Source organism: Solea senegalensis, linkage group LG15, assembly GCF_019176455.1.
Source record: "Solea senegalensis isolate Sse05_10M linkage group LG15, IFAPA_SoseM_1, whole genome shotgun sequence".
NCBI classification, from domain to species: Eukaryota; Metazoa; Chordata; class Actinopteri; order Pleuronectiformes; family Soleidae; genus Solea; species Solea senegalensis.
Window position 1 is genome coordinate 12,743,039 of NC_058035.1, and position 72,089 is coordinate 12,815,127.

The 72,089-nt window shown below is 39.5% G+C and overlaps 3 protein-coding genes and 1 long non-coding RNA gene across 7 annotated transcripts in view; 2 read left to right on the top strand and 2 right to left on the bottom strand.

The window, feature by feature from the left end:
- Nucleotides 1-9,936: 9,936 nt before the first annotated feature.
- On the bottom strand, nt 9,937-13,031 carry LOC122781482. 2 transcript variants are annotated; one of them, XR_006361803.1, is made up of 4 exons: nt 12,308-13,031; nt 11,841-11,891; nt 11,265-11,317; nt 9,937-10,208 (listed from the first exon to the last, which is right to left on the bottom strand). It is a non-coding gene; the product is annotated as an uncharacterized LOC122781482 (long non-coding RNA). The 2 variants fall into 2 exon arrangements; XR_006361802.1 differs by having other exon boundaries at nt 11,841-13,031.
- A 6,472-nt stretch (nt 13,032-19,503) lies between these two features.
- LOC122781479 (cytochrome P450 1B1) lies at nt 19,504-24,438 on the top strand. Its single transcript, XM_044045162.1, has 3 exons — nt 19,504-19,896; nt 20,028-21,036; nt 23,098-24,438. Exons 2-3 carry the CDS (start codon nt 20,039-20,041, stop codon nt 23,687-23,689), a joined length of 1,590 nt encoding a protein of 529 aa, XP_043901097.1. The 5' UTR covers nt 19,504-19,896; nt 20,028-20,038; the 3' UTR covers nt 23,690-24,438.
- A 3,909-nt stretch (nt 24,439-28,347) lies between these two features.
- LOC122781480 (regulator of microtubule dynamics protein 2) lies at nt 28,348-53,001 on the bottom strand. Of its 2 annotated transcripts, none has more exons than XM_044045164.1 (11): nt 52,931-53,001; nt 49,557-50,011; nt 42,950-43,127; nt 42,772-42,874; nt 41,810-41,870; nt 35,346-35,421; nt 34,283-34,360; nt 32,932-33,030; nt 31,560-31,613; nt 31,387-31,467; nt 28,348-30,381 (listed from the first exon to the last, which is right to left on the bottom strand). In XM_044045164.1, exons 2-11 carry the CDS (start codon nt 50,000-50,002, stop codon nt 30,328-30,330), a joined length of 1,230 nt encoding a protein of 409 aa, XP_043901099.1. In that variant the 5' UTR covers nt 50,003-50,011; nt 52,931-53,001; the 3' UTR covers nt 28,348-30,327. The 2 variants fall into 2 exon arrangements, with proteins under 2 accessions (XP_043901099.1, XP_043901098.1); XM_044045163.1 differs by lacking the exon at nt 52,931-53,001 and adding an exon at nt 51,520-51,800.
- Nucleotides 53,002-70,193: 17,192 nt separating this feature from the next.
- The window catches only part of cdc42ep3 (CDC42 effector protein (Rho GTPase binding) 3), a 6,641-nt gene continuing 4,745 nt past the window's right edge, over nt 70,194-72,089 (top strand). The window contains exon 1 of one of the 2 annotated variants that reach the window (XM_044045160.1): nt 70,194-70,494. The gene's annotated coding sequence lies outside the window, so the exon portion shown is untranslated. The remainder of the gene's footprint in view (nt 70,495-72,089) is intronic. The other variant, XM_044045161.1, reaches the window with a different exon arrangement.

The window sequence follows — 72,089 nt, forward strand, 5'->3', positions numbered from 1 at the left end:
CTCGTTAAAACAGAGCCTTTTTAAAATTTATTTTAGATTAACAGTGTATACTTCCTTAAAAAAACAAGCAAACAAACTAAAGAACAAAAGTCTCTTTCACGCTGATACAAAAAAACATAGGCACACCCAAGTGCATTCTGGTCCCTCACCAGTAAACCTTCCCCATACTATGCCCAAACCAAAATGTATTTAATAAGAAAAACTCAAATATGCTATCCAAAACTAGCGATTTAATAAAAAATATACACAACTGAAGAAAATCAGTTCATTTAATCATTTTAAACTTGCTAGGTGACCTGCAACATTTGGATAAGAAATATGAGATATCGGTTGAAATGCAAAAGACGTATTGTTAATTCACCTTTGGGAGCGCTAGTGAATTACCTTCCACACTGAACATCTTGGGATTTCTCCAGCGTTGAGGTAGAATGTTATGCTTTCAGGCATGAGACTGGTGGACTCAAACGCACAACTCGAAGACAATGTAAAGCTTAACAAAAAGTTTACTTAATAAGTGTATAATCAAAAAACTCACAAGGAAGTATTCAGGAGGGTCAAACAATTCTCAATTTGCATAAACTAAACCAGGGAACCATGAATGACTATACTATGAAAAACTAGACGACGTAGCTCATGGACCAAACAAGACGAACTGGCAACATGCCAGGGGAAGACCAGGACTATTTAAGCATGAGGTAAGTGGTAACAGGTGAATACAATCAGAGGTGGGGCAGACAATCACAGAAGGGAAGGAGGTGTATTGCACTTATGACTAGCACTTCATAGTTTGTTCTACTTGAAGCTCTTACTTACTTCTAGCTCTTATTTGTACCCAAATGTTTAAATGCACTTTTGTAAGTCGCTTTGGATAAAAGCGTCTGCTAAATGACATGTAATGTAATGTAAAAGGTCAGGCTCTGAAACAAGAGGGAAAGGTGAATACAAAATATAACAGGAAGTGCATATGAAAACAAAAACATGAGTGAGTAAAGTTAACAAACTTGACGAGACATTACACAAAAAACGTCAGACGCTGATGTAGCTGGTGACAGACGCCCACCAGGGAGTCTGAGATCCACATGCCTCTCTTATCTCACCTGGCTGAAAGGAATGTGACCTCTGACCTGACCCGCAGAGGCTCAAGGGAACCTTTGTTGCCATCGTGGCACGGCAGCACCACTGGACGACAAAGAGGCTCTCTCTGCTGGGCAGCAAACTTTTTCTCCTTTTATCAGCAACATGTGCTCTGATGAAAGGTGCACCTGTGTTTCTGTAGAGTCTGTCCATAATGAGGGCAGAACTGCAATGGTTATCAAATGATCAGCTCCGTTACGGCCCGCTGAGTTTGCACATCACAATATGGTAACAATAATAAACTTGCAGCATGTGGTCCTCAGACGGCGTGTGCTGGAAAATAGCTGGAGGTTTCTTGGTGGTTGGGGAATGAGGCACAAACCTTGTGGTCTGGGGAGACTGGAATGGACCAAATAACCATTTATAGGTAACAACAGTAACAATATGGTAATGTTTTTGCTGTTGTATGATTGTAATAGCATGTGAATTCCAAAGTAATATCCAGGTAATAGCTTGGTAATGAAAATTACTGTCGGATACCATCAGGATATTACCTTCATATAAAGATGTTTGTGAATCAAAATTGGTAATTCCATATTATAAAGTTATGCATGTTGATATGTATGATGATTATAATTATATGTGCTAACATCATTATTAGTGCATATTTATTCATAAGGTTATGTTAATAATAGTAAATGACAGTGATATGAATTGATTATATATTATGATTCGTCGTAAAGGTAAATCTATTAAAACTAAAAGAAGGGGTGGGATTTAAGAAACTCGAACTTCTTCTCACTCATTTGTCTCATATATACACACAGTATAATATATATTTTGTTTGTTAATTTATTTCATTCTGTTTTGTTCTTCTTATTATGCCTTTACTCGTCTATTATGTTCGTTTCTTTTATATGTTCAAATAAAGTTTTCAAAACAAAAAAAAACTCAATTCTTTCTCCAACTTTTCCATAGTTGTTACCGAGCTGTTACGTGGTGAGTACTATAGACAGTTTTGCCATAATATGACTTCCCAATCACAAAATCATTACCATATTGTTATTGTTCTGAGTGGTGTGAGCTTATGTGAGCTCACTACTTTGGTTACAACCTTATTGTCTGGTTCCATGTCAACTACTGATCAGGTGACAGAAGGACAAGAGAAGAAGAAGAGACAAAGTAGAGCTGAGAGCTGATTTAGGTTCATATTTGTCAGATGGATGAATCTAAACAAGCATGTCATGTGCAGATTGTATCTTCTAATTGTTAAACCAGTTAACCAAATATTTAGCTTATTTATTTAGAAAGACGGGAGGGGGGTGACGTCAGGACTTTACACGTTTGCTGCCCCAAGTGGTCAGTTTGTCAGGTTGTGGCAGCTTTAAATAAATGTCCATTGTACTGAGGGTTAAATAAACTGTGAAGCGTCACTTTCCTCACCACCTCTGCTCTTTTCTTAACTTTGCAAAAACCTTTTTCTCATTATTTACCTGAGATGACTTCATTCAAGAAGAGCTCATCCTGTGATGCATCGACACAACAATGACTAATTCCTGAGAATCTCTGCTTCTGCTGTTGTCGTGAATGTCATAACCTGAGGGCACAGAAAATATGTGTTAAAAAAAGGATTTTACGATTTAAGTAATTTCCCCAATGATTAAGGAACGGTGAGTAAGCTGGTAATGATATGGTGGGGCGTGCGAGGCTGGTACGGTGTGCTCGGAAGCCAATGACGACCCAGGATATGGTCACATTCCTGCACTGGTTAGTGACTCAATCTGGCTCATATGGGGAACAATATGTTTGCAGCACAGATAATTGTTGGGTCTTATTGCTTAATCCTGATGCTGGATTATTGTTCTCATGACATGCGTCTGTGTGTTACACAGTAATTAAGTATGTTGTATCACGTTGACTCACCATTGATCTGTTCTGTGTTGTTCCACCAGTCTTGGGGGGGAAGAGGATGATTTCAACACACAACAACAACAACAGCAACAACTCAAACCTTTGCAGCCTTCTCTATTTACAAGCACCATGCAGCTGCTGTGTGTCCGCCTCACCTGCATTAGCTGTGAAGTAAACTGCCCTGTGTGTAGTGAGGGAATGTCGCCAGGCGATACGAGAACACAGCACTACTTTACTGAAAGAGAAAGAGTTACAGAGTGGAGATGATAGGCTTAATCAGGATAGTGTAAACTCATTTGGCAATGGTTTGAACATTAAAGACATTTGTTTACATTTAAAAGTTATGCGCTACAGCTTTAATAAAAGTGTATCTCTCTAACATAATCACAGCCATTTACTAACATCACAGTGTCAACACACTCATGCACACACATTTGACCTCAGCAAAGTTGGACAGTCAATGAAAAGTGGGTTAGAAAATGGTGTGGAAGAAAACTCCCCACCCACCCATGTGAATCTAAAACCCAGGAAGCTGCAAATGTTTTGATGAAAAAAGCGACAGACAAAATGGCACCACAGAGCTGTTTACCTGTCCTGACAGCTATTTTCCGACCAAACATCAACGTGACAAAAAGGGAGACAATTGTGCAAACACAATGGTGGCCACCAGTGACTTCATCCGTGTTAAAAATAAAAATGTAATGCAATCACGTAGTGCACAGGTAGACAATAAATAATTCTTTTTCTGGTAAATACGTTGGCTGGTGCAGGGATGTGCTTGGGATATGAACACTGTGAACAACACACGGAGTTGATGTCACGATGCAGGCGGTTTCTTCTGCTTCTTTTACACCACGCGTAAAGGTTCCTAGAACAAATGAGTTACAAAGCAGTTACTTCAGTCCTAATATTACTGAAAATATTGCATGAGCGAGGTTGGCACATTTTCCGGTATACGTAAATAAGATGCTGCACTTCAACCAACTCAGTTTGAATGGAAATCTAAGGGGAAATGAGTCTACTTCTCACTTAATTTGAACATCAGTTAACATTGTTTGCTGTAGACCTTCTTCCATAGAACATGACAATTATGTTCTCATTTACAGGAAAATATATAACAAAGAACTGCACATGAGTGGACACAATAGGTTCCTGGTTGTATGTGATGTCTGTGTGAACATCCGCCTTCAAAAACTGACACGGAGCCAATTAAACTGAAAAACTTGAGACTTCAAAACTTGAGCTGATGTTGCTTGAATTACATCCACTTTTAAATTATAATTAATGTATGGTTGTGGCTAATCTGTGTATTTTTTTGGTCATTAAACCACAGAAAATGTTGAGTAATCAAATCAATTCCACAGGGGTATTTTAAACTTGACCCTAAACTGAACTAAGGTAAGTTTGTATAATATAAATAGTTTACGAACATTACGCATGCTTTTCGTCTTTACATATGCATTTCCATGAGCACAAGACGTTTTAATCAACTTGGTGCATGTAAACCCCAAGTCATGCTAAATGACATGTAAATAGTATTCCAAAAATCATAATATATTCACATATGAAAGAAAAATAACCTGGAGGCCCACCACATTTGTGTTGTGAATTAAAGAGCACGGCAGCTGGAGGTGTGTCTAGAATGTAAATATTAAAAAATTAAATTTTGTCACAGATGATGATTACCTTAAATAATCTGTTGCATTGTGACGTGATCTCATTACTTGGCACATAAACGCCTCATCAGCGAGCGATATTTCAACACTGGCGACGCCACCTTGACTTGGTGAAACATGCACCCTCTCTGTGTGTTGTTTCCTTTTGCTGTTGTGCTCCTCCAGCTCTATCCCACTGTGCCGAGCCCCACCTGCCTTTTTCCTTGAACATTTTGATATCCCTGAAAGCTCACCATTTATCTGATGCAACTCTAATAGCTTCTTCTGAGAGATTGTTCGTTAGATATTGCACTGTGCTGCAGATACTCCCCTCCCTTGGTCAATCCTTTCGTGAGAAGACAGTGCAGCACAGAGTTGCTGGGGCAGAGCCGCCACACGCAATGGTTGCACTGTAACAATAACTCACCGACAGCTCATCTTACCCCTGAACACCCTCATCTGCTCTCATCTACTGAGCTGCCGAGGCCAAGACCTGTCATTCATAACTCATGTATAGACAGTGAACATTTGGAAAACTAACAAATGAGAGGGGAAAAGAACAAAACAAAACATAAACAAACAGTGCATCATTATGGGTTTTTTTCCACATTCATTTTAGATGTGTGTGTGTGTGTGTGTGTGTGTGTGTGTGTGTGTGTGTGTGTGTGTGTGTGTGTGTGTGTGTGTGGCTGCAGAGCATTTCTCAGGTGTGCAGGTGTGTTTGCGTGCAAGTGTGTGACTATAAGAGTCAAGAGATTACAGAGAATTGCGTGCCTCTTGCACTACAACCTTGTTCTTCCAGTTTGGTGTGGCCCATTCAGCCTGACAAACACACTCCATTACCTGGTGACAAACAGGAATGTAAACTACAAAGAATGTTCAAAAAAAAAAAGGACACACACACAAGGCGGAACACAGACACTTTTATGAATGGAGACATACCATTCATAAATCCACCTGAATGTACATGAATCACAATGCTGCTGGTACTGACAAGGTCTGAGCTGCAGAGAGGGAGTAACACAGTGAGGTGCATGCCGTGAATTAATATGACTTTTCTTGCCTTTTTTTTGTCTTTTGTGTCTCGCAACATGCCGTACAGTTTAAGCTGCAGTTGTTATTTCGATGCAGTGCTTGTGCACTGCAGAAACGCTGTTGCCAGGTGAATCTGTTTATTGTCCAAGGAAACCAATTCAAACACAGGGAGGAAGCATATGTTCCTCACACTTGTAAAAGTTATCTGAGGCTTGTCAGAGCACTTCAAAGCCCTGCTGAGACAGAAGTAATCCAGAGTGACAGGCCAGCCTCTCACCTCGCTGCTCGAGTACCAAAGCCATGACAACACTTTTTTATTTGTTCAGTCTCAAATCAGAGAAACGAAACAGTGCTTTGCACACAAGCTTCTTAGCAACCGCCGGGACTGGAGACACGGTGTGGAAGTTACAGACGAAGAACATAGAGGTAGTTGATCATAGTCTGGATTATGTATGGCTGGCTGTCGTTTGAGTTTGAAGGGCTCAGATGAAATAGAATAGAAATTGTCAGTGGATGGAGTCTGACGCACCCGGGCCTTTGAGTCTTCTTGTATCAACAGTGAACAGTTGGCGGTCCCTCCTTCAATTCAAACAAGACAATAAGAGTTCAGTCTGAGTTATTAGAGCATATCGGCTGTTGGAGATACACAAACAGTGGCTGGGGACGGTCACCTACATGCACTTGACCACACATGACCTGTCAACATTTCTTTTGTTGGTTTATGGTCACTATATATACATATGTATGTGTAAATTTCTGTTTCTGTTCACAAAGACCAAACCGAAGCAGTTACGCCCTGCTGCTTAAAACAAATGTGTTATCATAACAATGGAAATTTGACAATGCTGTTCCTAAAGAGTTACATGTTATGAAAAAAAGAAAAAGACGGACAGCAGAAAGACTGAATCGTTTCAGTCAATTGTTGTTTCAGAAGCTTCTTTTAACAACGCTTGCCTGCTGCAGCTGACAGAAGCTGATGACAGTAAGTGAGTAAAAGCAGTTTGTGGTAAATAAAACAAAACACCCTAAAAATGGTTCATTCACACTACCTTTAGATCAATCACTGCATGTTCCTTGCACTGCACTCTTTTTAATTAGGTAGAAAACGTGGTAAGGCGACCACCATGACCGCTGCTGCTCATTCTCACATGCCCACAAGACCTTTGCCGCTGCTTTTCACATTGGTTGTCCAAGTGTGCCCCGGACCTCCACTGTCACCTTCATCTGCAACATGTCGAGGAGCCGAGACATTCTGACAATGTTGTGGCAACACGATGAGAACGTCATGCCTGAGAGATCTGTCGTTATGGTCTCACAGTCAGTTCGGAGCCTTTTTGTGTGTGTGTGCGTGTGCAGTGTGCGAGACCGCTTCCTCCCAACACAACAGGGTTTATGGGTTACTTACTCTGCGATGGGTCTTTTGTTGTTCCAAGGTCCAATCACCACTAATCATCTATCACATTAACTCCAATTTGTTTGAGGCCTGTGGCTCAAAACATTTAAGTTTCAAATGATTTGGAGAGAAAAAGAAAATCAATCATTGCTGCTGATTATTGAAATGTGTTCAATTATGGCTGCACCATTCCTTATCTAATAATCAAAACTCTGATGAACTCACACGGTGAACGTCTTCTATGACAGATGATTGTGATAAATATTATCCTGTGATCTGAACAGCTGAAGCAGAAGGAAATGGAACTTTTGCAATTCCATGAATATTTGTAAATGAATGAACGTGACACTTTCACAACTTTAAATGGTGAATATATTGTAATTCCTTAAATATAACCACATACAGCATTCTTAATAATGACCTGTTTACCACAGCAGGCGTATCATATTAAATTTTGACTTTTTTTTTTTACTATAAAAATGAACTCAGTGGCCTTTGAATGTGTGTGTGTGTCACTGCAGTTGGTTTTTCGCTCAGATGATAAGGTATGTTTTGCTGTGTCGCTCTTTCTGTATCCCTCCACCCTTCCTTCTCTCAATAGAATCAGCTCCACTGGGAGTCTCTTTTATTTTCTGTCAGGGTTTTTTTAGGGGGATGTGGGCGGAGAGGAAGTATTTTGTCTCCACAGTAAGTTATAGAAACATATTATAGGATGGTAATTATTTATTTTAGTTGGTCTTTGGTTTTAATGGCCCATCCATATGTCAAAATGGACATTCTTCTCTATAGATATATTTGATAAGCATTCATTGAAACTACCAACACACTACTCTAAATGTTAACAAAGAATTCAGTTAAAAAACGGCAAAACGACATTTTTCCCAACAGATTCAGATGTATTTAAAATTAAATAAATATTATTCAACAAACTAAAAGTCGTTAGTTACAAGGCAATTTAGACAAAAGGTAAAGAAATGTTTGACAAAACAAACAAATGAAAGCATTAACTCTATTTTTTAAACCTTTTTATTACTTACTGTTTTATTCTAAATGTACATGGCAAGTGTTTATTTTAAAAAAGAACCAAATCCCAAAGAGGAGATACAGAGGCGTTCCCGTTTCTTTATTCATGTAGTTATAATATATAATATCCTAGCAAATGAAAGATATATAAAAAATTAGCTCCACACACTCATTCCATTATCGATGATGTCGATCTTAAAGAGCAGATGAATGAAAGAGATTAAATTGAAAATGATAAAATGTCAGTAAAACAGTGAACATGCCAGCATGACTCAACCTGCCTGCATATGACTCACAATAACGCCGTATCAGCAGCAAACACAGGCAGAGGAAATACCAATCCCCCAGTGAAACAATACGACCAAATGTACTAATAACGGACTTTAAGGGAGGGAGGGTCTCATGGCTTCCGCCCTGAAAGACCCATGACCACTTGTGGCCCCCTGTGAACCATGTGCACTACTAAAAATAATTCTGTGTAAATACAGGCTCTAGGATTAAAGGTTGGAATCTGAATAAATATATCTCAAGTCAGGACAGTTGGTCTTTGGATTTGTCGACTGCTTTGTCGACTGCTTTTTCTTAACTACTTGACTTGTTTCCATTGATTTTTTCTTTTCTTTTTTTTTTTAAATCGTGCTTGAGCAGCGTAATTAATCACATCATCTGTGACTGTCTATGCATTATGGAGTAAATAAATGCAGTCCTCTGCTCTGTGAATTACAGTTCAAATATCTAAAAATCTGTTTTTCTATCTAAGGTCATGTGCGTGCCACAGAGCAACAACTCCCATGATTCCACACTGATTTCTGACATCATCAAACTGAGATTTTCTAGACTGCTAGTGGCAGACATTACATAGTGTGAATTTAAATTTGATTTATTATATCAATAAATGGAGAAACAGGTCTATGATAGATGTATCTGAAAATGTTAAGTCCCCATGACAGTTCTCTCTTTTTCATTTGACACATACTACATGGGAAAACAAACAACTTTGTGTTAAGGTATTACACTAGTTTTTTTTAAATATTTTTTAAAAACCTTCTTTTTCACCTTGTGGTCTAATTCAGGTTGAACTGGACTCCTGTTTGCTTTTTTATGCTCTTATTATGCACTGTAACGTTGTTTTTATGTCTTTATATTTTCTATTTTACTGATCTTTATTGACGTTAGTCTGTACAGCACTTTGGTCAACTTCAGTGGTTTTTTAAATGTGCTCTATGAATAAGATTTGAGTTGAGTGCAGTGAATTAGACCTATAGAAATTCATATTACCGAGCTACATGGACATTACTTTAGAATTAGCATGGTGATGCCATAATATTACTGTCCTATGACAAAAAAACATTTCTATTACATGTTGTTACAGTACAGTCAAATAAAAAAACTTACTTTTCTCCTCCTCTAGCACATGTTCACCTTCAATAATAGGTTTTAACCCATTTTTGTCCAATGATCAGACTCTCCTCCCAGACTTAATTCTAAATTAATTCTGCCAGTCATTGACCAGCATGCGCTGACACTTACTGTCTGATTTGTCTGTTAAATCTACCGTCATGTGTGAAGATGGGAGCAAGAGACTCCTTTGACAGAGAGAAGCCTGTTGTCATGACTTTTCATGTTGACCTGATAGTTCCTGTCAAACAATACCTTGGGGTTTTTGGTGATTGTAAATGTCGGAGTGATTAAGGAAATGTAATCCACGCTTCTCTGATCATCATCCTCACCCAAACAACGTACAACACAGGTTTACACAGTGTCCCCTCCAGTGAGGAATATGAGCTGCTCTATGGTGATAAAAAGAGGCTCACTTGTTTATAAAAATCACACAAAGCCCAAAGCTTTACACGTGTAGTCGGGGGCATTTTATCTTCAGCGCTCCAGTATAGTCCTGCTTTTTTTAAACAGCACAGCACGTCCAAGACAATGCTTTGAACATGAGACGGCAGCTACAGTAATGTTCACCATGTTCCTGCATCTTCATCATGACTCAACATCCACCATGAAGCAAATTCATAGTGTCTCTTTTTCCACTGCTTTTCTCCAGTAATCCTGGGATCGGCGAGAGAAAGCACACAGTCCCAAAAACCCACCAAAGACCTGAGAACAGCCATCTGTGGAGATGTGGATGGAGAAGGAATCATACAATATAGTACAGGTGTGGGATTCCACCAAAACCTCACGATGATGTTCCTCTAAAAGCAGAGTCCGTGAGCATCAAAGCATCAGTGAGGAATAAGATTAACAGTCAACACACGCTTTAACATTCACTGTCTTGGTCGCTTGGTTGGATTTTATACACCCTCTGTTTTCACATGACTGGCACAATAAGTCACAGTTTAATGCTCCAGGGAACTGATGCCAGATTTGTTTGGGCTTTTCCAGCCATGAGAACACACACACACACACACACACACACACACACACACACACTAAATATATTCTACATCATACAATTAAGTTGTATTTACTTAACATTATAATCTTAGATGTACTAAATAAAAATAAAATAATTTAACACTGTTATGTTGGATTTAATTAACATTGTCAAGTTGAATTTAATTAAATTGTGTTTATTTTAATACAAATGTTTTTTCCTACACAGAAAAAGTCCTTTCACCTGCCTTTATTTTAAAATTAAATTTCAGACAAGACTGACAAGTGCAGTACCCTAAAACAAAATCGAGTTGTACTATTAAACAAAAAATTACACATTTCTCAAAGCCCAAACTCAGATCTGTTTTCGTCCACAAACCAAAAGATACTCAGTCAGTTGTAGGGCCATCATGTTCTCTGAATGTTTTTCCTAATACTTTAATAAAACAGTGTTAAAATCAGTGGCCCTCCAAAGATACACCATTCAACACAAAGCAAAACCAATTATAGTAATAATAATAATAATCATGGTGTCTTCAAGTAAAAATACCAAAATTGAAACATGGTGCAAGGCCTTTTGGTTTGGTAAAAAAAAAAAAGCAAGCAGATAACTCTAAGGACAGAACTTTGGCACATATTAGGCAGAAAAACAAGGCAGGGTTATACCTGAACAGGCTTTAACAGCCATTGCTGGTACAGAAAAATATTATCTATACAATTATTTAGAAAACAGTCACATAGCTGCTGTAATAACACCATGTGAAACAGAAAGCAGTGAACATCTCAGATCTTACCTTACTCCAATCATCATTTCCTCCATTTCTCTCTTTGCACCAGGATCAAGATCCTAAATGTGGAAGAATGATAAAAAGAAAAATGTTGAAGTTTTGAACGCATAACTATATCAAATATCACATCAAAATATTTATATAAACCCCAAAGTGTTGTCTCGATATTTTGTCTACCATTCCAAACCCTAGGCAGCTCAATTGACATGATTTAAGACAAAATGTCAAAATGCCATTAAAAATGATAGGAATATTTGTTATTGTTAATATTTGCAGAACTATATTTTTATTATTTAACCATCCTCATCTCTGCAGGTAAATTTTGACCCAGAATTTTTATCATTTCACTCTCTTGACAGCGAGATAATTTGCATAATAATTTGTAGAGGTTTTCTATTTTCCACTGGAAGGGAAGTGGAAGTGCAAAACTTGAGATGGGTTGCAAGAGTCAACTGAAAGTTTAATTTGGGAGCAAATTTTAACCTGTGATATCCCCACATATACAAATTGAATATTGTATAAAGCAAAAATATTTACATGTGCATGGAATGTTTTCATTTGTAATGCTTCAGTAATTGGTACCTTGTAGATAGAGTATCAGCACATTGCTTCTGCATCTCCCACATTCATAACCTAAAGAAAAACATGAAAAGAGATTATTGGTCATTCATTTGTAAAGTTCTTAAATATGAGAACACCTGTCAGATCTTAAAAGCCAAGCTGCTGGCCTGGCATCCGTCAACCAACACGCTCAGCAAATCTGAAATTCACAGCTTTTTAAGAATGTACAAAACCTACACAAATGCAAATGACAATAAGGTAAAACGTTAATGATTAAAAGGCTATACAAACAACAAAATAATGGTTAACCAAATCACTAATTTTAGATGAGCAAAAGTGGAAAGCTAAAAAGGAGTCAAGCTAGCAAAATATTTATATTTTTCATCTTACCATAGCCTATACCATCAGTCCAAAGTCAAAAATACTCATCAACTGGTATCAAACAAGCATATTTTAGTTTGTCATTTTTGATTTAGTCATTAACTTACCTGGATATTGATGGATGGCCGTGAATTATGAAGAAATCCGAGACATGTGGCAGGACAGCAGAGTAAGTCCAGAAAATGGCACCTTCAGCCTTGTTCTTACTGAGCATGTGCAAGTACCAGTGGGAAACGCCCTCCTAGGCCTGATGTACATCTTAATTAACTTGCTTACATAAATTACACTCATTATTGTTTGTTGATTACAACAAACAATGAAGTTGAGTACATGCTCTTTGACATTCTTCATTTGAATCCAAAACACACAATTATTCAATTTCAGTTGAAATAACTACTTTACATTACATAGTGTCATATAGCAGACACTTTCATCCAAACCGACTTACAATGGAATTGAGTACAATCAGCCAGGGGTGGAGTCGAACTTGCGACCATGAGGTCTTTCTCGGACAGGGTACCGTTCTTAACCACTGTGCCACTACACCCCCGATTTAATGCAGCACCTGGGTTTCATTTCTTTGAGTGTGGGGTGCCTCTGAGCAAGGCATCCTATCCCTTTTGTTCCCCCAGGAGCAGATAAGGGCTGCCCGCTTCTCTTGCATCTAACTTTAATTCTCAACACAAGACAACAGTTTTTGTAATATGATACAAAAACTGTCCCAGGGTTGTTGAACAACTGGGTCATGAACACGAGTTTTGGTTACATAAAGCAATGCAACTTAAACTTGCAATTATTATAACTGACATTGAAAGTTCAGTTTGAATTCAATCAATTTTAATTCAAAACTGCAGTACATAAGTTTTAAATATAAAAAAAAATGACAGCAACACTTTGCTAGTAAAGCTAGACATTTAAAAAGGTGAATTCTCCTGCTCAAAAAACAGGGTTGTTCATCAGTTTGTCACACAAACACTCCCTCAGTCAGGTCTGATAGTTCTGCTTGACAGAGCCCGTTTTCAGATGGAGGAAGCGGCGTAGAATTAATGTTACATTGTTTCTGTTCATGAAACCAAACTGAGGCAGAATAACATCAAAAACAAAAATCACCAAAAGTTACGATCAGCCTTTAAAATCTGTGAATCCAGAGGAAGATCACAGTTATCTTTGACTTCAATTGGATTCTGCATAATAGACGGGGAAGCTGTACCAAAACAGTGCATTATGTGAAATGTAGGTAATTTAAAGTTAAAGTTTGACCTTTTAGGGCTATAAACTGGGATATCTATGGAGACCTCCTTTGAATTAGTGCTATCTGTTCAAACATTTAAATAATCTACAAGTTCTCAATGTAAAGATCATTTCAAAGTTTTGCCCCTGAGCTCTCTGCTGGGCTCATTACCAATCTTCACAGCTCTCTACGTTCTGCTTCTTCAAATGTTGCTGCTTCGGTTCGTTTGCGGCGCAGAGGGAAAACACGGCACCTTTGCGTGACTTCCACTTCTACAGGCTGTAGCCTATCGTGTATGACTGTCCGTCATCATTACTTTCTTGTAAAAACACAACAAGGAGGGGGTCGCAGAGGACAGACTTAGCTTCCCTTTGAGTGCTGCCTCACCTTTAACCTCTCACGGGGGAAAGAGATAAACAGAAGGGGGGAGACAACTAAGCTTCAGTGACTTTTAATGACGGGCCCAGTTTGGGTTAGAACAGCAATGCTGTCATCACGCAGAGACGAGATAAGATTAGGCCTCATCAGACAAGGGAAGGAGAAGTTTAAGCTTCTGGTGTTTGGTTTTGCTCTGCATTCATCTGTGTACTGTGAGCATAGATGAGCACTCATAAATATGTCCAGTGTGTAAGCTTTAGGTGAAATGTTTCACCCATTTTTTCCCACTTGGTCAAACAAAAAATACATTTAAAATCATTATGATGCTGCTGTGTTTCGATCAGATTGAGTCAGATTAAATTTGACCAGTTTTCTTTTTTATTTGATATTTTTCATATCTTATTACTCATAAAACTTGACCGAAACACAGTAAGGTGTAGGGCAGTGTAAGGCTTTTATTTTCTTGGAAGGAAGTGACTTTGTCATCGACTTTTTGTCAATTTTATTCATCTTTTTCAATCCCAGCGTCCTGTTTTTTTAGGGACTGAGACATGTATCTTTAATGACACCTGAAGGCCACCATAGGTTCTCCTAAATGCTTTACGGGGAAAGGGTGAGGTAACATATTAAGCTGCAACATAAAATGTCGCCAAAAGGTGTCGTTAAATCCTCCACACTGTACCTTTAAGCACTAACATTAGATCTTTCTGCAGTGACTGTTCATCGCTTCTGAACAAAATTCTTTTTTTTTGTTTGTTTGTTTTTTTTACCTCTGCAGTCCCGAGCAACTTTGTCATTAAAATTCACTTTCCATAACCCTCATTTCATTCCTGTCACCCGGTGATCCACAAAACCAAAACACCTCAGCCGTCATTAAAAGCTAAATCCGTTCCATTCACTCGTCACAGCCTCTTCAATTAGGCCAATAAAAACAATGAGTGACGACAACAGTTATAAGGACAGAAGGCGGGCAGGGCTTTCTTTTTTTTTTAGCTAGCATGGATTTGTAAAGCGCAGTCATGCGGCTGAACACTTAATAAGCCTCCCATTCTTTTCAAATATGTGCCAATAGTTCTGGACTCTGCAGACCCCTGAGAAGGTTCTTGTCCAGTAACACGCACACAAAAAGCCCGACATGCACACTGATCCCCAATTCAGGAGGAAAATGCCCCGTTTAGTGTGAGAATGGAAGGGAGACGCCTTCACGGGCGGCTGACTACGCTTTGGCAAAGGGCCTCTGTAGCACTTAGCCAGACAAAAATAAGGCCATACAGATAGAGGTATACCTCAATGAGCACTTGCTTAATCTGCAAGGTCATTAGGATACTTGAAATACTCATTAGCATCATTCTCATGAACATAGATGGCGAGGGATTTTTCAGCAGTGGTAAAGAAAAGAGGAAAAAAAAGCACATGATTTGTGGACTTCTGGGAAATATTGGGGTGACAGTCCGGGAGGGAGGAGGGGCATTGTGGGATAGTTTGACATTTGGAGTCTCTGGGTCATTCAGTCGTAATGAGGCGCTCGCGGTCGGACCAAAGTATTGCCCCGGTGCTCAACTCTCCCTGACTCATCGCCAAGCCACATGACAGTTTAGTTTAGTTGTGGTCAGACTAATCATGTAGCGGCGAGTTGATTCATCTCTAATGGAAAGTAATTAACAAGATGGGGCCATATGGACAATCCTGATGTGTGTTAGCATATTTATGTAAGCTCTATATTAATAGACATTAATATAGTACATTAAATATTACAGATGGCTAAACTGGAAGAGCTATAAAGATTGTAAAATTACCAGGTTCAATATTAGTACTTTTCATATAAGTTACATGTATTATACATATATTGCCAACACTCTCTGTCAAACTGCAATTACTATTAGCTTTTCAGATGTCAGCAAACTATTCTGGAAAAGAAATAACACTGTTTTGTAGCCACTTTGCAGCAGGTATCACCATAGTGTATGAAGTCACATTCGGCAGATATTAATCAGTGTGAGTACATTTACAATAAATTTTTTTTTTTTTTACAAATTGAAGTCCGATACTTCATCTCCTTCAAGCTTGTTTTGGATAAAAATGAGTTCATTGCTCCATTGCTGCACATGCTCCATGACACAGTAGTCCTCTAATTTGTTATATAAAATTATTCTTTTAGTCTTTGGAGTGTTGACAATTCGTTTTATTGTCGCGCAATTGTTTTGTTTTGTTTAGTTTTGTTACTCTGATTTATTTATTTATTAAGTACTGTGTTGTTGTGCTGTTGTGCTATTCCCAAAATAATTGCCAGTCCTTATGAAGTTGAAGCTAAATTTAGAACCAAAAAAGATGCTACATTCAAGGTTTGAAGGTATCGTTAAAATAACTCAAATGTTTGTATATACAGGCCTTATTTTGCCTCGACCAAATATCCAAACCTAGTTTAGAATGAATCAGAACACTGTGAGTGTAAGTAAAGTGTGTCTGTTCTGTGTCTTTCACCCTGACGCGCTCATAGAGGGCAGACCTGTGTTTACTGAAGTTGTCAGAGGCTTTTCCTTCACTTGTCACCCCAGTGATGAAGCACATGTGCGTGACTGCTCGGCACCTTCAGAATTGCCCTGGGCAGTCGCCTCTGTTCCTCTGCTTCCCTCAGCAGTTCACAGCATTGATTCAGGGAGGAAGATAAGCGCTGTAGGTGCTGTAAAAGGTGCACAGCATTCCCATTGTCCTAAATACATGCACTAATCATGGATATAAATCAAAATAATTGTCCCTTTCATGCACACTTCGTGTTAACGTACGACATCACATCCACACACATCTTATTCGGATTTGCCCCTTTCTGTTCTGCTCTGCTCTGAATGTGAGAAACGGTGCTGGAGTCAGTTCACCGAGAGAGTTCACCGCTCTACCAGGCTGGGACTTTGTGAGGTAACTAAACCTTTAGTATCTGAGCAAATCATCACCTGTACACACCTTCCTGAGCTCCTCCCTGACCTCCATGCTCATTCACACGCAATGAGCAATTGAGCTGTCTGTCAAGTGGGAAGGGAAACTGCAAGTGAAACCGAACTTGCTCACAATGAGGAGCTTAATGGGGCCCGAGGCAGCTCGGGGGCCACTGTGTGGGGCCCACTGACCCAATATAGTTTGTAAACTCTCACAGTTCATCACTTTAGGGCACTTTATTCAGATTTTATTCAAACAGAGGGAAAAATGTAACTTTGGTCAGGATTGATCTTTCTGAATATCATGCCTTCTTTTACTGTTTTGTTTTTCTTTTACAATACATACTCACACTCACACTCACACACAGACACAAACACATATGTATATATATACATATATATATATATATATATATATATATATATATAATTAAATAAATAATTGCTTCATTTCTGCAAATGCTCCATGATGCTCCTAAAATGTTACATATTAGTCCTTCAATTTCTTTTAAATTATTTATAAGAACAGTTTGCATCAATCAGCAAAAAGCTGCCAGTCTAATCATTTTTAAATTAAAGTTGTTTATTTAAAAAATATATATTTTATATAGTTTTCCCATTTTGGTAAAAACTGTAGAATTACAGGATCTTGTGATAGTGATTAAGTTGCAGCTTTAATGAATAGAAAAATAGAAGACACTCTTTTTTCCCTCTCCAGTCTCGCTCACAGTAAGGTCACCAAACAAAAGAGTTAAACAGAAATTCTTCTTGCGTAACAAAAGTCAGTCTTATGACCATGGTATATGTTCAGGATCAGTCGTGCGTGGGGTCAGGTCTAATAACTGGGTCGTGCAGAGGAGCCTGGGAGCAGTTGTTCATTCACTAACTTGTCTCCACCCTCACCGATCCACTTACATCCACAGTGAAGGAGGATCTCACTCTGTCACCTTGTTTCCAAGGCTTCATCGGGAGGAGGAGGTTGAGTGGAAGGCCCTCATTCAGTAAGTAGAATTCATGTGTACTTTATTTAATATCGTTATAAATTCAAACAATGAAGAAATTTTGTTTGTTTTACTTTAATTTTAAATAATGCCATTTTTTCACTATGATAAACATAATGTGGTTTAAAGCCTAAAGCTAAATTTAAAGCGCACAAATGTTGTGTTGTAGAAATGGAAATAATCACGTATTAATGAGATGCAGGGGATTTTATTTATTTATATATATATATATATATATATATATATATATATATATATATATAAATGGGTTATAAATGATATACATACATATATACATATATAGTAATATTATATAATAAAAACAATATGGGTGTTGGAGTGCTTCGATATTTGTGCATGACTCTGAAGATACACAAGTCATATTATTATCACAAAATCTCTAAACACGACGTTATTATTATTGTTTTTATATACATTAGTTGATAATAAACTAATCATCAGTATATACTAAAATCAAGTGTGTGGCGATAAAGTGTCTGTCCGAATGTGAGGTTATCACCTCACCTCACCGTCATCGATCTGAGACGCTGTCCGCGGTGCTGAAGCTGCAGAATCCCCGACCCGAGCAGACCCGAGCAGATCCGAGCAGAAGACCGAATCCCCGATTCTGACAGAGACAACACAACATGAAAAAACAACAACATTTTAAACAGATGCTTCTCCACTTGATGATTCGGTCTCTGTTCCCGCGATAAGTAAATATAATCACATGAATTCTAAACGTGTTTGCAGAGTCTGTCTCTGTCCCGCAGGACAACAGCTGAAATCTGAGCCGCATCCTATTATTTATGTCATACAGTTTGAACTCTGGTGACGGTGAAACCTCCTCCCCGCGGGCGGAAACACACGTTCTTACAAGCACTTTAACTGCGAGCCATAATTGCTGAGGAAGCAATAATCACAAAAACTTCTAAAGCCGGTACTGAGTTATTATTATTATTGTTATTATTATTATTATTGTTGTTGTTGTTGTTGTTGTTACCATTATCATTATTATTATTATTATTATTATTATTATTATCACTACTAGTATCTGATATTTTAAGTGCATGCTCACGTGGGATAAATATATGTTACAACATAAACAACAACTACAATAATAACAATAAACACTGCAGTATAATAGTAATGATACTGATAATAATATATTATAAAACAAAGTAGTGGTAAATCTTGTATTTACGTATTTATTTTAATAATCAAAAACTTGATATGTCAACTTCAAAATGACTGTATAAAAAACATTTCTATCTCACTGAAATTATTTTTTTTAATTATTACACATTTTAATTGAGAATTAATGGTATTGGCCTCAGAAAAAAGGATCATTTAAAAAATAATAATAATAATTTAAAGGGGACCCTGGTTAGAGAGAAAATAAATAGAATAGAAGAGAATATAAATATGTAAAGAAGCGCATGGTAAGTCATTATCACAAAAAACATCTGTAAAAACATATTAACTTATTAATGTTCTGTCTGCGCAAAGAAAATAGCAGGTGTTTGAGCACCACCTGCGGTCTGACTGCTCAAAATCCTCTAGACAAACACAAAAAGTTTGCGTAACGGTGCTGATAAAAAGTCCTTTATTATAAGAAACCACGTGAGTTTACTCGTCTTAGATTTGCACAAGTGAAACTTGAACACTCTCGTCTTCAGTAAACGCCTGCTGTGTGTGTCAGCTCGTGAGGGAGGTAGAAGTGGATGGAGGAGGAGGAGGAGGAGGAGAGGAGGAGGTGATGGTGGGAGCGCGCGGTGACACCCTCTGCAGCAAACCTGCCCACTGTAATAACAAGGCTCCGGCACAAGCACACGGCGCTGATGGGTGGTGATGCTGCTTCTGTGTGGGGATAAAGTGACTTGACTCGGCGCTGTGGCGCTTCACAGCGTGGGCAGGCTGCGGACAGAGCGCAAACACACACACACACACACACACACACGCTGCTGTGGATGCAGCGCACTCCGTGAATAACTGTGGTTTTACATGATCTGATTAAGGAATATATATTTTTTTTTAGAAAGATATCGTAACATTTTAAGGATAAATTGAGTGTCTTTTTAATTGTATTCTTTTCTTTTTTGGGGGAAGCTATTTTGAGAAAACCTCTAAGGCCGATGAATCGAGGACATAAATAGGTATTTAATCACTTATCTTTTGATTCAAATTTGGTTTATTTTTAGCAGAACTGCACACCTCACTCTGTATGTATAGAATATGTGTGTGTGTTGAACACATAAATATATATATGGGCACATTTTCCCTGCAGGATCCCTGACTATGGACGTGACTCTGGATCCTGAGACTAAACCGGCGGCTCTCCGCGCTCTCCTGGTGGCATGCGTGACTCTGTTGTTGTCGCTCCACCTGTGGCGGTGGCTGCGGGAGCGCTCGTTGCCCGGTTTGCCTGGTCCTCCTGTCTGGCCGCTCATCGGAAACGCTGCGCAACTTGGCAGCGCACCGCACTTGTACTTTGCGCGCATGGCGAAGAAATACGGCAACGTGTTCCAGATCAAACTAGGCTGTCGGGTCGTGGTGGTGCTGAACGGCGACTCCATCAAACAGGCGCTCGTCAGGCAGGGACCCGACTTTGCCGGCAGACCGGACTTCACCTCGTTCCAGTACATCTCCAACGGGAACGGCGTCGCGTTCACCACAATCACGGACAGGTGGAAGGTGCACCGCAAAGTGGCGCAGTCCACCGTGCGGATGTTTTCTACGGGGAACCCGCACACCAAGAGGACATTTGAGCATCACATCCTGTGCGAGTTCAAAGAGCTGCTGCAGCTGTTTGTGGGGAAAACGCAGGAGCAGCGATATTTCCAGCCTATGACTTATCTGGTGGTTTCCACGGCGAATATAATGAGCGCGGTGTGCTTTGGGAAGAGGTACGCCTATGACGACAAAGAGTTTCAGCAGGTGGTGGGCAGGAATGACCAGTTCACGCAGACAGTGGGATCAGGCAGCCTCGTGGACGTGATGCCCTGGCTCCAATACTTCCCCAACCCCATAAAAACAATGTTTGACAACTTCAAAAGCCTCAACGTGGAGTTCGCCATGTTCATCCAAGATAAAGTCATCGAACACAGGAAGACAATCCAGTCGAGCACCATCAGGGACATGACAGATGCTTTCATTGTGGCCATGGAGCAAGTGAGAGACAAAACAGGAATTTTCGCAGAGAAGGACTTTGTTACTTCCACTGTTGGGGATGTATTTGGAGCAAGTCAGGACACACTGTCGACTGCTCTGCAGTGGATCATCCTTGTACTTATCAAGTAAGTAAGTTTTCCTATTATTCACCTGGGCTATTAAACATAAAGACTCAACATGGCCAGAATATAAACTGTAATAAGACAATGAATCAGGCAGCTCTGGCTGTCTACACTTGAGGAAGTTTAGTAGCATTTGTGTTATGTAACAGTCCTGTGTGTGTGTGTGTGTGTGTGTGTGTGCTGGCTGCGTATTGAAAATGTCAAGAGCAGATTTTTACCAAAGCAGAGTTTGTTTTCTTATCTGCCCTGATTGTTTAATCCCATCAGTACCTGGGATGAGCTATGCAGCACCTGAGTGACTTTAAATGCAGATGAAGAAATTCCCCTCATGCAGAACTTTTCAGTAATTGTGAAAACTGCTGGGGCATGCAGGGATGAATAGAACTGCACCCTTTTGTATTCTTCTCACTGGATGTCAGAATTCTTAGCTTACTAGTTGATCACCTTCATTAAAGGGACTCTATGTAAGACTATTCATGTATTTTTTATTAACAGATCATAATGTGAGATGATTAAATGCCTTTGCCTGCATCGTCAAGTAGATTGTAGACTTAAATGGAGTCAGATATTCTGTAAAAGATGTGATGTTGTGCATCGACGTCTGTCCGGCCGTTATCAAAGCAGTAAATAGCAAGTGTGTTGTTAAAGTTTGTGCAAGAATGGAGTGTGTTAATATCAACAAATGATGAAAGCAAAAGCATAAAAAGCAAAACTTAGGTTTATCAAGCATAGGAGAAAGCAACACCAAGCGCAGACTAGACTCTTAGTTAACTCTATTAAAGGGGACATATTATGCTAAATCAACTTTTTAACCATTTCAATACTTATATTTGGGACTCTGGAGGTCCTACCAGTCGCCGAAGTGTGGAAAAAGAATACTCAGTCATGTTTTCGTGGTCCCCCTTAGTGTAAGTATAGGCGATAAAACACTCGATGTTGATTTCCCGGCGCATTATGACGGCAGCATGCGCATTTCCCCGCAAATGTTACCGTCCCACCAGTAAGTTTACTTTGAGAGCTCCACCTTAGCTCCACCTTGTCCCTATAAAATGCGAGAGTGCAGGCGAGGGAGGAAGAGCGGTATTATGTCAACGCGGAGGGACAAGTGTGCTGTTGGTGGCTGCACAGTGGAGCACAGTGTTTTACAGAGGATTTTATATATGAAGCTAATGTGCCGGATAAAGTCAGCAAACGTGTGTTCGCACCACTTCGCATCAGACTGCGGCCAGCGGTCGCCGTATTTAGTCAGTGTCCGTATTCCAACGACGTACAAACACACACATTGTTAAGAAAAGGTCACATAGAGCTCATAACTGACCATTCTGACACGTCCTAATTAAAAATATTTGTTCAGTACGTCCTCCATGACCGCAGCACAGACTCAGTCTGATACAGTCACATACAGCGGCAGTTTATGCAGCTCGCCGCTCGCCGCTGGCGATCAGTGGTGCTGTCCCTAAGTGTTTTTAACTGATTTACAGTTCGGCAGTGTTCGGCTTGATCCTTGTGTCGGACGTCTCTTCCTGTGACGGCACTCTCGCTGTTTTCTGCGCACGCTGCCATGTTGATATTGTCAGAACTAGTGGAGGGAGGGGGAGAGGAATGAAGCGGAGGGAACAGGATCTGAGCAAGTGAGCGAAGTAAAAAGGACAAATCAGAAATCCCCTGGAAGAAGTGGGTGTGTGTTTGCTTGTGTCTCATTTGCATATAAAGGGACCATGCACAAAACCGAGCGTTCTGAAAGGGGCGGGTTTAGCAGGGTTATTGAACTGCTATGGTGCTTCATCCTTATGATATTTTGACCAAAGCATGTCACAGACATGTTCATTAGGACACCAGGGAACTATTTTAATGGGGGAAATAGGGTATAATATGTCTCCTTTAAGTTTGCTTACAGCTGTCACGAGCTCCACAAGCACAAGCATAGCAAAGAAGGTCAGTTACGGCCGCACATGTCACTATAGAAAACTGTTTGTGGGAACTATAGGAAGCAAATTCACCTGGAGACTAGCCATTACCAGTTTTACCACATTCACCTAAAACAAAACTCACCTGTTGATGCAGGTATCCTGAGATGCAGCTACGTCTCCAGCAGGAAGTGGACAGGGTGGTGGGTCGCGGCCGGCTGCCCTCCATCGATGACCAGACGCAGCTGTCTTACATCATGGCCTTCATCTACGAGCTGATGCGCTTCACGAGCTTCGTCCCTCTCACGATCCCTCACTCCACGACCACAGACACCTCCATCATGGGCCACACCATACCAAAGAACACAGTCATCTTCATAAACCAGTGGTCCCTCAACCACGATCCAGCAGTGTGGCCCAACCCCGAGAGGTTTGACCCAGAGCGGTTCGTGGATGAGCAGGGTGCTCTGAACAAAGACAAGACCAGCAAAGTGCTCATCTTCTCACTGGGTAAGCGGCGCTGCATTGGTGAGGACTTGTCCAAGCTTCAGCTGTTCCTTTTCACGGCGCTCATCACCCACCAGTGCACTATCACCGCAGACCCGGCCATGCCGCCAAAATTATATGACTATAACTACGGCCTGACACTGAAACCTCAGGCCTTCTCTATAGCTGTGTCTCTGCGTGGACCAATGTCACTGCTGGAGGAAGTTACCAAGTCCTCAGCAGACTCCAAAACACAAAACTAAGAAAAGACTCAAAAGGACTACAGTTCATGTTTGCCATGGGCAAAAGAAAACTGTATTTATAAGCTAAAACTCTTCTCTACTTTGTTTTACATACTGAACACTGATTACTGATAACACTGATTGTTTGTTGCGTCGAGTGCTGCAGTCACGGTCTTACATACCAGTCACTCAAAGCAAATGTGCAAAGTATCCTTTTGTTGTTATTTTGTTAGTTATAAGAATATGTAGAAGAAACCTTCAAAATCGGACAATACATTTATCCTGATCAACTAGACCACTACATGTTATTTGATGGAGTCCAGTAAACCTACAACTCTAATGACAAATGAAAAGGCATAAGACATAAGATCATGTTCAGCGAGTAAGACAATAACACAGAGTTCAGTTTGAAAGGTCAGAAAAGCAGCGCATAAGCAAAGCAAAGCTCCCTTTTCCTCAGAAGAAATGTTAGAATTCCTGCTCTACTGTTGAAACGACTACTGAAATTGTCTTTTGTTTCGTTTCTGTGCTTCAGTCAAGGCATAAAACTACTGCACGGTGTAACAGAAAGAATCCAAGAAATACCCCAAATACAAACAATAAATGATCCTTACCTCGAAATATTTATTGTGGAATTAAAGTGAGATTGGTGAAATAAGAAAAGCTGTGACTTCGAACAATCACACACGGATATTTCATCATCATGTTTGCATTGATGCCGCTGATGCCTTAAACTCACAATAAACCTCAATAAACACGTCCAACAGAAAGTCAAAAACTTCTTTTCTTCTTTTAACCCATTTGACACTGATGCCAGGCCGATCGGTCAGTGCTGATTACAACTACATTTCTAACAGTCTCGCTGTGAACTCCTAAAAACGAACTTGGCATCTTGCCTCGTCAGGTGGGAACAAAGGGAAGTGTTTGGGAGATCCCTTTCCCCACACAGCATTTTATCTCACTCTGCCAGAACATCCTGTACTTGATCAGTGAGAGGCAGCCAAGCAAGACAACTTTCAGAGTGCGTGACAAATACAGAACTACAGCAGATGATTGCTGATAGGGCTCTTCCCACACCCTCTCTCTCTCTCTGTTTTTTTTGTTTATTTTTTTTTAAAAAACAAAAACCCTATAGAACCTATAGAAATAAAACTGAAGACTAAATTGTGCCAGTGAAGTCATATGTGGCAACAATCAAGTTTTGGGAATGGAAGAAAAACAAAAAAGCACCTCTTTAAAAACCTTTGTTTTTGCACCTCTTTAATTTAAAATGGAGTCAACACAAAATGAGCTAAGGAAAAGAAAAAAGAAGAAAAGAACCGCTTACAGTGTCATAACGGTCATAACACGATTGTCTCAGTGGGATAATGACCAGGGTTATGATTGAGAGAGAACTGCTACTTTATTGTCACCTATGCAGAGGTACAGCGAAATTACGATATTGCAGACAATATCAGGCTGCAGGCTTTATTGCTTTTTTGTTACAGGAAGCTGCACACACACTCTGCAAATTATGGAAATGAAAAAAAAAAACAACATCAAACCACAAACATCCAAGACACATGCTGTTTTTTTTAAAAAAAAACATTGCAGAGTTGCACATTAAAGCAGGTGCATGTTGTGTGTGTTTGGCAGTCCTGTGTCATTACAGCTTAGACCTGTCATGGACCGCATTAACAAGATTAGTGTGAATCTCTCTATTTAAGCTTGTATTCCTGCGCTGGCCGAGGATAAAACGAGCAGTCGTGTAGCACATAATACACCAGCTCTATCAGCTGTTGAGTGCAAGTTATGTAACCAGAGGTCGTTAAGATTAGACTTTGAATGGAAGAACATATGAAGATCTGCATGAAGGTTAGGAACACTGTGCAGATAAGTACATTCAGAGGGCTGGCTACTGGCTGCTGAGAGCGACTGAGCTCAGGAATGGAAAAATAGTTTGTAGAAATAGTTCATAGAAGGGCTGAAGTCAACACTATGTTATTTCAATCCTGTGCAGGGGCATATCAAGACACTTTGGGGACCTATAAGCCCCTGGGGTCCCTGCATTGTTAAACACAGAAAGTGTTGCTAGGAAAGTGTGATAGGAACACAAGTCGTATTTTTATGCGACAGTCACTGTCTCACCGTCCAAGACATGATCTCTCTGTTTCTGCTTTGTTCCATTGTCCTCTCAGTACCAGTAAATGTAAACAACTTCTCTCTTCAAATCCATCCATCATCTAAATGAGGAAAAAGGAGATCGGATACAAACTAACAAGCTGACACCACAAGTCAGGATCACTTAATGTAAAATGGCGAGCGAAATAGCCACACTGTAGGTGTGTGGTTATGAATGAGTATTCATTTGAAAAGCTACATGACTTGTAAAGTTTTGTCGAGCGTCATTTTTTATAAAAAGTGATAAGATGGTTACCAATAATAGAGTGGACACAGATAACCGCCTGCTTTGAAACCTCTTTTGCAACATGGTCAAGACCAGGGGAGTATTCTGAAGCACGATTAAGGGAAAGTCTCGCTTATTTAGATAATTCTGGCTCCGTTCCATCACTGTGGCTTAAATGAACCATTGCCCAGTTACCACAGTAACATATGGTGGTGAACAAGTCTCCTTTAGACCAGGCTAACTGTCGAGCTTTGTGTAGCTTAACCTCAAAGAATGTCCGTAAGTTGGAAACAAACTCCCAAAAGATGGATTCTGCACTCACGCTACTCACGTCATGTAATAGAAATAATACGGCCAATTAAAATCACATCTCAGCATTTTCATTTTCAAAGCCTAGCGATACTGCAAATGTTAATCATTAAAGTGGAAACAGAAATAAAAAAAAAAAGAGTCTCATTCCACAAAGACCCACCCTACTCTCCCTCTCTCTGATTGGTTGGTTAATTAAGGTCAGGGCTATTCAGCCTGCACAGTGAGACCTAAACATGCAGGAAGAGTCAAAAGGAGAATCATGATTAGTTTTATCTGCATGAATGTTCTCTGTAATGAAATAGAAGAGTGATACATGTAGGAGATAGAGTTTGCAGTATTTATATAAAACTGACTTTAACTGCTCATGTCTCCTCACTCTATCTTTTCTATAATGTACCACAGGAGGGCGCAGTTTCGCACTCAAAAGGAAGACCCCCTTTTTTCATGTTTTTTCTTAAAAATAAAAACTTAAGACTTTATCGTGGTCAGCATCACACTGAGCTGTTTTAATTGATGAGGTAATACATTTTATAAGTTCCGTGATATGAATTAAAAAAGAATCACATAATTGCTCGTGTTGCGTTTTCATTCCAGTGTTTTTTTGTTGATGTAATGATAGAATTATAAATGTCTCTGTATTTTCTGCCTATAACTCACTTTGAATTGCCCTATGTATGAATGGTGATATATAAATATACTGTGCCTTGCCTTTTATATTGTAAACCCCTAGTATTTTTAATTTCCCCCGTTTGCTTTTCAGTAGCTTTGCATTTCTTAAATGTCCCAGGTGCACAAAATAAAGTCTGTCTTTTATCAGCGTCAATAAGAAGACGATGAGATGCGTTGGTGAAACAACTTGAAGCTTAATTTGGAAGAAGGTGCGTGTTTGAGTCTGACTTTTTGGGTGGGTCTGTCTTTCTTATCAACTTTGATGGAAAACCACCAGGTCTGCAGACTTGTGAACTAAAGGGTGTGAGTTCAGGACAAGACACGTGAGATTAAGAAATGGACATACAATCTTGATCTTAAATCAGATCAATTACCGTCTTAGCAACGTGAAGAATTTAAAGCAAAGCAGGAGTTGGTCTAAAGGCTCCAGATACCATATTCCAATATGGCTTAAGGTTTGTGGTCATTTCATTTGGTGTTTATTTTTTTATCCATGCACTACTGAAGCCTTGTGGAGAAACTTTGAGTTCAAATCTTTCAGTTCCACAGTGACATGCTAAGAAATGACTTTCTTGCCAAGTTACAGTGGCCATTATTTTATTTTTTAGTCTATGAGTGACATGAGACAAAACAGCTTCAAAATAGAAGTCAAAGAAAACCTCAGGAGTGTTGACTGTATTTCCTGCTCAGAAACTGGACTTCATGAGAAAGAAACTGTGACAGCTCCAGCTTCACAGCATGAGGTCTGGTCTTGCACACAAGCATGTACAGACAATCCAGATTAGATGCAATCACACGTGGAGCGCACTGAATGATGACTGTGGGAGAATATGAAACAACAGTTCATACTTGAGAAAACAGCTGGAAGTGATTTCTGCAGCGGTGTCACCGTAGGTTTTTAATTAGTGCACAGGAGTCAAATAAAATCCTAGAAAGGTGGAGTTTTCATGACTGTATAAACAAACACCTGTGCTCATTTGGGAGGCACCTATTCAGAGTGCATGACTGAAACATGACCAGACTGGTGAAACACTGGCCTGAATCTGATCCAGTGACTAATTCCCTTGGCCTGGCACAAAATGTACTGTCTGGGAAAAGGGGAAGGGAAACCTTAAAACTCCCCAAGCATTTACACGCATGCAGGAGCCTGCTCGCTACAGTTTTGTTGATTGTGGCAAAAGATCAATAAAAAATAAAATCCTGATTTAATTAGAAGGTACAGATTTCATATGTTTTTGTGAAAGGGTTCTCCTCAGGAACGGCGGCAACACAAACAAGGTCATATAAGCACAAGACAAACTGGCAATTGTAATCAGGATCACACATATTTAATTACAGTAGCCAGTATTATTATTATTATTCAGCGAGTAAATACTGACTATAACACTATACAGTATAATCTCTCTGTAGTGTGTCACATTTCAAAAAAGCTTTGATGAATGTTTACTCACTTTGGCATTTGAAAAAAAGAAGAAATCAAACACATTCATGTTGCCGGCAGAAAAAATCTGTTAAGGTGACAAATAAAAACCATCTTGTAATTTCTTACAATGCAGGTATAGCTTTAGAAGATGTCATTACACATAGTGAAATTGTTAAAATATAGTATGGATTGTAAAAGGATTAAAAAGACAAAAAAACAAATAGGAATGTCACAAAATCAAATATCCACCCACCATCATCTGACCTGTAAAATCATCTCATGATGCAAAAGCAACGATCTGCCTCCTCTGCTTTAATTTATCTCATATTTGACTATTAATGTACTAATGAAGCCTCAAGTTTATGCTCAATAGAAAGTCCGGGAAGTTATTTAAATTGATGGAAACCTTAGTTAAACCTAAAATCAACATAAAACTGGACTAATTACATGACAACTATACATACAATGGAATAGGATCCTTCTATAAATGAACGGGTCCACGCTGGATGTTCATTAATGAAACAGATCAGCTCTCAGTACAATTTCCTTCAAATTAAACATACTTAAAATCAACGCAAAAATAAATAAAGTGTACCATAGCCAGAGCTTAAAATAGAACAATGAGGAAAATTAAAAGATTCAAGAAGCTCCTTCAAGATGCTCCTAAACCCTTTTTACATGTTTTTTTTTTTTAAAGATCTTTTGAATACTAAATAAACAAAACACATTCAAAACGATTCAGTAATCAAACCTCCTGCAGCCATGGCAACAGAAAACTGTGCCTTCATGTTGAATCACTCTCATAAACCGGAGTGAAATCATAATCACACGGGCTGAAGGACAAACGTCGTCAACACACACGATCAAGGGGTTTTAGAACGCTGCCGTGTAAATGTAGCTGCCCAACATGACGGCGTTGGTCTGAATGACGGCAGGAGGTCAACCACTGGTCATGGCAGACCATAATCTCTGTTGCACCATTGTCTGATGTGCTTTTGTTATTGTCACTTGAATGAGTAGTCGCGCACTCACACACAGACACAGACAAAAACTAGAACCAATGGGTCACTTTCCAAAAAAAAACGAGACACCATTGTTGTCAAAGAAACGCAACACAATCAGACCTGAGGAGAATATACTACATACTAGATTTACAGTACGTACTGACTAGCACGCTAAATTCTAATGTTACTGTTTCTCACGGCTCATCTAAAACTCATTTAAAACTGATGAGATGAAAAATAAATAATACAACTACATATGTGATGTTTTCATGATGACGAAGCACTTCACATTACAGTACAGTAACTGTGTGGTAATAGTATTATAATAATAATAATAATTGTTAGTCAATCATTATTAATATTATGGTACTGTCATCTTATTTATATAGTCAACTTACAACTTGGTAATGAGCCATTGTTTTTGCAAATATTTTCATGTGAAGTAACACACGTGTCTTATAATATTTCTCATTACCGAGCTATGACCTTGATACTACTACGACATAGTATTACGATAATATTATCGGCTTATTACCACACGTTTACCACTGATATTACCAAGAAATAAGATGGCAATACCACAATGATACCTCTCTATTACATATGTATGTATGTATTACTATACTATTAGCAGGTTGTTAGAGCGCTGTAATGTAAAGTGTTACGTGACAAAAGGATTAGAATAGTCTGATTTAAAAGTACACAGGACAGCTGTGACTACAGGAGTCTGTGTCGGTGATCAAAGCCACCGTTCACTCACAGAGTGAATAAACACGACCGCTTCTCGACCCCCCCACCCCACCCCGCACATGGAACATTCTCTTCCAAAAGCACTGTGTGTTTGGGCTATAGCGGGCTTGTGTCGTCACAGTCCAAGTGCTGGACAGAGATATTCCAGCTCCTTCTGTGCCTCTTCATCCTGAAGGAAAAGAATCAGTTAAAAATTAAGATTCAAGCAGCCGATCAAACAACTGCTGCTGGTGTGTGACCTTCAGAGTGGGTTTATCAGCAGAAACTAAAACACTTTAAATAACACTAGAATTAATATGTTTCAGAACACTTTAAAGCTTGATAATGAAAAACTACAAGAAATCCAAGTTAAAATTTGTTGTGACAAAAAATTGCAGCTGTGTTAATTGAATTGGTTTGACTCTTGTTTCATATTCTGTATTGTTTATGTATTGTTTAATTTATATTAGGGATGCACGATATTATCGGCAGAGATTGCATTTAAAATGTATTACCGGATATCGGTAAACACGCCGAGATCTGCTGATATGACCGATGACTAAAACAGTCGGCTAAACAGGCTGCTACCTCCTTGACTCCTATGCTGGTGCGCTCTACAACCATTATCTTTTTACGTTCATTTATTTTGCACAATTAAGCAAATTTATATCTAGGAAAAACATATAGATGGGTATCATATGGGTTCTGCCCAAGCACTCCAGATAGATCAGCATATTGGCAAAATGTCCAAAATTGTGCATTCCCAATTTGTATTAACATTATTTATGAACTGGAATTGGTGAGCTGTGTTGGCCTGGTCTCCCTTGGACAAGTGATTTCTATCTCAAGCAAGGGACTTTGTGGTTAAATAAATATACAATATGTACTCAAAGCAAGAGTCTTGCTTTGCGGAGGCTGTTGTCGTATGTTTCAACAGCAGACAAATGGACAAAGCATCCAGATTGATTTAATCTCCCATTTTGAAGTAAAAGCTTTTTTATGCAAACAACAGGAGCAATCTATTTTCTGGTATGTGAAGGGCAACATAGTTCCCTGGTGCACATGGATAAGGTAGCGATGAGTCCTCTGTTTCGGTTTGTTTTATGCACTCTGCAGTCTCACCATGAGAGGTCACTACATCTTACACACTGGACCTTTAAATACAGCACTGCAACATCACTGAGATGGAGTCTACCTCCTTGGAGACAGCATTCATTGAACAAGCATCTTCACACATCTTCTTCGCCTTTTCTATCTGCCCCAGGTACTTGTAACACTGTCAAAGATTAGAACAAAAAAAAAAAAAAACAGTTTACGTATTGTTCAGTTGTGGCAGAATCCCAAAGTACACATGTTTGTGGTACTAACCTTGGTTAGAAACGTGTAGTTGGCTTTAGAATATCTTGGATGAAGCTCCTCAACCTCAATATAAACACAGATTAAAGGGTCATTATGAAGCCAGAGAACAAGACAGACATTTTCCTTTTACTCATCACCATTTTTCCAACACAGCAGCAATCAAGAAAAGAAAACCACAAGTTGGGAAAAACGCAGTTGGCTATAGCCCTGCAGCATGTATTTGAGGCTTTCCTGTAGTGTCACGGGCAACATGTCATAACAGGACCACAACACGATGAGTGAGATACAAAACATTTGAGGAGGAGGCAAGTAAAAAAATATTGGCCAGCAGCAAAATAAATTTTTCAACTACATAAACATTCAAAATGTGGGATTACCAACTGAGCCTCTGCAAACAGGGTGACAAGGTGATTTTGGTATACGCTGGACAAACGGGATACAATACGTTACATCTGCCATGACAGCTCAGAAGAGAAAATGAAATCATTTAAACCAGGGGTAGGGAACCTATGGCTCGCAAGCCAGGTGTGGCTCTTTTGATGATTGCATCTGGCTCGCAGATTTCGGCTTTTCAGATAAAACATAAAATATTATCACTTGTTTTAATCCATCCATCGATTTTGGAAGTGGAGGAAACGCAAGTGAATGACATAAATGCAGCACCGTTCTATTCCCTGGCTTTGGATGAGTCAACAGACGTAAGTCATTTGTCGCAGTTCAGTGTGATTGCAAGATATGCTGCTGGTGACACACTGCGCGAAGAAAGTCTTGCTGTTCTGCCAATAAAAGGGTCCACAAGAACCAGAAGTCGCATTAATGGTGAGTATTATAACAACATTATTTAAAAGAATAAATTCAGAGGTTTATTATACTCACATTTAGTTAAATTCAGTCTTAAAATATATTATATGGCTCTCACTGAAATAAATTTGCAAATATTTTGCTTTCATGGCTCTCTGAGTCAAAAAGGTTCCCGACCCCTGATTTAAACCGTATAGAAGTAAAGTCAGCCTCTCCATCAGTCCTGACCTGAGCACAAGCATCGTCTAGTTATCTTAATTAACTATAGACTGGGCCTTAGTAACTGGGCCGATACACAGATAAACTCAATAAGTGTTGGAGATTTCTTATATAATAAAAGCAGTTGTTTTTTATAGCCTAACAATAAGCCTTTTAATATGGAATTTGGGCAAAGGCCTTGCTTTATGGAAGCCGCTATCTTGCACACCAGACCTTTAAATGACTCGGGTAGTTTCAGCCCTCTTTGCGATGGCACACTTTTTGTTTTTATGTGGGCTTCAGTTCAGACAAATATTACATAGAAACACAAGGTCAAACTTTCCCTGGACTGACATAAAAAGGTACATTAAAATAAATGTACCTTCAGAAAGTTTCTTAGTGCATCTTCAACTGTAGCGCTTGGAGGTTCTCCAAATAACGTGGCCGCAACTTTCCTCTCAATCCACGACAACTGGGCGACCTGCGAAACAATATTGAAAATGAGTTTGAGAGTGTATTATCGTCTCATATTCTGATTGATTAAGCTAAGGCAACCTTCCAGGCTTGAATGCTAATAGTGTTACACTTATGTCACTTTTTCCACGAGTGAAAGATTGGGTGTGGCCCAAAATTTGCTTTGTTATTTCCGCAGCCACACACCCAACACAGCACCTGTGCTTCAGTGCAGCAAGGAGACGATATTAAAGCACAGGAGGTCAGAAAAACAAGCTGCAGTTGTGATAACTAACGGTTATCAAATTAAAGCAACAGAAATTACAAACATTACACAGTTTCAATCGAATAGGATTTCCAGAACCATTGACTTCTTTTGGGTCTTACTGAAATAAATGCTCTCTCAATAAAACTGGAAGTTAAACTGCAGTCGCTCAAAGCTATAAAACAAATCTCCAGTCGTGGGCCTGATTGCAGCAACATGGTCAATAGAAAGTGTCTCTTAGCAACTGAAATAAACTCAATGCATTTCCTAATTTCTTAAGTACTTCTGGACAAAAAAAGGGACACCACTTCTACACCTTGTCACCTTGAGTTAGTCTATGAACACGTGTTCCCTCCATTGATACTTTTCTGTTGACATTCATAAGACGAAAACAGCCAGAAAAAGCCCAGGTCAAACGTGTAATGTTCCTGCTTTACACCTTTCATCAGAGCAATGTCTAATTGCAGGTGTAGTGTTTCTCTGGCGTCATAACAGGAGCTTTCAAAAGGAACCGCTGGCTGAATGCAAACAGTAAATCTTTGTTGAACATGAACACAACACAGAAGAGCCTGTAAAATATCAGGTGTTAATGTTCAACTCAATTTGCACAGTAACTCACCGCCTCTCTAGTACTAACAGAGATTCATAATATTTTCCTTCCTTCTTTCAGGATATTAGTTTGACAACTGGCACAAAGTTAGGTGATAAACGGCTCGTTAAATAACAGGGGAACCGAACAACAGTAGGACATCTGCAAACCTTTACAACTAAATGGCAATAATTCATCATCATCATACAATATTTTTTAAATAGCGGAGGAGATGAAATAACTGATGCATAAAGAAACAATCTTGAGCTATATCGAAAATGAACGCCGACTCTGAGAGAACAATAATATATTGCAAATATCACAAATGGAAAAATAAACTTCAGAGAAATCTAAACAGTGGGAAAGAACGGAGGAAACCATGGGTGGAGAGTGGCTTATGTGTTGTGTGTGGCGACGGTCACATACACTGTAGCACCAGCGGCCCAGCAGGTAGTAGGATGTTGGATCTTGTGGCTTCAGCTCAATGCATTTATCCACATGATCCTGGGAGGGCAGGCAGACAGACAGACACACACACAGACAGGGAGAAGATTTTCACTGTTGATTCATGACACGGCTGCTATTTTCACTGCCTTCTGTTCTGACCTGATCTGTCCTGCTTCACCAACCCACAAGTATTTCACAAACACCTCACACACACGTGATCTCGCCAAGCAAGCACACACTCATGGTTATCACACACTCTACCTCCCTCCCTCATTCTTTTCCACTTGCTCGCTCTGTTCAGGTTTTTATATATAGACACACTCACCGTCCATTTTATTAGGAACATCTGTTTCAACCGCATGTTAACACAAATATCTGATCAGCCAATCACATGATGACAACTCATTGTATTTAGACATAGCTGAAGTTCAAACAAAGCTTACGAATGGAGGAGAAAGGTGACTTTGACCATGGCATGGTTGTTGGTCTGATTATTTCAGAGGAACGTCATGGGCTACAGCAGCTGAGGACCACACCAAGTGTCCCTCCTTTCACTTTAATAGATAATAATGAGAGTGCTGAGTGTATATCGTCCAACTGCAGCTCTCTTTCTCTATCTCTCTCTCTTTCACCTGTCAAGTGTTTGTAGGAAGCTGCTGACAGAAGATAAAACGCAACATGCTGTTCCATACATGTCTTGTAATTGAATGGCTGTAGGAGGCACTGAAATGATTGGTGTAGCCATGACCCCTACCCTAAACACATGTGATATGCAATGTCCAATATGGTTAGGTTAAACTTTTTTTGTCCACGGTGTGGAAAATTGTGGACAACAAAAACATACATAACAAACGCAATACTTACTTAATTACAAGTAAATACATTCAGATTAGCAGGTTGTTAATTTATCAATTTAATTCACTAAATGCACAAAAGATATCTTGTAGACATTTTGTTGTTGTTGTTGAAATTGTGCGCACATAATAGTGTGAGTATGTAGTAATGACATTTTCAAAAAGTGCAATCCCAGACAACAACTTACCTTAAAAAGGTACCCATTCTTTATCTTGTTCTGGATCGTGTCATATTCCGCCATCAGTCCACATGCAATGGCATACCTGTAGAGAGAGAAGAGTGCGATGACCAGCTGTCTGCAAGTATGGTGTTTGGCTCATCATCTGTCACTTTTACATACTTAATTTTCACACATGAAACTGCCCCAAACAAATGAACAAGTCTTGTCATTTGTGGTTCCTAATGGAACGTGACACCAAACCACATATATGACTGTAAAGAGAGACTGGTTAAGCAATTTGCTAAAATCATAATACATTTACGTATTCTTTTATATCTAAAATAAACATATCTAAATACACTTGGTGGTTACTTTTATTTGATTGAATAAAGTCTTATTCCTCCTCTGCCCAAACTTTCCCAACACTGGAAATGGTTCAGCCACTCCAATTAATATATGTACCAACTTGGACCATTGGGAGGGGGGAAACAAGGCACAATTTTAGTTTTGGGGTCTGTAAGCCACCATGACGCTGAGGGTTTGTGGAGGAGAGCGCTGATCAAAGACATTTCACTGGAAGGCTGCTTCACTCCTGCTGGTACTCTGTCAAATGCCACCGAGTGACATAAACACCTTTTATTTGAAGGATCAGCACACACAAAGGTCGCCTGACAGTGAAGTCTGACATGGTGGTGCTAATGGTAGATGGAATCAAAACTGCGTGTGATACTGTATGTGTGAATGGATTTTTCAACAGGGCATGATTTTGAATTGGGTTACTATTCTCTGGAGTCAACCTGACTCTGGACAGTGATCAGGTACAACATGTTGATACAAATGAAGACACCCAAAAAAAAAATCACATTATATTACATGACTACCAGATAACTACACAGTTAATTAAGATAAAGTTGGATTTATAGGTTTCTATTTCATTCAAGAAATGATTGAACTATAGTCAATATTGCTCAATCTAGTAAGTGAACAAAACATGCAAGGAAGAAAAATACACATGAATATGATTTAGGGAGGTGAAATTAGCTGAAATGTCATGTGAGTATGTTTGGCATTATAACCGCTCACGTGGGTGGTGTGGAAAATTAACAGTGATAAGACAAGTAGCGCATGCATCATTTCTAAATGCAATAAATATTCTCTGGAAAGCAGAGAATGGCCAATGAATTGCCAGTAAAAGTATCAAGAAAAGAGCTGTGTTTATTTTCTTAAGATGGTGCAGGGTGCAGCCACTTGCTCGATGAGTGGAGTGCTCTACAACATAACAGGAGGAGAGATGCTATCTGCCTGCAGTTATGCTGTGTGGTTTTCAATCAAAACAGACAGTTGTTGGATGTCAAGGCTTTGAGCAAATATATCACTAGTGACTAAATATCTGCTCAGAAGAAAGTTTAGTTCTATAGTGGGCATCGACAATTTAATCCCAATTTGAGCTCTTGTACAAACAGTGTAAGTTGCTCATAATATCCAGCTGTTCCACAATATGACTGCAAGATATGGTTTAATTAAAGCAACAGATCATCAGATCAGAAGCTGCAAATAATTAGAAATTTAATTTAATGGGAAGTAACAGATGGGGTCAACATCCGATGAGCTGGTGTTCAGACATTCTACTTGTGGTGCGCAATTTTTGAATACAAGTGAATGTCCATTACATTCAAACCATTGTCAGATGAGTTTACACAATGCTGACTACGCCTATCAGCTCCATACGTGCTCTTTCTGTGTTTCTCACTATGGCAGGGTTTTGTGTCTGTGTCTGTGGTGACATTCCCACACTGCACACAGAGTGATGTGTTTTATGTCACGACTGATGAAGGGAAGGCAGAAAGCATAACAGCTACAAGTAAAGCGAGATGATAAGACGGCAATCAACAGTAGAAATATGGGCCTAGAGTCGTCCTTTCAGCTCTGAAGGCTGACCTGAGAAGTGGGGAAAGTCTGATGTTACTATGCAACTCCTTGGCTGAAAACGACAAGAAGCACCAATAAAAAGTTTCCTCCTAACACTCATAATACCGACTTGGGATAATTAGCAAAGGTCAGCATGCTAACATGCTTAACCAAGGTGTCATCAGTATGTTCACATTATAATTGAACGCATGATAGCAAGCTGATATTAACATTTTGCAGCAGCAACAGAGTTGCTGGAAGGGGCTGGACTACCTTCCCTATGATAAAATACAACAGAATGAAACCAGTTCCACCGCTGAATAGTAATTACAATTGATAACTAGAGCTACTAGCAGTGCTGAAGGGGCCCTGGCACATTTATGCATGTCAGGGTGTGGAGTGACCGCAATGGCCATTGTGTGGCCCCAGAGAGAGTGCAACAACAATTTGTTCTGACAATGACTAGCTTTACAGGTTATCATCGTGAAGTAAGTGGCCTTAAAAAAAAGACAAAAAAAAGGATTAGAGATGGGGCGGAAGGATAAAAGCGTCTGCTAAATGACATGTAATGTAATGTAAAACATGATGATGATTTGCACCAGTCGATGCTGGTCCCTAATGAACATTTCCTGGGTGAGGGCTGTGGGAGAGATTGCTCAACTACCAAGATACTGAGACATATTTTTGCTTCCCTCTGATTGGCTAGCTTTAACATTATTCAGCATGTGGCAATTCTGGCACTGTTTACTGTGAGGTATGTAAATCCAAGAGTGCCAAAGACAGAGGTACTTGTGAGTGGAGCAGCATGTAAGAGTACTGGTTCATTTTGGCATCTGGACTTTCCCCTGACGAGTTATACTGGGTGGAGTTGGCAGTTGTGAGTACACCCTCCTCCTATTCTTCTGTATTCTAGGTGTACATAGAAATAACAAGAAGAGGATGAAAGGTAGCAGCAAATCAAGACATGGGGCAAAACGTGAGAGGGACAGAACACTTAATTGTCCAAGCTTAGTCCACGTTTTACTGCGGCTCAGTGAAATCCCTCACTCTACTGTGCAAAAACAAAAGGGCCTAAGTGTCAGGTGCTAGGCGGAAAAAGCAGATGGATTTCAGCCTTCAAATTCAAACATAGACAGCACATTCAAAGACCGATAGGGCCAGGCAAGACTCCAAGTCAAAACATGTACAGAAACAGTAAGAGGAACTTGAGGAATTCAAGGACAATGTGCAAGAAGTGCGCTGATATGCAGTGAATGGCAGAATTAGCAGTAGGGATGGGACAGATATGCTCACTATAATTTTACAATGGTGAATTTCCATCATCAGAAAAATCATGACTGGGGATAGATTATTTCATGTGAGCGACTTTAAATGGCTGTCTAATCATCAAAATATAATCACACTGATTTATTTGGAAGCAGCATAAGCCAGAGCCTGTGTCCCTACAGTCTGCCAAAAAAACAAAGTGTAAGGTCAAGTAATTTAAGAGCAGATTTTTACAATTATTGCATATAATAAAAATGACTGTAATTAGTTTCACATTGCCTCATCCCTAATTAGCAGATAGTGTGAGGTTGGACTTCTTCCCATTTGTCAACTGTTCCCTCAATGATGAGACCAAAGAACAGCGTGGGCTAAAGTTCATGCACATGCACAGGGTTTCCACAGCTACAGGGAACACAGCACAATGCTGCCACGGTGACACCATTCTACCTCCTCTGACTGGCTCTGCTTTAGGCTGCCTGTTTAATCCATGGGCCTTTGTACCACCAGAGAGGCCCTGCAGTCAGGGATTTACATGAACTGAGTTCACATGGTGGGATAATTGAACATGCACCTACAAACAAAGCCAGTGATACAGGAGCCAATCAGATCTCCCAGATGCCATCCCACTGAATTTATACAAACAGGGCTCACACTCATATTGTCATAAAAAGAACTCAAGTAGTCCGAGTATATGTCTTCCACTCTCACATGTGACCCCCACACACACACATCAGCTATTTTTTACTAGAAAGTTTACTAGAAAGGTCAATGACAGCTGCATATTACTCGAGTGCTTATGAAGAATGAAATATGAGAGGTGAAGGTGCATACTCTGAGACTAAGCCCTAAACAAAATATTTCAGGTAAAAACCAATGTATAGTTTAGTAATGTTGTTTGGTGATACATCTACTGCCTCTCTTGTCAAACAACAGGTACTGAAGTCAATATTGTGACTTCTCACAGGGAAAAGGGTTAGAGTGGTGGGGCTACAACATCATTTTAGAAAAATTAAGGGTGAAGTTTTGAGATTAATTTTCACTCTGTGACCTATTTCCCAAAAATATAATTTTTAGGACTCCCAAACTGCAGGTTCAGGGTGGATAAAAAGCTGATACCATACAATAATTAACTTGTTCTTGTGTGTACAGGACTTTAGAAGCTTTTAAATATCACAAGTCACAGTGCACCTCACTCTACCAGCTAATGTGTCACTCAAAGGCCTGAGAGACAATGCATTAGATCAGTAGATTTCACTGGCTACAAGAATCTACTCTCTCTACAAAAAAACAAATTTCACAAAGGTTAAATAAACTAAATCTTTCTGAATCATATGGTTAGTTGTATGACTTGCTTTAAACATATGAAAATGAATAGCTTAACAGTTATTGGATAGTTGACAATTTAAAACTGGTTTATCATGAATGAGTTTGTCTGTATGATCACACATGAAACACTTGGGGAGTTTATTAATAAATGTTTTGGAACACATCCAATTGTACTTGCCTATTGAGAAACTTTGCCAGCTTTGCGGTGCCTTAGCACGAATGCTGAGAATACGACAGCAGGCTCATACACAGCAACACAAATGTTGATTGGGTCCATTAACAGCTCTTTACATGCAGCGACGCAAAGGCTTCGTCTTTGTTTACTCATGAAACTGCAGTGGCTCTCAATAGGATCTCACCACTTCCTGTCCTGCTTTACTGTGTTTATTTAGATGAGTACTAACTTACTCTTTAGGTTAGTCAACATGGTTATCAAAACTTTGATTTTATAAAATTATCATGAAAAGGTTTAAAAAGCCACCCAGTTACTGGAAGTCTCAGTGAATAGTTTCGGTGGTAGAGCAGGAAGTGACTTGCAACACATACAAACAACATCTGTCACATTATGACAAGCTGGGCGGCATTCAAGGAAAACAGGTGACTTTTCTCACGGCATCGGAACACCAAGTTAACAGTTACCTCAGACATAAACTTCCTTCAAACACTGCCTGGCACTATCCCCAGTCCTTGCCTCCTCCCCTTTTTAAGTGCAGCTTTACCCACTTTGCCCTGTCCCTTCAACTTAGACAAAGTTTCTGCTTGGTTTGAGAATTTTACAAATTCCATTAGAGGATATAGGATTTAGCATTAAGCTTTCTTTAAAGCTGTTGCTCTTAATTAACTAAACAAACACAGCCTTTTATTTTACTAGATGTCTTGAGTGCTGAGGTATGTATTTGAGCTAATACTAAGTATCCTCTATTGAACTCAGTAAACTGGACTGCAGGCTTTGACCAGGCAGTTTGGGCCTGATTTCCAGGAAAATCTTTAACATGCACATAAACAGAAAGTGACTGGGGAAAAAATTCAGTGAATACAATGTACGTATATATACATATATATATATATATATATATACACAAGAGAAAGGCAATTCACGGTTAAACTCAAGCATTATGCACTTGCTGGCTTGATTGTGAGGTACTCAAATCTACTTTGAAGTGTAATTTCACTCTATTGAGGCTATATTTGGAGCAGACTTTGCCGATGTCTTCAAATCCTCACAGTGCAAATATGAGCTTAGAGTTCCCTCTGATGCAATCACTATGTCTCTTTTCCAGCCATGGAAGCATATGAACAGCAGTCAGGTTTTGACATGAGCAGTGTTCCTGTGGGGAATGAACCACAGGGGTCTGCATATCGGCAACTGCGATTCATGTCACCAGGCTTGACGTACGACTTAGTGAGTAAGAGGGGAGTAAACAATAAGAGAAATGGTTTACATTCCTGAAAGTGGATTTGATGCCATCAAGTTGCTTGGGAGGGGGTGATCTGCAGGAAGATGACTATTATCTTACAACCATGCATGTCTGTAAAGCATGAAGCAATACTTTCCTGAAACTACCTCAAACCTATTTGAGAAAATATGCACTTTTCTTTGTATATTTTCATCTGCCTTGATTTGACCTACAGGGTAAATGTTGTGTACTTTCTAAAGAGTTTCCTTAAAAAGTAAAAAGGTTATGTTTGCTTAACTGCCTAAGAAATGCAAGAGTCAAGCATCCAGTCAAACACCAAGGAACAGCTGCTCCAGACACTTTGCTCAAAATAACTACCCAATCTGGGGAAAGTACCGGTTTGATGTTTTCATTCAGTCAAATTCAACCATCAGTGATTCCAATAATAGAGCTTAATGACAGTCACATGTCATCAAACTGCATCTTCAAGTATAGCCAATGGATTTGCTTTTGAAATGGTAACAAGACTTTACTGACAAAAAATTAATCAATTAAACAATAAAATATGAATCGAAGGAATCAAATCAAACCTACCACCGATGGCTTTCAGCACTGGTAGGGTTCAGTCTCACTGCCTCCTCGCCAATTTTCTTTCCTAAGAAGAAAGGAAAGACAGACAACAGATTCTGCAATGACGCTCCATTTTAACACAAAACTGAAAACACTTGATTCACCTCTGACATTTTCCGCATGACAAATGAAGAGGGTGGATTAGCAGAATCAAAAGGTGCGTTGTCTAACAAAACAACAGCGTACACAACATACATCAAGATACATCACCAGGCACTGGATTAAACAAATACAAACAGTGACTTGACATGAATACAGAAAGAGAAGACCAAAGTCATGCCAAAGAGGTCCAGAACTGTGATCAAAAACCCTTGTTAACCTTAATCCTTCATCACATAGTGGAAAGTGTCTCATTTTCTCATTACATTAACTACACTAATATTCAAACAAATGTTAATTGTGATGCTCTGCTGTTTTAAATGTATCAAACACTGTCAAATGCAGTGACAAAGGTGGAACTAGAAGGTACCTGGCTAGCTCTGATTAGAGGCACAGCCTCAGGATAGATCAGAGAAACAGGTACTGTTAATCCAGTCTGAACTTCAGAAATGCAGAATTAGAAACAGCCTCATTTTATGAAATAAAGCATTACCATTGGCTGCAAAAAAGTCTTTGCTTGTAACACAAGACAAGCACAGAAAGTCATCATGCCCTGCTATTAAAGGGCCTGTGGCAGAAAGATGTTTTGTCATCATGAAGCTGACTTGACTCTATGGTGTCCTGTTTGGAAAAAAAAATCGCTGCAAACAACATACAACACATAAAAATTACACTTGTGGTCATTTTCTGGTCACTGCAAGCAAAGAGAACTGCATGGATCTAGGTTTCTCTAGGTGAGACACTCACATCTGAGGTTTATCCAGTGGTTATGACTCTGTACCACATAATTGGCTAATGAGGCATTAAGTCTGGGTTTAGTAAATTACCATTTTCTGCGTAGTCCTTTTTCTCATTCAGAGTGGAGCTGAGGTCATGCAGACCACAGTAAGCTCGGGCGAGCCGCCAAAGTAGTTCAGAGTCCTGTCCGAACTACAGAAGTACATCAGTGTTAGATACAGCAACATAAACATACATAAAATGAGAATATACAGAGTTTTAAAACACCTCCTCTTTTTGCTCCAAAAGGATGCTGAGAGCATCCCTTTTTTCAGATTCAGTGCCCTGATGCAAACAGTCAACCCTTTCAAGGAAGTTTGAAAACTTGTCTGCAGGCTGTTCTTCGACCCTCTGTTCTTCATCACTAAGCTCCTCATCCTCAGAGTCTGTCAATGCAGTTATATACCTGCAACAAAAGAGACAATAATACGTCGGTACAATTTCCTGTTGGAGGATATTGTTAGCTAACTGCCTAAATTTCGCCACATTGTCTAAAGACAATGGCCTCTGTCCAAGTATGTCTAAAAACATCTTCTACTTGTGAGGTGAAAATAAAACACTTAAGTGAAGGAGTTTTTCAGACCAATCAAAGTCATGTTTTAAGGCCTTATATAAGTGCATCACTTTATTGTTTATAAATGCTAGCTTGACATCTTGACATGGATACCCGCAAATGTTTACATGAACACAGAGAGAACTGTTTGCTACGGTGTGGCATGCAATACCCATATAAAAATTTCATGGTACCATCTCAACTACTGTAGTCCTATGAACTAAAACTCTTGGATAACACTTAAGAAGCAGCAGCACAACAAATAGCTATAATATTAAAAGTACAGGAAGAAATCAAAGACAGAAAAATTTAAAAAGCCTTGATTAAGTTTTGGCAGCAGGTGCATGTGCGTCAATAGTGGTTAAGGGAATATTTCGGGCTGTGAGCCATGGTTCTGGAGGAACGTGTTTGAGCGAGCAAGAGACAGAAGTACTGTAGATCCAAATGTTGTTTCGCACTTGAGGCTGCTTCCTGACTCCACCCACATCGTACACCTTTAGCCCTGACTGCTATGATTTACTAGGGTTAGGAACATAAACAAAAGTGGAAAATTTATTAAAATAAGTGTACATTTTGATAGGGTTTATCTTATGGTTTCCTACATGTGACAACTAAAGAAGTTAAGAAATGTAGAATGAAACCACCACACAAAACTAATGTTACATACAGGATTCTCTCTCTCTCTCTCTCTCTCTCTCTCTCTCTCTCTCTCTCTCTCTCTCTCTCTCTCTCTCTCTCTCTCTCTCTCTACCCTAATAGAAATCCAATAATAATACCCAATCCTAATGATAACAGATGTAAAAAGATTTATTCTAGCTTCCATAGTCTACAGGCCATACCACACTAAGGACACGTAATGGGAACACCATATGTGCATAATGAAACCTTTTTTCGTTTGCGGACATTTAGCTTTTTTGAACATAGACATTTCGTAACTGTAACCTTTCCTACAGCCTTGCTCTCTGCACCAACCCTGAGTAAACTATTAAACCTGCTGGCAAGGCTCACATCATTTATTGGCCAATACACCATTTAAGCTTAAACAATGTGAATGGCTTTTGTGTTTAATCTGACTGTTGTGGCATTTCTTTTTTGTCTGGCCACATGATGTTACAGAAACTTGCAAGATAGTGTATCTAAGTGCATTTGAGTGCATCAACAAGACAGTCACTTTATTGAGACCTATGTCAATCATTCACTCACTCACTCATTCATTCAACCCTAATTCATTCAACCTTTTGTTCATTTATTCATTCAGCAGTTATTTACTCAGTGCAGCTGGAGAGATAAGCAGCACAGTAATGAATGATCAGCGCATTCCTGTCACGCCATTCCACGGGTCATGAATCACAAGCTGAAAGGGAAAAAAGAAGCAGAGGATCTATTTGTAATAGTGTGTGCTTATGTAATGTGTAATATATTTGTGTTGCATTCACAGGACAAGAGTTTAGAATATAACCTCCTGTGAGCAGGGCTACTTTTTAGGGGAAGAGTGGATGCTACAGTGACTCAACAAACTAGTGATAAATAGATTAACCCTGCTAAAGGAAGCTAACATCTGATTTCACAGCTCCACAACACTTGAGACAGCTCCACAGAACTTGCAATGCTTCTGTTGGATTTAAAAGCAAAACAAAAACAGCTACTACTGCTAATTGTGGTTAAATATGAATAGCAAAAACTTACAGATGGGCTCTTTAACTTTCATTTTTAACAAACTGTGAGCTCACAAAGTGAGATCACCCTTTCAGTAGACAGACCCCAGGGGGCAATGAAGGATCTCTCGATGAGGCTTAGCAACAGCAGTCTCTGAGGTTACACTGTTCAAAACAAACCAGAGTTACCATCCCAACATCACCAGGCCTTGGAACATGCAGCCTGGCTTATTCAGTCTGTGTAGCTGTGGTGACAGGACAGGGCAGGAAGAGAAGGCTTTCACTGTATTCTCTTCAACTTTTGTCAATGGCCAACTGATTGGGGTTTAGTTATTTATTCTCCACATGCCCCCTATAGGTTAGGCAGAGAGTGACACTTTCCTACTAATCCATGGCTGAGCCACCTGTTGACAACATGACTGGGCATCACTTTCTTTCTATCTATTCCCTCATCCACTGTGATAAGTAGTACAGGTGGAAATCTCCTCCAACAAACAATGACACTGCTCGTCAAGAATGAATGTGACAATTCACATGTTCACGCCATAAGGAGGTTGAAACTAATTTGGAATCTAACAACTCAGGTATATTTTAAGATTTTTGCTAGTTGAAATTGAGTGATTTAATCTAACTGGGAGCGTCTTAATCCACCTTGTGAGCAGGAACAACTTAGGCATCAACAAAAGAAAATGATAAGCTCAAAAGTCATACAACTCTGATGATGTGTATAAGATGGTAGCGGTTTTCAACTGGAGCCAGTTCTCAAGTACCATCCTGATATGTGAATAATAACTACTTTAAACAGGAAATAACACGGCAAAGATATAAAGGAATTTGGGCTCCAGAGTAACTTGCACAGTCTACAAATGTATCCTCATCCTCAGCATGACTATACAGACCAGGTGTGTATGGCCATCTAATGTGAATATGTCCTTGCACAAGGTGGAGCAGTTAATCTGTTTTTTGTGAATAGTTGTGCCAAACTTTAACAGATTCCCTCACGTCCTTCCATTGATTTCACATTAACAAGGCAAAAAATGTGTGATTTCTGAGGCAACAGTGACCATGACATTTCACCTTTGGCCACTAAACTAAACCTTTGTGCTAAATGTAAGAGGATTCCCTCATGGCATTCTTGAAATATCACAAGATTGGGATGGACAGACAGACAACCCGAAAACTATAGTTGACTTTGGCACGGAGACGTATAAATAAAATGTAATTCATAATCCAATCACATTTTAAGGCCAAAAACTCAGATAATTGGAATTTAGACTTCAGCATTTTAAACAACAGAGCAGACCGGGAGCATGATGGTTTTTCATCAGACTTTACCCTAATCCTAACCCTTGAGATCATAAGACCATTAAGGCAAACATAAATAAGAAATGCAGGTGGACAGAGATAAATTCAACAGATATCAGTCAGACGATAAAACAGAACGGAATGCATCAGCACTGGGACACACTGTACTCTTAAGTCAACACATGTTTGTTTGGCTGAAAGACGTCAACTGAGGTATGAATCTGAGGATAGAATTCTGAATGTCTTGGTCACAGACAGCTGCAGAGCAGCATGAACCATGGCATCACAGAGGAGACAAACTAAAGCTTTTAATCACAGAGCAGACAATGAGCTCTCTTTTCTCTTTCTTAACATTTCTGTGTGTGTTGATCAGGCTTGCCCCTTGCTAAACAAAAATGCACCTTAAATCTGCTTAAATCAACAACTATCCTTTGCCATAAATGTAATTTTTTTTGGGGGGAAATAAAAAAAGTCATGTCCTTGAGCTTCAGAGGTGTGCTGTGGATAATAAACTGAGAACTGTTCAATGAATTACAAGTTCATACAAGACACTTAAAAGTGAGGCCCTGACAGCTTGGCACCTGGACAGGGTGATTGATGGGTCTGTAGAGAAACATCACTGAGGAAGCAGTTGTGACATATGAGGAGTCAATGAAGTAAACAGATGAAACTTGAATCCTTACAGTGGAAGGGTTTACATTTTCCAAGTTTAAATCAACAATACGCTACACTTGCAACATAATTTACACATAACGTCTTAATGATTGTTCCGTTTTTGGTGTATTTTTCTTCGGTAGCACTGTGGTATTCATTGCTACACACTCAGATAAGCACTGTACTGTGTTATTGTAAAAATGATGTGTAATTATCTTTATTTAACAACACATACGATTTCTGTCTTACCAACAAATAGATACACACAGCTTGCAGTGGAAATATGTGTTAAAGGCCCTGCTCATACACGATGCTCCTTGTTGGAGGGCAAAAATCTCATTAACGTATATATACGTTAATGTAAATTAGTTTTATAAAAATTCAACAGGCCTCAACACATGGTTTGTTTGTAAGGCCACTAAAAGTTGAACTGGCATTTTTGGAAACTTAAATTAATTAAACAAATGAATTAATAAACTGACTCACCATATATATTTAAATGGTATGGATTTCCACAAACATACAGTGATTAGAATTATAACTCTAATAAGATGATATTGTGCTCCAAACACTTCCAATGCTGTTGAATAGATACAAAGAGCCATTTAAATGGATGTGAGGATTAGGGGTGTAACTGGCTCCTCTGGGGGAACGCTACTTATTCCCTGAGGGGCTGGAATTTTTATCGCACTATTCCCACACACCCTCTGCTCATACAAATAACAGAGCGGCAGGAAAGGCTCTTAAATTATGGGAGGTGTGTCCGTGATGTGATTTCTTTTAAAGCATAATAGCTCGAGCTGTAATTAGAACATTTGATGCAGCCAACGACTGTCACTTTGTGAACCATAGTGAACCTGTGAAGTGCATTAGCTTCAGGGTGTCTTGCACCTCCATCTGCTCCTCTAGCAAATGAGGATGTGATGTAACACAAGGTATGATTAACAGAGATGTTCATTTGTCCTAAAATAAGAGCCATATGATATGGTGTTACTAACATTTCTATAAGTTACACTTTCAATGCCAACAAACCTACATCCCGAAATAATTTTAAGGTTATAGCTCTGTTTTTCATGAAGGTTTTATGTTGTAGTTGACACATGACACAGGTCAAATATCTTCTACTGCTGAAAAATTAAATAAAATCACTTTTAGATGGAATCTAATTAAAAAGGTTTGTACTTTGTAAATTACATTTTTTTTTACCATTTAGTTGTGTTTATGCACACATGGTGCATATGACATAACTGAAGAATGTGCAACACTAAATGACAAATGTCAAAACAACAAAACAAACTTTGTGATTCTTAGAGAACATAGGTGTTGCAACACATTGGATTGGATTATTCAGATGACCTAGTTCATGTAAAAAAATGCTCTTGGGCAATTGATTCATCAAAACGACAGTGTCAGAGGTTGGGAGGAGTCATTCAGCACTGATCTGCAGGTTCATCACACAATTAAATACTGTGTGGTTAAAATATGAATGCAGTGTTTCCTTGGCATTTTGCATTGCTTCAAGTAAAAAAAAAAAAAAAAAGTTTGGTAAGACTTATGTAAATGTAGAAAAGAACCTTGGTTTACATGGACTGACAAACCAGCCAGTGCATGCTTTTTGTGCTTTGAAGAGGAAGCTAATAAGGAAATGTAAAGGAATGACATCCTTTCTGATATGCAAAGGCCGCTGTAGTTCTCAGGACTGCTTGAGAAAGGGAGGAGTCTGCAGTCTCACAAGATATAATCATGTGCCTGTCTGTCTGACTGCTAATCGCATTAAATCCTTTGCTTCATCTTCATATGCTGATATCTTTTTGCATATGATGAGACCTTTAAATGGTACTTCGATCAAAAGGAACACTTCTGTTGTTTATGTTACTCAAGGTTGGAATAAAATCAACGTATTTAGCTGAGGGTGGAGGTGGGTGACTTGGCATGTAGCGCTTAATTAGTCTGATGTTCTCTGCAGCACCTGAGGCCAATGTACATACTGTCAAAATTATAATATATTTTATAAAATGGGCAGGCAATTTTACTGGTACAGTAGGAGCGTCACACATTTTTTTTTTATTCACACACTGAGCAATAAAGACCAAAAGTAGCAATGAACCTGAAATCAATTTAATATTTTATATCTATTGCAATGGTTATCATGTTTGTGTGTACTGGAATGTAGAAAAAAACTCATCACATAAGTAAGAAAACATGCATAACACTAGCATAATTTGATTATTAAGTTAAGAATCATAGCGACTGCAGTCAGCACAGAGAAATCTCTGTTAAGCTACTGGCTGTGGATCAGATGTCACCAGAAAAACAAAAAGTCTGTTTTTAACTTTAATTATTATTAAATTATTATGTCCAACTACCACTATCACAGAAGTGCTGCATAATAAAAATTTAAACACAAGCTTCAGTATTTTCTATTTATTTAAATTTCTATTTATTTAAATTTCTAGTTATTTAAATGAGCCATTCAAATTTAATGACTCAGCCTTCGAAAACTGAGGACACAACAAAGACTTGACGAGAACTTTTCTTTGGTGACTCATGATTCGAGCATTAAGGACAAGGGACTCGACTCGAAGCACTGAGGAATCAGGACTTGACTTAGACTTGAGTACAACATTGGTGAGGAGTACAGGATAACATTGGGCAGCAAACTACTCACCCTCCCTCACTTTCTGCCTCCTCCGAGCTCCGACCCTGAGTTCTGGTGCTAGTGACAGCACTTGTAGCTCTTTTCCTCCGTGTTGGTGTGGTCCTGTGTAGAGGGCTGGCTCTACGCACTTCACCGTGTCCCATTAGCTCCTCCCTGACTTGGTCCTGAAGTGAGGGAAGAGCACTTTTCAATGCCTTCATCTCATTCTTCAGCTCAGACACACACTGGATCAGGGCCTCGAGGCGCTCGAGCACCTCAGCCTGACTGCCAAGTGGACTTAGACCATCCACCAACATGACATCAGGTCCCTGTTCATAAGTGTGGCTGAGGCGGTACCCAGCCCAGGAGGGTCTTCGGCTTGAACGAAAACCTTGATAGCACATCACAGCTAAACTGACACCAGCCACTCCAGCCAGTGCTCCCAGAACCAGCACCTTGCTGTCCGCCTGGGCCATCCTAGAGGTCTGAAAAAAATATAACAATTCAGTTCACTGACTGTTCACTTCTATAAACAGAAGATGCATAATACAAAAGTACAGACTACTAATGATTTGAAAAATACTTTGTCTTATTAAGATTTGGTGAAGCTACAAACAATCAATGTCAACAAACAAATGTCAAAATAAGGAGTGTTGTAAATGGATGCAAAAAAATTATTAGCATTATCAATTATGTGTATAATATTGATAATGCTAATGTGAGATTGAGTATAATACAACTATTTAGTGGTCATACGTGGGGTCTAGCTCAATGTAGAAGAACAAACATATTATTTTATATAACCTGCAACTAAATCATAAATTATTATCAAAATAGTATGTACTGTATATGTGCTTGAGGTGCATTTACCCCCAACACCTTGCTGAGTTTAATGTAAATTGGATTAAAACTGCCCAAGTTATTATTGTTACAGTCAGACAAACACCAGAGATTCCAAAAGACTGAATACTGCTACTACCATGGGTACATATGTTTGCTGTTGTGGAAATGGCTGTGTAGCAGAAACTCTTGGCAGTTACACATTAGAAATTAGGGATATTTTGACTCCTTACTGTACATGGAACACACCAATACAATGTTGATATTGCTAGAAACTTGATTAAAATGGAAGAGCCCAGATAGATTTGTACCATCACAGTATCAATGCTGAATTTTGTAATTAGGCATATCTATAATTGACAGACTTGATGAGAACTCATCCAAGAGAAAATCTGGTGTACAAATACTTTCCTGCTTATAAGTCAACAAGTGCCAGAATCTGTGATGACTTTGAAAGTCGTGTACATGTTATCTTTCAAGGAGACGTACAGGGACACATCAACATGAGCCCCCTCCAAATAGAAAACATTAATCTTGTGTCTATGTTAATACAGTACCTCATGCATCCTGTATTATGTCCTGAAAAGGTCCTTGTCATTTGAAAACGTAAAGAAAGAAGGAAGGAGATACTGAAACACAACGGAAGATCCTGTTGCATGCACATCTTTAAAGTTTGAATTCAGCCATCGTAATTGTTATTATTCAAACTTATACTTTTACTACTCAGACAAGTCAGACTGAATGTCGCTTAAAAGACACATATAGCCAACTGTTCACAGTGTCTGATGTCTGATCTACATGCTTGGATACTACCACACTACTAAGAATGCGAAATAGCTATCGGGCACACAGCAGCTTACTACAGACTGAAAACACTAGATATTCAACTAGATATTCATGTCAGAGACCTACTCGTAATACTGGTTTCATTTACTTGAAATAGCCCTGCTAATAACACTGCTAATGACCCTGCTCCTAGCTCTACGTTACAGCTTCCACAACGCTAACAACAGCAAACGGTAGCAAAGGCACTAAAACAAAGTGGCTCAGTAACTTTAGACAGTTAAAACATTCTCAAACAGAGAATTTTGACCATTTACACAAGCATATTTCGTTCAATTAGCAGTACAACGGAGAATAACAGAGAACTTACTGTGAAAGTAGGAGGCACTTGTGATGGCTTGACAGCTCCCCGATGCAACAATCAAAAGGCTCCGTGCGTGAACATAAGCAATAGCAAAGTGTTCCGCGCGTTCGCCAATGTCACAAAACCTACCTAACTTAGTTTTCTTGCAATCAGTCAATTCATAAATTAATAAAATAATGAGTTCTTGCTGATATAACATCGCAGATTCAACCACGTTGCCTTGGGAATGAACGGAGAGTGTCTTCGAAATGTCAACGTCCAGTCCTCTCTATCTTCAGAATCAATATAACAGTGACCTAGATAATTTTCCACTTAAATATAGGCTACCAAATGAAGCCTGACTATTTTAACCACTACGAAACATGTGAGCATAGGACAGCTCTGTTTGACATTGGACATTCAGCTTCATACTTCACCCAGGCTTTGATCTGCCCAAGGCATCGGCAACAGTAAAATCATTTTTCACAGCAATTCATATGCATGCAACTGTATTTATGTACATTCAACTTATCTACACAAGGATGTTGCAGAAACCATTGTGGTCGTTCAGGTCACAACACTGTTTCAAAAAAACTTTCAAACCCAATTCTGTTCCCCTTCTTCTACTATTATTCCTTCCCGTCTTCCACTAATACCATCATCTGTCTTTAGATGTCTTCCCATGACCAAAAGAACATTTTCAAATATATTATTTAAATAATTTACCATGACTGAGTATAAAAGTAATAAAAGAGCCTTACATGAGATTTCAGACCATGATTTAACTGATAATTTAAATTGTTTCCTTTCTCTTAGAATATCCATAATCCACTTGCTGATACAGCTTGATCAATCACCCTTCGCCTCAAAATATAGCATTTGCCTTTCAAGATTCAAGAAGTTTGTATTGTCATTATGAGGACATAATGAAATTTTTGCAGAGACTCCCGGCTTGAGGTACACAAAAAAATAGCAAAAATAACGAAGGACTTAACATTTAAATAGACATAAAGAACGGCTTAACCCTTAAATAAGACCCGACAAAAGACTTGACATTTAAATAAGACACAACAAGAGACTTAACACCTAATAAGACACCTTATCACAGCAGCCAGAGTTTCTCTGTGTACCATCTACTGTTTACCGAGTACTACAACACTTAAATGTTCAAACTTCACTGTTCAAATAAGGGCTACAAAGGTGCCAATATCCACTTGCTATTGACAGTTGCATTTAAAAAAGTAATAACTTCTTTTAAATGGAGTGACAATCACCTGTCATTTTCATTTTCAGGCAGAATCTTTCCACTGTCATCTGCAAGTCTTACCTACAACTGCCAAGAATACCTTGTATGTAGTCTGCAGTGCTAACTTATTATAAACAAAGTATGCAGCTTTTCATCATTATTCTACATGCAGAGGTTCAGAAAGGGACCCACCTCGACGATTTGCTCCTCTCCCTTCTCTTTGATTTGTTCTATGTCCCGGTTCGTGAAGTTAATGGAACGTTTAACAGGAACTAAAAAAAAAGTATCTAAACAAGTTTTATTACCTCAACCTTGGATCTGAATCAGTGAACATAGAATGTTTCCATGCCCCAAATGTTTCTTAGTGTTATAGATGGAATGTAGCTGTAGAGAAGAGTTATAATGGAACTAAAAGTTCACTTTGTGTTCCTAATGTACTATGTTGTCGAGGTTCATCACCATTACACAGTTAAGGATTCGACACTTTTCTGTTACTACCTGTGATTTATTTATGAATGTGTTGATATTTTCTACTCATTTACTTCTTCACTTAATTTTGTTTATCAGTGCACAGTAAATATGTCCATGATAAGCTATTTGGTAAATATACCATCTGAATAAATACACAATAAACAATAAAGATATAAAAGAAAAACAGGGATTTGATGACTTTGAAGGGTTCATGTGTTTTTCCAGATTATGATCATGTTTAATTGTCTAGGCAAAAGTGCATGAACTCTTTTTAGGTGAAAGGTAGACAGACAGCCCGGAAAAAAGGGAACAGGGACTTCCTTTGCATAATAAGATGTGGGGAAGACTACGTGCAGTTTCGTTCCTACTCTCTAAACACTGTATTGTGCCTTAACCCACAGCCTGCATTCTGCAAGCACAGAGAACAAATAGCCCACCTGAAACCTGGAGGCATGGCGGTGTTTAAAAAACTTTGGCCAGTGCCTATGGGTTGGCCTTGCAGATGCAGATATGGTGATAAGGTAGGTGCACCCATCCATGGCCTTGTTCCCATCAGGTCAAAGCTAGCAGATAAGGAGATATTGTCAACACTGTCGTTTTTTTATCCACCCACTGCACGTCTGGCCAGGCTCTCATACCGCAAGGAAAGAAATAAAATATTCCTCGAATTTGCTTTTGTTCACAGAAATAAGCCAATTGCAGATGTCAAACAACACAAGAATCAGGGTAAAATGAAGCGTTACTATCAGGACGCCACTGGCAGACCACAGAGTGTGAAGCTGAGTTGTTCCCTGTCAGAAATATAATGTCTTCTGCACATGTACACGAGACGTGTGCTTCAGTGGGAGGAAAAACAAGCATGTTTACAGATAGTTTTAGGATTCAGTCAGCCATAAAGATTTGGCAATTGTTGCATTACAGAAACCACAATTGCATTCAACTGTATGTGTGCATGATCTGGGGAAGTCCAACCCATGGGCCTACACTTGCTCTACCTACCTCAGGCAATTTAGTGTTCTTATAGGTCTATTACACAATTAGTGTGTCAGTGTCACAAAAACTAAAATAGTCACAAAAATGTACATTAAAACTTTACTTTATTGTCCTCTGATTGAGTGATGACTCACTGTTAGTTGAACACATGGTAGAAAGAAAGTTTTAGTGAGGATATCAACAGAGAGTGTTAAACTGAACTATATTCAGGAAATGCTGTTCTTACAAAAGGGACTGACAAACATTTCCCCTGTTGTAAAAACATTTTTTGTTTGTTTAATGGTTTGTTCAGCTTTCTTTTGGCTTATTTTGCCATGAAGCCCTTTATAAAACACCTGGGGACATTTTGCAAATTCACCAGAAATTCAACAGCTGGTCTTGATCCTACGACTTGTCTTGGAAAGTGCAAAATGCTGCCTATACTTTTCTTTTCTTGACAGCCACCATGATGCTTGTCAGCATGTGACAGCTGATCTGGACACACTTACATGTAGAAAAGGAGCCATCATGGTGGACATGTTAGTCCAATATTTCATGTTATTACCTTTAGATGTGGAAAAATAACTTTTTTGTATTTATATTTTTTGGCCTAAATGCCTGAGGTCCCCTTGGTATGTATATCCTCCCATCCAAAGAAAAAAAATGTCTTCCAATTTCTTTCATTCTTTCATTCACTGCTTTATGAGGGTCACATGGAGTTGGAGTCAATCCCAGCTGACATAGGTTGAAAGGCAGGGTATAGTACACCCTGGACAGGTTGTCAATTCAGAGTGTCACATCAACCTCTCCATGTATTTAGACTGGTAAAAAACCCATGTGCACATGTTTGTAACAAGCAAACTCCACACAGAGAGACTCTCAGTGGAATCGGTGACCTCCCTGCTGTGAAGCAACAGTGCCATCCACTTTTACACGCACACACACACACACATCAGACCTACCTTATTAAAATGTTGTTTTTCCTGTTTTGTATACCCTGAAATGAGATAACAATAATCATTACTTTTACTCATAGCTGTTACAAACTGTTACAGGCATATATTTTTTGTGCTTATCTCCTTCAAAATGTTTTTCTTTAACTTTGAACATATTCACATTTGTATGCACAGAAATATCTACCTGTTTAAACAATAGGGTAATTATTATTACAAAAACAGAATTGAAATATGGTTTGAAAATGTTCCTCAACGGGTTGTGTTACAGATCTGTACAACTCTTTTCATATTCAAGAACCTTTTCAGTTTTGGCCTTTGTATAGACCATATGTAAATATATTACAGGGAAGAAAATGCCACTGACCTCTATGATGAGACTGTTCCTTTTCCAATTTCCAGTTGGCCTGTCTTGAGATGAACCGATTACTTGCAAGATTGCGTTTAGAAAATAGTTGTCCACAGGTTGTCCCAAAGAGAGAAGTAAACTTCAGCACATGTGTCCTCATAATGAGAAAATCCTCACCGCGCAAGTTTAGTTTAGTTGATAGAACTGTAGAACTGAAGCCTCTGGATACCTGGACACTTAAATATTGTTTGAACATTTATTGGCTATACCTTGACTGCTTAACAAATATGTACTTTTACTTTTGCTTATTTTGCCCTGTGGCCCTTTATAAAACACCTGGGGATATTTATATTTCTATAAACGTCACAGCAGCTGTCTTCATCCTACTATTCCACTTGTCTTTACATTAACAAAAAAAAAAAATTTTCTTGGAAAGTGCTAAATGCTGCCCGTACTTTTCTTTTCTAGACAGATGCTTTTCAGCATGTGACAACTGATCTGGACACACTTGTAGGAAAATAAGCTATTGTGGAGGTCATGTTAGTCCAATATTTCACATTATTTCCTTTGTTTATTTAAATAAATATACATTTATTTTGTACACAAGCTGTATGTGTATATATATACACACACACAGCTTGCAGACAGTTTGACATGGTTTGAGAACCACGGTTTTAATGCTGGTGAGTTTTGACTCAGTAGTAGAGGAGGACCGAAGTTCAAGAGAGGAATGTGCGGGTGTTTTGTTTAAATGTTTTATAAAGGAACCTTTGCTCTTACCAACAGTTCCAAATTTGAACAGAAAAGAAAAATAAAATGTTGTTTTTCATTGTGAGGGACATGGATGTCTTGAATAGTCTGCAAAAAAATTGTGTAATCTACTTAAGGAGGAATGCATTTATTTATACATGCAGAGGAGGACAGAGAGGAAGGAAGACGTGATTAACTCACAGGTCACTGATGTAATCAGCCTGCCTTAGATTTTCCCCAACACTCATGTGAGCATGTATTTAATTAAAATGCTGAATGCCATCACCATGAACACTAAATGTAAACAAAGAAGTAGCTGAACAAACATTAATAGGAGAACCTGATGCGGTGCAAACCCCATTTGAAATGTCTACTTATGTTATGTTGTGCGAACATGAATTATCATGTAATGCATTTTAAGCCTTTACCTTTTCTCAAGAGATTGACTTATTTTTGAATAATAAACTGCCAGGACATGATTGTAAGTAAAAATTCAAAACAGTAAAGGGCAAACATAACATTCCTCTACCATCCATGTCCTCATGATGTCACTAACCAAGCACCTGAGGGATGACACTTTTTTCATTTGCAAACAGAGCATGACCACCAGATGGCGCTTAAAGAATCAGTATTGAGATCCTCCTGTGGGTTGACAGGATGCATGTCCTGCTCAGCTTATCCTACACGGTGCAATCTATCACTATTCTGCACTGGTCAAGATACAACAGCTCATTGTGGTTTGGGTTGGAATGAGCTGGTGGTGAAGGTAATCAGCTTGTGGCAGAACCAGACACATTACTGCATCACTGTATGTGAAGGTGAAGAGAGCTTGAGTCATGTCTATTAGGTGAGTTACATTATGTCTGCTCTCCTCGTGTAGACGAGAACATGGTAATTAAATATTACCAAATGCAAGACAAGACTCTCTCAGTAAATATACAAACAGTATAGTATATATGACACAATATCAATGCACATGAAAGGTCTTTTATAGTCAAATCTTTTTCATTCAGCTATCATTTATCTAAATGGACCGTACAGAATAACAGAAAACACTTGCCAGAATGAGACAATACAAATCAACACAAATTGCTTCCAGCCTCCAGAATGAAGTTGGATGAATGCCTCTTTGAAAAGTTCCAATGAAAAACTGTACGGTACAATCTTAATGAATCTTCAGATTTTGCAAGGATGTGGCACAGGAGTGTTTAAGGCAGTCTCTTTTCAGCCATATGACAAATCAGATGAGACAACTTAATAATTGAAAAGAGAACAAATGGGTAGTTCTTGGGCACAGCGGTACAATGCTGCTGCTGCTGCTGCTGCTGACAAGAAACTGGTAATTCCCCTTTCCAATTAAAAGTTCTCCTTTCTAATTTGAAGATGTTGCTTTGGAGCTATTTTTTTCAAGATGTTCTCAAAAACTGTTGCAACTCACAACTTCATTTATGAAATAAAATGCGCTGAGAAATGAGCTGTACGGTAGAACATCCTTCAGTTTTCAAAGAAGAGTGGAATTGGCTGGTTCCTTTCTATTTGATTTTCATCAATGTTTAATTATTTCTCAAAGGAGGGAGCGGCACATTTCTTCATCCACAAGAGAAACTCTACTGTCTGATATTTGTACAAACAGTGTAAGGGTTCACCCATAGACTGTATGTAAGAAATGGACATTGCCTAGGAAGTAGGACGGAAGTAGCAGTTAGCCACCAGAGGGTGACTACACTGGTTTATATTGTCAGTAAACATTAAATATTATTGAATAATTCTTTTTTTGTTTCAGGTCTTCTTAAATAGAACATGATTTTTACAATTTTGTAAATGATATCCCCATTTAGAAGAAAATAAACAATATAGTACTGCACATATTTTTTAAATGACATGGTGCCACAGATTGCATATCTTGAGGCTTCAAATGAGTAGTTTGTTTTTCATACGGAAGTATTTCTGCCTTTCTGTTACAAGTGTATACGCCAAATTCCTCTAATGTTTCCATTGGCTGAGTTGTCATTGAGGTCTTCATCTTTCCTCATCTTTGTGCCAAACAGTCTTTTTTCCATCCTGATTGAAGGTGGAGGTACAGTTTAGGAGGTCGGTTGCCTTCAACAGAGCTGATTGGCTTCTTTAAAACAGGCAAAAGTGAAGTCATCCTCATAAAACAAACTTCAGTGAGGTAGTGTCATCCAGTCACTGAAAGTTCACATGAAGGTTGAGAAGATGGTTTATTGTCCATGACACAATAATCTGCTTCGGCATACAGCACAGGCACTTATTGTCTGAGACCAGTGAGGCTTTACAGAGGAAATTTGTGTGACTTCTAAAACACGAGATGATAAAAGTTCCTGAAGGAATTATGAGCGTCAGAGCGTCATTCTTGTTGCAAATATGAACCTTTCCGTATATATCATTTTGCAGGGATCTCAGTCATGTATTGCTAGACCAGTTTAAAATATACACTCATAGCCAAGCATTAAATGGAGATTTCTAACAAAGGATACAGCAGTGCTATAGTGTGGCTGTATAGGTTACTGCACTTTATTATACTATACTCTAGCCTAGCCTACTGAACAATGCTCGACTGTACTTTATACTGAACTGTATTATAATATACTATATTATTATTATTATAACAATAACATAGTGTGCTGTATGACACAGTACATACAAGACAGGTTAGACTACAGTACTGTACTACTACACTACACTACCATATTATACTATACTTTACTATACTAGGCCTACTTGTCACTTTACTGTACTATACTATGCTATGCTATATTACACTTCACTAGACTACACCACTATAATACTACACTAACTGGTTTTAAATAAACCTCCAGGTTAACCAAACTGGTTCTTAGTTCAACTCAGAGCTTCCATACATGCCATAGTCTTGCATGTTCCCCACCTTTTGCTCTTCATCAGCTGGGATTGTTTAGACACGAAACCAATTAAGTACCAACATTTTACAGTGTGCTGACATTTGGTTTTATGTTCAGATTGTAAATGGTCCACATAATCTGGCTGATTGTAGGACTTTCTATCCGATTGCCATGTCGACTATCTTGTCCTGTCAGACTAGTTGTTGTGAAATTGCCATGCATGTATTATTCATTGTGGTTGAGGTAATGTTATCATGTGTGATTTACAGCCAAAGCAACAGTGCAATCCAAGTGCTGGATTTATCCCTTAAATATGGCAGCTGGTGATGATACAACCACCATATTTTAAAATGTAGGCAAATGACTTTGTTCTGGTGCTACCGCAGCCCTGTAAATCAGTAAAAAAGAATGATGGCAGGAGGTACTGAAATAACAAGACACACAGTAAACAATACAAATGCTCCCCTCTTCGTCTGAAGCTTCAATTTCCCATGTTTTTCTCACTCAGGCTTTATTTGTGTGGTTGCTGAGTGAAAGCCACCACAGTGGCACAGAGGCCTAGAATAGCCGTGGGTGGGGAAGGCCAGTGGACTTGCATGTGGGCTGCCGAGCTGTGAGCTCTGTAGTGTCTCTAAACCATCCGCTGGCCGGTGGAATGGAGGCTGCTTCCTCATGCATGCCAGTGGTCAGAACTGGGCCTACACACCCTCAACTATTTCTGTCCTCTTCTCTTACACTTTTCACTTTCTCTCTTCCTCTCTTCTGTCCCCCCTGCTCTCTATATTTTTCAAATACAGCTGCCGTTTAGATTTATAAACTATTGGGAAAGGCAGGGTAAAAAAAGAGGAAGATGAAAGGTAGGAAGAAAATCGATTTGGAGAGGGAACTTTGATTTCCACTATGAAATGCTCCTGTCAGAAAGGAAAATCAAATATATCCAGGCATCTAACCTCTCTAATCCCACATTCCTATTCAATAATTTATTACAATCAATGTATCAGCTTGTCAAAGGATTTGGCTTATGTGTTCCTCACACTGTTTTATTTATTCCATGTATTTTTGGCTGCTGTGCTGTAACATAACACTGGTACAAAACATTTCTCCCAATATTTTTTTTATCATAAATCATATGTGCAATGGTTCATTATAGTATTTATAGATTTCAAAAATGCAAGCAAGCAGTAAATAAGCAGAAAAAGGATAAACACACCTCATGGTACTGATCACAATGCTGGTCATTAGTGCAAAATACACAGTTAACGATAACACTGACATTCCAGGAGTGCAACTGTTGCTGATCACACAATTACTCAGAGCTGATTAAATACAACCACTAATGACTGTTTACCTATACCCCAAGGCAGGGCAGTATAATCTGAGAGTAATGTGAAACATTCCATTTGTTTGGTATCTGAATGTGTCAGTGAACTGCACCATTGGGAAATATAAACTGAAAACAATGTAATAACAGACTGTTGGTGAACGCTTCAGCTGTACAGAAAGGGCCATTGTTTTCAGGAGACATTTTAACGTAACATCTTGTCATTCTCCAGCTTTCTTTTCGCCGACTTAAATGCGCAGTTTTCAGCAACACAAAGGGCCATATGAGTGAAATATTGCCTGTTTGTCCGGATGAATTCCAGGCACCTGGTGAAGCACAAACACATATATACACTCACTGTAGAAGAATGCTTCCACTGAAAACTACTGCTTTATCTCCCACTCAAATATCCGCACTCTATCTCACATCTGTCTACCCCACTCTCACTCTTCCAGAACTTTAGTGGTCTGGAAAGATGCCAGCTCGGCCTTCTGTATTCCTCTGTTGTGCATTACAGACATAACACACTGCAGAGGCCTGCTGTTTATGGCTTAGTGACCTAAATTGCCCACACGGTCAGACCTAACACATTTCAACCCAGCAATGTAAGGAAATCCTCTTAATTCTCTTCAACCAATAACGCACCGCAGTCTTGTCTTCACATCTCAGCACAGACACTTCTGTCTGTAAAGGCTCTGATTAACGGCTGGACTTGGCTCCACCACGTAAGAGATAAGCAGGCCCAGATGGGACAGGTCGGATATGTCTGCTCCCATGATTTACCCCTTAGTCTGGGACAGTAGTGGGGACCAGTGCTGAGCTTGCACCCCCAACTCTTAACCCATGTCAAATATATACCACATGGAAGAGGTGTAGATCACACTTTGATCTGTCCTTTGGGGGGAATCGGGAAACCCAGACAGAGCTTTCTCTGCCCTCAGCCTCTGTATAACCCAGCTAATATATGGACAGACAGTCTGGGAAAGTTTACTGTGTAGTGAATAAAATATACGGCTGCTCGTTATGCCACACAAGAAACAAGCTGATTGATGCTTTATCTATGACCCTACTGAGATATTGCTTTGCAACAGAGATTAACGGTGGCCACGTAATACAGAAAGATGGTATTGCATGTTTCTCCCTTTGATGAAAGGCTAGAATATTATATCAATTATTTTGAAGTAATAAACAGATAAAAAGAAAGTTCCTGTCAGTGTAATTAGAGACCACTTTTTTTTTTGCTTTTGCTTTCAGCTTCTCTCTCTATCTCTCGCTCTCTCTCTCTTGCTCTCTCTCTCTCGAGGGGTGGCCACAGCGGATGATAGGCACACTTGTTTTGTCCAGCCAAATACAAGATTTAGTTTGATCCTTATAGCAGTTCTCTTTGAAATATTGAGGTTGTTAAGGGGTTCAGGGGTTTATGAAGTACAAAACAGCTTCTATATGGGACCATCAATCTTAACATTTGCTTACATGTCCATTTTTTACGGACTACATTGTACAGCCCCTATGAATCATCCCAGCATACATTTAAGTAAATATATTACATAAGCCCTAAAGACACATATTATTCTGGCCAATCCAAATCTTAAATGAATAGTTCAGATTTTTCAACATGAAGTTGTGTGACACTGACCCCAGGAGTGGAGTGGACCCAATGTTGTTAAATCATTTAATGAGATCTCGTCCCGGGTTTGGAGCCGAGAAAAGTAGTTCAGGAAGAGAGTTTGGGACACGTAACTAACTGGTTTTAAACCACCAACATGCATGCATATGATATGTTAACACCAGTTAACGCCAGGGTGCCACCACACCTGTCTCAAAAGAAGAAGAAGAAGAAGAAGAAGAAGACGAAGAGATAGGAATCACATAAAATTGTTTTACAAAAACAGAGTGGGCACAATCAAGCACAATAAAACAATCCCTTTTAATGGTCGCTATGTTTGTAGAAGCCTGCAACTTGGCACTGCCCTCTGGAGGAAATATTGTGTAAACTTAAAACATGACGCGAAACACGCACGGATGTATGTAGGGTAGTGACGGAGACGTACGGAAATGGATAATAATGGGCCTTTAGACCTGACTGAGGGAACATTTGTGTTGTATACACCAGCAGCACAGCAGTGGGCGGGGTCAAGTATTGTATATCCAGTCAATCTGCTGAATGACATGGTTTTTGGAGCAGTAGAATTCACTTCATTGTGTTTCAGTCACACTCCAACCTGTCTGCAGCTATCTCACTTTACTAGCACAATGTTGCTGTACACAGCTATACTGTGAGAGAGTCATGTGAAGCTGATGGGCTGAATCAGCATTGTGTGAAGTCATATAATATATGACATATATAATATATGACAATGGTTTATTTTAAGAGATGTCGAACCATGTCACAAAATGATAAGTTAGAGATATCTTTGGCTGTTCTTCCAGTCAATCTAATTGTTTCCATGTTGATGTTCCATACATCGTAGCTATCAGATCCTTTCACATGATCACTCTTTTGTGGCCTCTCAGTGCCTCACTGGTTTGCATGCACTCAGTTTCACTGCACACGCTTGGTGTCTGTACACGCTCACTGGCTCTGAATACAATAAAGGCTGAGGTATCCCTGGTATTTGTCTAGCCCCCGCAGCATCTCCCTCTGCCTTTGAGAGTTTGGGGAAAAGGCCATTATTACAGGCCTCTGCTGAAAACCATTCTGAGCTAATTTCAGTGTTTAAAGAGAGAAATGCAGAGTAGGATACTATATGTGGGCTTCACTTGGTCACAGAGAGTAACTGAGGTGTTATGTTAAAATAGTTTTTCTCCTTCTTTTGACAGGTCTGGACAGGCCAACGCCAAAACTGTCAGCTTCTTATAATGTCATAACGGATAGTGGCCAAACCATTGTGTGACACACATTTTCCAGCACACAGCCATCGTTTACCTTCATAATAACCTGATAATATTTTAATAGTGACAATGGATCACATGACTATGTCTTGGAGACCACAACATAAAGTTTAGGTGGGTTTACTGGCAAAAATGTAACATACTACCCACTAGTATGTTTCTATTTGTGTATAATTAAGTAAAAAAAGTTGTTTTTTGTAGTCTGAGAATAAGTTTTTTACATGTACTTTATTTTTGCTTTGTAGAGGCGCCGCCATATTTTTACAGCAGGCAGAATAGACAAGCGAAAGTGCTTTATGATTGTATAGGCCACCATAGTTCCCTGACATGATTAGGGAAGGGAGGAGTGAGTGAGGAGCCCTCCGTTTGTAGTCTGCAATCTCAACATTCAGGCATCACAAATTCCTACACACTGAATAAATTAACACAAAATTAGCAACAAACTAGAAAAATGATTTAGCACCTGACCAGCTTTGTGGACCTTTTCCCAGCCGGAGCTGGAAGAAACCAAAGCAGAGCTAAAAGAAGAGTAATTATTAGACTTGTATTTATGTGGTGAAAGGAATGATTTCAAATGAATTATATTATGACTGTGTAGTGGTTGGCACTGTTGCATTTGCAGCAAGAAGACCTGGATTTGCAACCTGTTTTGCACAAGGGTCTTTCTGCATGTTCTCCCGGTTTCCTCCCACAGTCCAAAAACATGCAGATTTGGGGATGAGGCAAAAAGTGTCAGAGTGAAGGATTGTTTGTCTCCATGTTGACCCTGTGATGACTGGCGACCTGTCCAGGGTGTACCCCGCCCCTGTGACCCTCATGTGGATGATAAAGCAGTAGAAGGTGGATGAATGACTGTGTATCATTTAGCTATCCAATTTTGTTCTATGTCTATGTTTGAAAATGAAAGTGGAAGGTTCAAGTATGATGTGTGGTAAACATTAAGGTTTAAAATAGAAGTACAGCTAATCTCATTGTGAATGCAGAAACATTCATAATAATTTGATCTAATTGGGAAAGAATTAAATCTCAAATTAAATTGTGATAAAAAAATAAGACTATATTATACTACAAAATCCTGGCGCAATCCTTCTCCTGCCTTTTCGTGCAGTGTAGCAATGTTTTGGAACTAACCATATGCTGTGCTGTGGGATGTGTGCCACTAAATGAGCAACAGTGCCCAAGAAATCCTCAAGAATGTCTCTTATTTCAAATAACACAATTAAGCAATTTTGTTTATGAAGTATGAATGCAATCAACGTAAAAAGTCAGCAGTAATCGGCTGGAATCCTCCAAACACCTCTAATGAAGTGAGCACTTGAAGATAATCTCACCAGATGTTACAAAGCCCATTAGATTTGCTGGAAATGAAACCACACATACTTGTATCTAAAGCTGGTGAAAGGCAGCCAACACACATTCACTGGGATAATGTACCATGCTGCAAAACACTCCCAGAATACCCACTGTTATTATTGGCATATATTTGTTCTTCAAAAATTAAATCAAATGCATGGATTTCTGTCAAGTGGTTTTCTCTTGCTGATGCTTTCAATAAAGTGTCTTTTTGTTTTTTTTATGAGAACACAAAAACATTCTCAGTGTCAGCTACAAAGACAAACTTTTTCTTTTTGCTTCAATCATGGAATGTTCTTTACTTAACAGATAAGATTTTTATAAACCAAACTGGAGCGACACATGGTTTCCCTGTGGACATCCAAGTTGGCAATTTAGAAAAACAGGAAGTAGTCATTCAATCAGATTGGAGGTAACTCAACAATGAAAGGCTTTAGTGGAGCTCATCTCTCCTTTCTGAAGTTGTCATGCATCAACCATATATATAAACTCTAGCTTCAAAAATAGAACTGAGCAGCTATTGATCACATGCAATGATTAATGTCTTCCTTCCTCTTACCCCTTGTGGCCCCTCAGGGACAGACAGATGTCCGATAACTGCCTCTAAACATCATTTGGCGCACATTATCTCCTCACATGTAAAGCCATTATATAATCTCGGCTCTGAACATACTCTGAATTCCATGTTCCAGAGCCTGAAACACGTTTCTAATGAGAAACAGTCCTTGCCAAGGGCCAAAGAATAAATCTGCCGAGGACACCACCTGTACAGCACACCATGTCTCTTAAACGATCTCAAGATCTTTATCAGCGAAACATGAGAGAAATCAATGACCAGTGCTTGTGAACGCAGCTCAGGTTCGGGCCTCAAATTAAGCTGAATGAGCTGAACTCTGCTTGAATCAGGCTGGTGTCCTTCTCCCCTCGCCCATATTGCAGATGGGCGAGGACATGCTGCCAATTCTCATGGTCATAAAAGCTTTGTGGTTGTGGATGGAGCAGGATATAAGCTGGTGGAAATGGACAACCGCAAGCTGATTGCAAGAGGGTGGCCGGTGGCACTGCTGCAAGAATTCCAGTAGGAAGATTCACTGCTTACCATGTGATGCACCACTTGTTCTGTTTCAAAGGATGTATGCCAGACACCAACACCCTTGTGCGGATGTGGTCAGATTGTCTAATTGTAGAATAAACTTTGTCTCTGCAAGGTTAGGAAAAATCTCACCTCAGGTACTGGTACACTATCATCAGGGCTGAGCCCTTTGACACATTTCAGCAGTTATTTTGTGATGAGGTGTCACATTAGGTAAACGTTGTTCTTGTGGTGCATTTTTCCTGAAAGTTTCACCCCGTTCCTATCTCACAGAAAACATGCCTCACTTTGCTGCAGTCATTTGCGGTTTATTCATGGAAATCATAGCAGTGTAGAGATGCATAACAGTAAAAGCAGGAGAAAACAACATTAATGACTCAGTGTTGGCATGTTTTTGTTCCATTAACGAAATTAAAGAGTTACTTTTCCCAACGACTCCGTGACTGTGGCCGTGCTGCATTTTTGTGTCGGTAGTAAATCGCTGAGGTTGGTGCAGTGTCTGTTCAATATAATTCATGCCAGTTTGGCTGTTTAAATCACTGATGATTTCCCTCAAAGAGGCTGTGAAGCAATCAGATGTTAGCAAACACTTTGGAGCTGGTGATGTACAGAGATTTAGATGTATGATGCAGGCAGGCGATGAAAGATGATGAAAAAGACACACGTTTGTGTTTTATTTAACTGAACATTGTTGTATAATACTTTTCAAACGAAGAGGTCAGTGAGCACAGTAACCACACTGTGAGCTGTAAATCTAGACCTGTTGCTGTCCTTACTCTTGAACTTAGCCAGGTTTTCTCAGTTGCTAAAATAGACACAAAAGCCGAGGTGTTACCTCTGGTGTGTGGTCTGCTTTAATTCAGGATGGTGCATCGCCCGCACACATACACACACACACAGAAAAACATTTCGGGATACAGCCACAGAGCAAGACAGTGTTTAGACTACCCACAATCCCCTCCTCCCCTCGTTTGGCTGCACATCTCCCGCCACTCAGAACACTGGCCAGTGCCCTCAGCCTTGGGTCCCTCCCTGTGTGCTGCCTTTAAGGCTGAGAACATTGTAAAATGTTTGCTGTCAGAATGGAAATTAATGCACAATAGTGAAACCGTAAGAGAAAACCTAGATTTGGATCTAAATTCAGCAGTTATAGATGAGACCATCAACACATGGCGTCAAGTCTCCAGCCGTTTACAATGTACGTGCGCCAAGCATTTTGTTCATTGTCATGTTTTTGAAAGCTGTGGAAAACGTTGACAAAAACTCCAATGAGCCCCTCTCCTGAGAGTCATCGGGATGAACATTACCGTTATGCCTTCATTCGTCTTTATTATTTCAGACTTGTTCCTGTTTTTGAAACCAACCACTTCAGTAACCACTTCAGTACGAGCTGGGTTTCCATCTATATGATGGAAACCCAGCTTAATTATGAAAAAATGGCTGATACTGTATACATTTCTCATGGCTGCAATTATTACTGAGTCCACATTATATTTTCCACATCCTCTCTCCATTTTCTAATGCGGGTTACATTATGGCGAACAGTATGTAAAGGTTGGCAAACTTCCACCAGTTTCAAATATTTGCACTGAAAGCCAGAAGCTGAGGTAGCAGCCGTTACATTGCTCATCACAGTAGGTCTATAGCATTGCTTCGTGTTATTTCTTCATATTTGTCACCTCGATCATTCTGCCTCCTCCAGACAACAGGCGATAATGATGTAGCTTTGCTTCATAATGGGTGTGAACTCACAACATAGCAGCTGGAGGAGTGGAGACGGTGGATGTGTCAACTAAGGGAGATTCAAAGTAAGTCTCTATGTCGACATATGTTACACCACGTGAGTTTGAAAAATACAGATTTTAATGACTGACTTTGCCTCATAAATTCCTGTTTGTTTGATTTTTTTTTACTTGTTTTACTTCAGTAGAAAAGGACTGGCATGCTGTGTCATTTGAAACAAAGTGACCTCAGTGGAACAGTTTGGACAGGACACACAAACACTTAGGAGAAACATCATGTAGAATGCTTTCTTTGTGTATGCGGCATGGGTAACGCAGACCAAGACAAGCTGGTTTTGAACTGGAATAAAGAAAATAAGACTAATTCCTTCTAAAACACAACTTATGATTGAAAACATAAACAGGATGACAAGTATATTCCTGGCAAGCACTGTGTGTTCAACTGAATACATTATTCAGTGTAGGTTAATGCTGCTTTCTTGAGTTTACTGAAGCAGTACGTGAGGAGAGTGAAGGGGAAAAAAACACTCCAAAACACAGCAGAAATGTGGTCTCATCAGGGAAACTGAAAAATAGTCTGAACCAATGATCTTACACTGGGGTGGGAAGGTTTAGAAACAGTGACTTTTTTAGCAGGCCATATACTTACTTATATTTACAAGTACCAACTTTGAGGCTTATTTGATCATTATCAAATGAGCATCATTTAGTGACAAAAATAGAATATTCTTCACAGTATGTATGGTTGCATTCATGTATAAATGCTTTATGTTGCCTTAGAATAAACCTTTGCACTTTAGGAAAGGACCTTGCTTTAAAGAGGCTGCCATCTTGGGCCATGTTTCTAGCAGACTGGATGAACAGCAAAAGCTTTTTCATATGTGAAGACCACTGCAATTCCCTTACACACTTGGGAAAAGGAGGATTGAGAGGAGGAGAACACATCCAGAAAATACAGAAATGTAAACAAGAAAGAAAAAACGACAGCTTCTACAGGTTGAAGTGTAAAGGATTTAGTGTAGCCTATACTTAGTGCAATAGCACAAGCCTGGTGCTCTTAAATCATGAGGTGGAACCCTTATTCATTTTAAGAAAAGGCATGTTTGAGCACATGTTGTACAAATTAAACTGCTAAGACCATCCTTCAGTCACATCACTCCAAATCCAAATGCCATTGATCACAGAATTTGACAGCTGGTGGTGCCCTGAGACTTTTTTCACAGAACTATAAATCAATAAATCAGAGTTATTATCTAAAACCTATATAGGCTCCACTACATTTGTGTTTTCTACAGAATTTATCACTGACTGTATTCCCCATCCTCTTGCTCTGGATTTCCCGAGGTTTATTGGTGTTCTTAAATGAGAAGACAGCATTGTGTGTTCTACTTAAAGATCATGTGCTGGCCACATGGATGTAGTGATGACATCACCCCAGGGCGACACGACAACACCACACTAAATGGGCTTCATTCACAACTGCTGTTTAACTGGTGCTATAATAATGCCTGTGTCAGTTAAATAGAATGTGTCTCTGCAACTCTGAGCTGTCCACAAACAGCCACAACCCCGCATTCATTTGCAAAGCATTATAGATGGGTAGTTATTACAGTGGTGCATCCATCACATGAAACTCAAACAAGGGGAGAGGTGGATTAAAGAGAAAATGCTCAATTCACCGGGGATGAATGAGAATGTGTCATATCCAGGACAATACATGGTTATTGTTTAAGTGCTACTGCAGCCCTTTTTTTCTTAATCGCGCATACACACATTCTCTCACACACCCACACTGATTGAGCTAAAGATACTCCTCCCCCCTACATTTATCTTTTTTTTCCCTTTTGGAACTGTATGAGCAGACACAGTCACACACCTCCTCTTCTTTACCCAATCTCAATGGGGAGAAATCACAGCAATGTCTGACATCACCTCTGAGCTGCACTGGTTACCAAGGTTACAGGACTTTTTTTCTACACAAGAATAGAACTGAGAGTAAGGGGCGGTGCACTGGAAAGGTTCTTCATCTCCATGACTCAAGGACATCAGGTTAGATCCCTTACGCACGCTGTTCACTGTCCATGAGTCTGCATGTAAATGTTCTCTCCAGTGCTGCAGCATTCTGCAGTAATTAGCCCATTCTGCCTCAGCCTTGCTGCGGCTTTGAAAAAAGCATAAAGGACATCGCAAAAATACATTTGAACAGAATCTGAAGTGAACTTTTACAATTACAGTTAGGGAAAATAACAGGGGGGTGTGTTTGTGCATGTGCGATGGTCAGATAAGGGCAGAGAGGCGAGGCTTTAAAGAGACACAAGGAGAATCCAGGCCAGTGTCTGCCGGCTGCATAGTTGTTATCAGATGTGGGCAGGGAGGGAAAGAGTGCACACACTCACACAATCACTATGCATATTATGTAGGATTGTTTTAGAGCAGGGAGTCGGCCAGACATCCCGTCAGGCATCTGCCTGTCCCTGCACAGTGCTAATTTTTGGGGGGCTGCAAGACCAGAGCTTGTGATCACTCATCACCACAGCCTAACCAAGAAGCAGGAAGCAGGGAGGATCCTCAAACACCACAGAGCTGCTTAAAAAATCTCAGCTCTGTGTAGAGAGAGGACAGAAATGCACAGGTGCTGCTAGAGAGAGAGAGCGAGAGAGAGAGAGAAGGGAGCAGAGACAAGGAGAAAGAGCGAGAGAGAGAGGAAGGGGGAAGGTGTAGGAGGAGACTTGACTGGCTTCATAGGGGAATAGGAGCCAGAGAGCAATTCCAAAACAGCTGTCCGGCAGACGTCCCAGTCGTCAGAAGTGCAGCCCGAGGCAGAGTCAGGAGGCAGGGCAGTGTCAACAAACCACAGGAGCAGCACAGCAGCCACTCAACACACACATAAATGTGGGGCTGCAGCATTTGGTAGAACACCAGTGGTACCCGTGAAGGAATCGAGATTGAGAATCCCCATCGGAACATCTGAAGTGAGTGTGAGTGAGAAAATTATTCATTTCATTCTCTTTTGGTTCAGTATATTAGGTGAGACAGTGTTGCTGCAGTTTACCTGTTCACATCAGAGGCATTGTGAAAGTCTTTGGTAGAAGGGGATTTTGCTTAATACCAGTGAAACGTGTGATAGCATGGAAAGATATTCTCATTCAAGAATGTGTGTCCAGCTCTCATACGTGCAACACGAGAGCTGCAATGTTAAGAGCAACATTATATCCTCCCTTCTTTCCAAGAGAAACATTTTTAGTCTGCCTACACGCTTAAGGCATGTTCCTCTGAAATGCAGATTCGGCTGTGCGGTTGTGAATTCTTTAAGGGGACTGTGTCTTTTTGTCGACAGATGTGTTGACATTCCGTCCATGTTTCATATGCTTTCATTCAACTTCCTGGTCATCTCTGCCAAGGATAACTCTAGCAAGTGCTAGCCATGCTTGTGGGTGGCATAAGGGGAGCAAGAACAAAAGTCAGAGTAAATACTCCACCCTGTTATTCACCCTCGTCCCAGCACCACCACCAGTCCCCCAAAAGTAAGGCCTTTGCCTATAATTGAGGGGTTTTTTACGTAACAAAAAAATCTCAGTCTATTCTTTAAAGCTACCATTTACCCTCTGTGGTATGTGCATTTGCTTTTTATAACAGCTCCAAAGAGAGGGTCTTTCTGCTATTCAAAGACAGGACAGAGATCAAGGCCATGGTTTGAGATGTTGTACTTGGAATCTTCAAACTTCGTGTAGTTGCTTAGTAGACACATCTCGAGGAACGTATCTCCTACAGGCCTATGATGTTACACTGACTATAACTATAACGGCACTGATGTGAAATGTCAGCACCGTCATCCCAACACGGGTGGATTATTTACAGGATGCACGGGTTCTATTTTAAAGAATGGTGAAGTCATATGCAGGTCATATTTTGAGCAGCTGTTTTCCGAGGGCTCTCTCTGTAGGTTCCATGTCACCGGCACTGGAGCAGCTCAGCTAATACTGGTGCATCATTAAAGTGTAGAATTTGTTTAGACTACTGTAGGGTTACACTGCCTCTAAGAATATACTGACCCAGTTACAGTATATGGCACGTGACTCTTAGGTGTCCAGAAATACCCAGACGAATCTCAAGCCATTAGTTTAATTACCAGATATCTACCCCACATTTATCTGCCCCCGCACTTCAACTTTCATCACCTCACTCCCTCTGCTGCCCCTCGCCAATAACCAACCCTCAAAGCACAAAGCAATGAGGCAAAGTTCTGTTTTTAAAGAGGCTCACTTCATGTCAAGACAGAGAGCTTGTTACTGACCCAGTGACACAATAATTGTATCATGCAGCTCCAATAATGATTGGGAGGCTGCTCAGTAAAACACAGTTTAAAAGGAAGGCATCATCAGATCCCCACATCCCCAGAGGTGAATGTGCAAATTTGGCCTTGGTTTTAAGATATACCAGAATGCACCACTATGAGCCACTAATGGATTTACTTGGTGAGAGGCTATAAGGGTCCATCTTGGGATATTCTGAGCCATTTTCATTGATTCATTTCCTCTTTGGCCAACACAAGCTTACTAGGCTTACCATATTT

What these genes read in the sequence shown, in the direction of transcription:
- LOC122781479 (XM_044045162.1), top strand. Translation starts at nt 20,039, where the DNA reads ATGGACGTGACTCTGGATCCTGAGACTAAACCGGCGGCTCTCCGCGCT. An exon ending in ATCATCCTTGTACTTATCAA is followed by an intron (nt 21,037 to 23,097) that starts GTAAGTAAGTTT and finishes CTGTTGATGCAG; the next exon opens with GTATCCTGAGATGCAGCTAC.
- LOC122781480 (XM_044045164.1), bottom strand. Translation starts at nt 50,002, where the DNA reads ATGGCCCAGGCGGACAGCAAGGTGCTGGTTCTGGGAGCACTGGCTGGA. An exon ending in TTTTGGAGCAAAAAGAGGAG is followed by an intron (nt 42,875 to 42,949) that starts GTGTTTTAAAAC and finishes GTACTTCTGTAG; the next exon opens with TTCGGACAGGACTCTGAACT. An exon ending in CACTAAGAAACTTTCTGAAG is followed by an intron (nt 31,614 to 32,931) that starts GTACATTTATTT and finishes GTTTATATTGAG; the next exon opens with GTTGAGGAGCTTCATCCAAG.